This window comes from Metarhizium acridum, assembly GCF_019434415.1.
Source record: "Metarhizium acridum strain ARSEF 324 chromosome Unknown scaffold_29, whole genome shotgun sequence".
Taxonomy (NCBI): domain Eukaryota; kingdom Fungi; phylum Ascomycota; class Sordariomycetes; order Hypocreales; family Clavicipitaceae; genus Metarhizium; species Metarhizium acridum.
Genome location: NW_027094017.1, coordinates 24018 through 90197, shown reverse-complemented (window position 1 = coordinate 90197; position 66180 = coordinate 24018). Strand labels below are relative to the sequence as shown.

The 66180-nt window shown below is 44.9% G+C and overlaps 14 protein-coding genes across 18 annotated transcripts; 7 read left to right on the top strand and 7 right to left on the bottom strand.

Moving 5' to 3' along the window:
- Positions 1-17130: 17130 nt before the first annotated feature.
- On the bottom strand, positions 17131-22948 carry J3458_004085 (uncharacterized protein). Its single transcript, XM_066117986.1, has 4 exons — positions 21812-22948; positions 20414-21544; positions 19449-20280; positions 17131-19378 (listed from the first exon to the last, which is right to left on the bottom strand). The coding sequence occupies exons 1-4, from the start codon at positions 22037-22039 to the stop codon at positions 17544-17546; spliced, it is 4026 nt and encodes a 1341-aa protein (XP_065976584.1). The 5' UTR covers positions 22040-22948; the 3' UTR covers positions 17131-17543.
- A 133-nt stretch (positions 22949-23081) lies between these two features.
- Positions 23082-25150, top strand: GYP8_1 (GTPase-activating protein gyp8). The gene is made up of 3 exons (XM_007816779.2): positions 23082-23866; positions 23948-24109; positions 24225-25150. The coding sequence occupies exons 1-3, from the start codon at positions 23644-23646 to the stop codon at positions 25088-25090; spliced, it is 1251 nt and encodes a 416-aa protein (XP_007814970.1). The 5' UTR covers positions 23082-23643; the 3' UTR covers positions 25091-25150.
- On the bottom strand, positions 25127-28396 carry VPS52_1 (Vacuolar protein sorting-associated protein 52). The gene is made up of 2 exons (XM_066117985.1): positions 26720-28396; positions 25127-26658 (listed from the first exon to the last, which is right to left on the bottom strand). Exons 1-2 carry the CDS (start codon positions 27647-27649, stop codon positions 25510-25512), a joined length of 2079 nt encoding a protein of 692 aa, XP_065976583.1. The 5' UTR covers positions 27650-28396; the 3' UTR covers positions 25127-25509.
- Positions 28397-28521: 125 nt separating this feature from the next.
- Positions 28522-29581, top strand: ANB1_1 (translation initiation factor eIF5A; the record flags this gene model as incomplete). The annotated part of the gene is made up of 4 exons (XM_066117984.1): positions 28522-28533; positions 28894-29160; positions 29256-29409; positions 29511-29581. The coding sequence occupies 4 exons, from the start codon at positions 28522-28524 to the stop codon at positions 29579-29581; spliced, it is 504 nt and encodes a 167-aa protein (XP_065976582.1).
- A 660-nt stretch (positions 29582-30241) lies between these two features.
- On the top strand, positions 30242-32475 carry J3458_004081 (uncharacterized protein). 2 transcript variants are annotated; one of them, XM_066117982.1, is made up of 4 exons: positions 30242-30554; positions 30627-31148; positions 31205-31418; positions 31473-32475. In XM_066117982.1, the coding sequence occupies exons 1-4, from the start codon at positions 30435-30437 to the stop codon at positions 31913-31915; spliced, it is 1299 nt and encodes a 432-aa protein (XP_065976580.1). In that variant the 5' UTR covers positions 30242-30434; the 3' UTR covers positions 31916-32475. The 2 variants fall into 2 exon arrangements, with proteins under 2 accessions (XP_065976580.1, XP_065976581.1); XM_066117983.1 differs by having other exon boundaries at positions 30627-31847; positions 31909-32210.
- A 178-nt stretch (positions 32476-32653) lies between these two features.
- J3458_004080 (uncharacterized protein) lies at positions 32654-36668 on the top strand. Its single transcript, XM_007816783.2, has 4 exons — positions 32654-32999; positions 33156-34329; positions 34466-34862; positions 34971-36668. Exons 2-4 carry the CDS (start codon positions 34285-34287, stop codon positions 35387-35389), a joined length of 861 nt encoding a protein of 286 aa, XP_007814974.1. The 5' UTR covers positions 32654-32999; positions 33156-34284; the 3' UTR covers positions 35390-36668.
- Positions 34313-36864, bottom strand: J3458_004079 (uncharacterized protein). Its single transcript, XM_007816784.2, has 2 exons — positions 36147-36864; positions 34313-36049 (listed from the first exon to the last, which is right to left on the bottom strand). The coding sequence occupies exons 1-2, from the start codon at positions 36433-36435 to the stop codon at positions 35751-35753; spliced, it is 588 nt and encodes a 195-aa protein (XP_007814975.2). The 5' UTR covers positions 36436-36864; the 3' UTR covers positions 34313-35750.
- Positions 36862-39808, bottom strand: ERG5_1 (RNA polymerase C-22 sterol desaturase). 2 transcript variants are annotated; one of them, XM_007816785.2, is made up of 4 exons: positions 39065-39808; positions 38777-38927; positions 37696-38663; positions 36862-37625 (listed from the first exon to the last, which is right to left on the bottom strand). In XM_007816785.2, exons 1-4 carry the CDS (start codon positions 39231-39233, stop codon positions 37303-37305), a joined length of 1611 nt encoding a protein of 536 aa, XP_007814976.1. In that variant the 5' UTR covers positions 39234-39808; the 3' UTR covers positions 36862-37302. The 2 variants fall into 2 exon arrangements, with proteins under 2 accessions (XP_007814976.1, XP_065976579.1); XM_066117981.1 differs by lacking the exon at positions 38777-38927.
- A 391-nt stretch (positions 39809-40199) lies between these two features.
- J3458_004077 (uncharacterized protein) lies at positions 40200-41713 on the top strand. Its single transcript, XM_066117980.1, has 4 exons — positions 40200-40411; positions 40475-40515; positions 40631-40699; positions 40786-41713. Exons 1-4 carry the CDS (start codon positions 40205-40207, stop codon positions 40874-40876), a joined length of 408 nt encoding a protein of 135 aa, XP_065976578.1. The 5' UTR covers positions 40200-40204; the 3' UTR covers positions 40877-41713.
- Positions 41714-41757: 44 nt separating this feature from the next.
- J3458_004075 (uncharacterized protein) lies at positions 41758-49996 on the bottom strand. 2 transcript variants are annotated; one of them, XM_007816787.2, is made up of 3 exons: positions 48966-49996; positions 45228-48905; positions 41758-45169 (listed from the first exon to the last, which is right to left on the bottom strand). In XM_007816787.2, exons 1-3 carry the CDS (start codon positions 49244-49246, stop codon positions 43774-43776), a joined length of 5355 nt encoding a protein of 1784 aa, XP_007814978.2. In that variant the 5' UTR covers positions 49247-49996; the 3' UTR covers positions 41758-43773. The 2 variants fall into 2 exon arrangements, with proteins under 2 accessions (XP_007814978.2, XP_065976577.1); XM_066117979.1 differs by having other exon boundaries at positions 41758-48905.
- Positions 41836-43068, top strand: J3458_004076 (uncharacterized protein; the record flags this gene model as incomplete). The annotated part of the gene is made up of 2 exons (XM_007816786.2): positions 41836-41846; positions 41907-43068. 2 exons carry the CDS (start codon positions 41836-41838, stop codon positions 43066-43068), a joined length of 1173 nt encoding a protein of 390 aa, XP_007814977.1.
- A 2712-nt stretch (positions 49997-52708) lies between the features above and the next one.
- J3458_004074 (uncharacterized protein) lies at positions 52709-53349 on the bottom strand. The gene has a single exon (XM_066117978.1). The coding sequence runs from the start codon at positions 53245-53247 to the stop codon at positions 52927-52929; it is 321 nt and encodes a 106-aa protein (XP_065976576.1). The 5' UTR covers positions 53248-53349; the 3' UTR covers positions 52709-52926.
- Positions 53350-53783: 434 nt separating this feature from the next.
- On the top strand, positions 53784-61191 carry J3458_004073 (uncharacterized protein). Of its 2 annotated transcripts, XM_007816788.2 has the most exons (3): positions 53784-54493; positions 54572-59805; positions 59873-61191. In XM_007816788.2, the coding sequence occupies exons 1-3, from the start codon at positions 54183-54185 to the stop codon at positions 59902-59904; spliced, it is 5577 nt and encodes a 1858-aa protein (XP_007814979.2). In that variant the 5' UTR covers positions 53784-54182; the 3' UTR covers positions 59905-61191. The 2 variants fall into 2 exon arrangements, with proteins under 2 accessions (XP_007814979.2, XP_065976575.1); XM_066117977.1 differs by having other exon boundaries at positions 53784-59805.
- A 74-nt stretch (positions 61192-61265) lies between these two features.
- On the bottom strand, positions 61266-64930 carry J3458_004072 (uncharacterized protein). The gene is made up of 2 exons (XM_007816789.2): positions 64666-64930; positions 61266-64594 (listed from the first exon to the last, which is right to left on the bottom strand). Exons 1-2 carry the CDS (start codon positions 64874-64876, stop codon positions 61335-61337), a joined length of 3471 nt encoding a protein of 1156 aa, XP_007814980.2. The 5' UTR covers positions 64877-64930; the 3' UTR covers positions 61266-61334.
- Positions 64931-66180: the final 1250 nt, after the last annotated feature.

Here is a 66180-nt window from a genome sequence, read left to right as displayed (position 1 = left end):
AAAAACCTAAGAAATCCCGTTCTACCACTAACCGCGCTGCCACCGCCGCCTTCATTCGTGAGCAGGGTTTTGAAGTGTCGCCCTGTAGTCGTTGCTTCGAAAAGAAGGGTCCTTGTTGGGTTGTGGGAAGCATCGGTCGTTGTGCGCTTTGTTATTCCCTGGGTCGTTCTTGTGACAGTTCTCGCGCTCCCATGGCGAATTGTACGTGCGGGGTTTGTCTGTCGTGACGTGTCTTTGGCTGACGTATTCCTAGTAAACCGTATCACCGAGGAGCTTCGTCGGCTTGAGAAGGAGGAGGAGTTAACGGAGGAGCTTTTAATCGAAAGGCGTCGTAAGGCTCAGTTGGAGATAGATGAGGCCTTGAATCGTCTGATGCGCCTTCGGCGTATGCGTCGTCATTTGCGTGAAAAGGGTCTGGAGATGGCCCGTCGTGATTTCGCTTCTCTGGAGGAAATGGAGGATGCGGATCGGAAGAAGGAGGAGGAGGAGGCTCGAAAGCGTGAGCTGGAGCAGGTTCAACAGCAAGAGTCTGAGGCTGTTCGTGATGCTCAAAACTGGGGTGCCTTTGATGTTGTAGACTGGGGCGCGTTGCTTAGCGCTGAGTCGCAAGCTGCTGGTGGTACTGTCTCAACAGTGCCTGGCAATTCTTCAAATTAGTCATAGGCTCCCATGTGTTTTCCTCGTTTCCGTAATTCTTCCATTTAATGAGATATTGGCGCGTTTTGTTCTTTGTTCTCATGTCTAGGATCCGTTCCACTTCGTACTCTGTTTCGTCCATGACTTCGATGTCTTCTTCTGCTGGTGCATTGTTTGGTGCTTCTTCAAGGAGTGAAATGTGTACTATAGGATGATTCCTCATAGTCTTTGGTAATGAAAGTTCGTAGTTGTTCGTCGATATTCGTTTTTTGATAGCGAATGGTCCTAGTTTCTTGTAATCCAATTTGTCGCTTGGTCGCGTTGTTTTGATGTTTCGTCGGAGTAGGTAGACCATGTCTCCCCCCCCAAAGATTGGTCCCTTCAATCTTTTCCGATTATGATATTGTGCCATTCTTTTTCGTACGAATTCCAATTCGCGTCGCATTTCTTCATGCAATTTTTTCAGTTCATCTGCTTGCAACATTGCTCGTTCTGCTTGCGGTCCTTCGCGCTGTGTTCGGAATACTTCGGGATTAAATCCGTAATTGGCGTAGGCTGGTGTCTGCTTTGTCGATTCCGATATCGAGCTATTGTAAGCCAATTGCGCTGTAGGTAACCATTTTACCCAATCATCCTGCTGATAATTGATGTAGCATCGCAGATACTGTTCAAGCGTCTGGTTCAACCTTTCTGTTTGTCCATCTGTCTGTGGATGATATGCAGTGCTTAACTTGTGGTTTGTCCCAAGTTGTGCCATAAGTGCTTGCCAAAACTTAGAGGTAAATGTACTTCCTCTATCCGATATGATTTCCTCTGGCAGCCCATGATTGCTTGCTATTGTTCGTAAGAACACATATGCAAGTTCTTCTGCATTGCTTGCTTCTCTGTACGGTAGAAAGTATCCGTACTTTGTGAGTCTGTCCGTGACCACGAATATGCTGTCATATTCCACATTGGTCATTGGTTCTCTTGACATTGGTAGCTTCGTGATATGATCGAAAGCTATCGATTCCCATGGTCGTGTTGGTACTGGTAATGGTTGTAATTCTCCGTATGGCTTATGTCGAGAAGCCTTACTCTTTCCGCATTGTATGCATTCGTTGACAACCTTTTCGACCATTTTCTTGATTCCTGAGAAATCGTATTGTCGTCGTATCTTGTCCAGTGTTTTGCGGATTCCTTGGTGTCCGTAAACTGGGTGTTCATGCATTTCTTTGATGCATTCTTCTTGTAGTTCTGGAGGTATCCAGGTCTTTCCATGGTACTTTGGGATAGTTCCGGGTTCTGTGAGACATTCTTCTGGCGTGTCTGCAAACCTGACCTTTCTCCTTGCCCATTGTTGGATTTTCTTGTATACTGGGTCTCCGTCTTGTACCTTTAGTATGGCATTCAGTTGTCTCTGCTGAAAATTGCCATTTTTATTGATCTCAAGGAGTTGTCCTGTTGCTGTAGGTACTCCTGTATCGTAGTCGCTTCTTCGACTTAGAGCGTCTGCTCGTCCGTTTTCGGATCCTTTTCGATGGATGATTTCATAGTCGAATTCTGAAAGATATTCGGCCCATCGGATTTGTCGTCCGTTCAACTGTTGCGTCGTCGCAAAATGAGAGATATTTTTATGATCGGTATACACCTTGACTTTGTGTTTGCTTCCCATAAGGTAGTGCCTAAATTCCTTAAAAGCATTGATGATTGCTAGGAATTCCTTGTCGTAGATGGGGTAGTTTAGTTCTGCTCCGTGAAGTTTCTTTGAGTAGAACGCAATAGGGTGCAGTTTTCCGTCATCGTCTCTTTGTCCAACTTGTGCTCCTAGAGCAAAGTCTGATGAATCGGTTTCTAATTCCGTTTCTCTTTCTGGGTCAAAGGTTTTCAAAACAGGTTCGGATGTGATGAGTTCTTTGATCTTGTCAAAGGCACATTGCGCCTCATCGTTCCAATTCCACTGCTTATCCTTCTTGGTGAGTTCATCCAAGGGTGCTGCGATTTCGCCGTAGCTTTTGATGAATCTTCTGTAATAATTCGCAAAGCCTCTAAAGCTTTGTATGTCCTTGACATTCTTCGGTGTTGGCCAGTTTCTTACTGCCTCGATTTTTGTTTTTTCCATTCGTATCTCGTTTGGTCGTATTGTGTGTCCTAGGAAGTCTACTTCCTGTGTATGGAACTTGCTTTTTGCTGGTTCAACTAATAGTTTTGCGTCTTGTAGCGCTTGCAGTACCTTGTGTACGTGCGTCTTGTGGTCTTCTAGGGTTTTCGAGAAGATGAGTATATCATCCAGATATACTACCACAAAGTTGTCCAAATATTCTCGTAGTACGCTGTTAATCATTCGTTGGAATGTTGCTGGTGCGTTGGTAAGCCCAAATGGCATTACCAAGTATTCGAATAGTCCAAACTTCGTTCTGAAGGCTGTTTTCCATTCATGGCCTTTCTTTATTCGAATCAAATTGTATGCTCCTTTTAGATCTAGAGCGGTGAACCAATTCATTCCGTGCAGTCGATCTCGTAATTCGGAGATAAGCGGCAACGGTGTTCGATCCTTCATGGTAATCGCGTTCAATCGTCGATAGTCCACTACTAACCGCAATTTCCCGTTTTTCTTTGGAACAAACATGACTGGGTATCCAGCTTCTGATGTGGATGCTCTGATGTAGCCTTTCGCTAACATCTCGTCGATGTATTCTCGTAGCGTTTCGAGTTCTTTTGCGTTCAAGTTGTAAATCTTATGAAATGTTGTCGACTTTCCATCTATCAATTCGATTTGATGGTCCCATTGACTGTGTTCTGGTAATCCGGTTTCCAATTCTTCTGCGAATAGCTTTTCGTATTTCCGGTATTCCTTAGGGATATTTTTGAGTCTTTCTTCTTTCGTTATTGAGCTTTTGTCGTTTTTATCGTTTTTGTTCTTTTCTCCTTCGAGCTTCTTATTTGTGTTTGCGAGGTCTTTCCGTAAGGCGGCAATAACCTTTCGGATCTTGGCTCTTGTCTTCTTATTATTTATTGTTGTTCGTATTCCGGTTTGTAGCGCCGTCGGGGTCGTTACGGTGGATCCAATCGTTCGTTTCTTTGTATTCGTTGTTTCTGTATTGTTCTTTTGTTGTCGTTGGTCCTTGGATAACTTGCTTGAAGGTTCTTTTTCTTCAGAACTCTGTTCGTGAGCTAAGTTATGACGAAATTTCGTTCTTTCTTCCGAAATCTGCTGATTCTGTTGGCCTGAAGTCTCGTTCCACTTCAGTTGGCCTGTCCTCCAGTTGATCAGTGGGTTACTCTCCCATAACCATGGGTACCCTAACACTAGGTCGTGTTCCGATACGTCCATAACATCGAGTTGAATCACTTCTGAATGATCTTGAATCTGTACTTTGAGATGATCAGTCTCTCTGTTAATGATCCCGTCATTATAATCAAAAGGTTTTCCTTCGATATCAGTTAACTCGTATGGTGCCTCTTTGTGTTTCCACGGTAGTTGGTAACGATTCACAACTCTGGGTGAGATATAGTTGCCCATCGCGCCACTGTCCACAAGTATGCGAACGCGATGTCCCATGACTTCGGCGTCTAATACCATCTTATCGCTTCGTCCGTTCTGGGTTGCGTTGAGGGTCATTAGCGTCTTTCTTTTCATGCCAGCCTGTAGCCCTTTTACAGATGGCGTGCCTCGTTTTTTGAGTTTTCCGGAATAGATTCTTCTGCAATCTGTCGTTTCATTTCCTGGTACCATTCCGTAGGTCCAGTTCCATTCTGTGGGTGTTTAAAGCAAAACCCATCGTTAAACATTTGACATAGGCGGTTGTAAATTTGATCTTTCATTTCTCCATGCTTCTCGCATCTTGGGTTGTCGCAGTTTACCGCATATTTCTTGTTGCATCTGGGGTTGAACTTCTGTTCGTTGTACCACTTATCCAGCCTTTGCTCATTGTGGTATGTTGATTCTGTGATTCCCCTGGGGTCTTTGTGTTCGAGTATGTCTAATGCTCGTTGTGCCCGTTTGTATGCTGCTGGTGTGCCACATTGCCACTTGTGCCATTCCCTGGCCTTATCTACCATATGTTCTGAACAATTGGGTAGTGGGCATACCATGTGGTCTTTCGTTTCACATCGAGGTGACTTGAGTAACAACTCTCTTCTGTGTGTTGGGATTTTTCCCTCATACACATACTGATGCCATTGTTTGTTCTTCGTATACACGTGCAGTTGGCATGTGTCTGATTCACATACATCCGTAGGGTCTGTATGAGCTCGGCATTTGATGGGTGTGTTTGAATCGGGTTCCAAGATCATAGTTTGGTCATCGTTGATTATCTTCACTCTCCATTCTAGGAGTTCCCATCGGAAGTATGGTGCTTTGATCGGATATCCTCTCATTCGGATCGGGAATGCATCCAGTCGTGCCTTGGTTGTAAAATGTGCCTGACACATCATAAATGTGCATGATGCCCATGCTAATCGTGTATGGTCCTTATGTCTTGGTGAGAGTCTGGGGTCGTCCCCTTCTTCCCTCTCTGGGTACCATAGTGTCGGGTTTCTTAACATTGTGGTGGTGTCTACCGCAATGATAGGGATTGCGAAATGTTTTCCTGTTGGTGCGGGAAAATATCGTTGTACAGCTTGTTCTTGTGTGGCTGTTAGCCTTGCAGGCGTTTCTTCCTCGCTTTGTTCGTCTTCGGACGCTTCTGGAGTATCTAGGATTGCGCAGTTGTCGTCGACGCTCATTTCCTTTACTCTATCTTCTGGTTCATCGAGGGTGGTGAGGATTTGTGCGTCCTGTTCCTCCCTATATTGTTGTTCCCTTCGAATCTTCCTTGCTTCTGCTTGTTGTCGCACCCAATCGAGGATTTCTTGGTGCGAGTCTTCGTTCAAATATTCTGGCGATTTTGGTTCGAAAATCTCCTTTCGTCCTGTCATCGCAAGGGTTCTTTTTTCCACTGATTGTTCGTCCAGGTCTTCTTGTACCGCTTGTCGCGCTGCTTGAATTCCTGCGCGTATTTCCTCAAGCTCCGGCGTTGGTATCCTTTGTAGCTTTTCGTGTCTTGGTTTTCGTGGTGGTGGTGTCGTGATTCCCAATGCCCGGTTTATCTGTCTTTGCGTTTTCTTCGGCTTCTTGGGTTCTTTCGGAAACCATCCGGTTCCTTGTTTGCTACTGAGGTGGGTATAGCAGTTGTTATCGTAGCAGAAGGTCCAGCTTAGGTTTTTGTGCTCTACCTCTGGTTCGTAGATTTCGATCTTCTGTTGGTTAGTAGCATTGAGCTGTTTCTTACCTCCTTCTGGTACTGGCTTCCATTCTTTCTTGGGTTTCTTGCATTTGTTGGCGAAATGTCCTGGTTTTCCGCAATTATAACACTTCTTTTCCTTTTTGTCATCTTTTTTGGTAGCGTCAAGCTCCATTCGTCCAGGATTAAGAGTGTGACCATAGGCAATAGGTTCGTCCCGCTTCCTGCGTTGATTGGCTTGGTAACTCTTTCCTTTAGTAGGGTTCCAGGTTCCTTTACCCTGTTTTTTCTGTATGCGTCGCTGATACTGTCTGTCGTCGATCCGTACCGTCATAGCGATGTAGTCCGATAAATTGTCTGGCCTGTTCTCTCTATAGAGTTCATCTTTAACTTCTTCCTTGAGTCCCTTATAGAATGCTGACATAAGAGGTTCGTCCTCCCAGTCAAGCTGAGATGCGAGTTGTCTGAAGCGAGCGGCATAATCGGATGCCGATCCTTTCTGCTTGAGTCCGTCGATATGGTACTCGGCAGCTCTAGCTTCATCAACTGTTCCAAAGGCTTTCTTGATGGCTTTTTCGAACTCATCGTAACTTTCGAAAATGGTGTTGGTTTCGTTTTCGCGGTCGTCTTTTTCCTTGTTAAGGTAGTCCCTCATGATGGGTTCAAACCATGCTAGTGCTATTCCCGTCATACATCCTCCTGCGTGAAGTACCTTGGCAGAGGATTCTTCCATTTTGTTTGGGAATTGTCGGTGGTAAGCCCTGAGTTGAGTGAGGAATCCTTGAAGTGCACCCGGGGATCCGTCGTACGGTCCCGGCGCCCTGGGTCTGAGGATTTCTCCCAAGTCCTTTTTAATTGTGGCAGCAGCCGTGGCTTGTTCCTGTCGTTCTTCTTCCATCTGTTGAACTCGTTCGCGGAGGCGTATGATCTCAGCGAGCATCTCGTGAGCAGAGATGGTTGGTGGCCCCTCCCGAGTTTCGTTCGATCCAGATGCGGTAGTAGCCTCGCGTGGTGCCATGTTTGACAGTTATCAGATATTGCTCAGAGTGACGCAGTAGTAGTCTGAACAAGAGCTTTCAACGTGTAACGACTGTTGCACGGAAGGTCCAATAGGAGTCTTCGACGTGTAACGCTAGGTTCCCAAGGGATAAACTAGGTCGTAGTTTATGTTGGCAGAGCCACTAGGGCAGTCAATCTGAGCAGTTGGGTGTTACGTTGGTAATAGGTCGTAGACCGTAACCAAGTGATCAGAGTCAAAGAGTTGTAAGCGAAGCTTAGTCAATGTAATGATCTGTGTGTTGAAAGCTAAGGAGCTAGAGTCTATCTATGAAGCGAATTTGGGGGTCCCTATATACTACGGTGTTCACCCATTGTTCACTGAAGTCCTGGTGAACTATGGTTACATGCGTGCTACTGGTTCGTCTAGAGTTCACTGAACAGTCAGTGAACTCTTCCTCATTGGCGGCCCGTCCCGACCATTAATCCGTCACCCGCTGTGCCCTGAGCCACTGGGTGGCTCATGCAACCGGCCCATCCTGCGGCCTACGCTGCAGCCTGTGACTGGGTCGTAACATAGCTTAAGAAAATATAAAAGATATAAAAGCGTAAAACGTGTAAACTTACTATTACTATTAGTTTCTATTTATTTTATAAACCTTAAATCTTTAAGATTAGCGTTTATTATATATATTAAAGTAATTTTTAGCTTAAGCGTTTTTATTATAACCTTACGCTTCTTAATTAGCTTATCTTTAATAGCTATAAATAAATACTTCTTCTTATTTATTAAACTTCTTAGTAATACTAAGAGTATACTATTTATATCTTTATACTTAATATTAATATTAAATATCTTAAAGCTACTTATACTCTTTATTAATAGTAGGTTAACCTTAAATCTCTTATTCTTTAGTATTCGTATTTCTCGTATAAAGTAATAGAGAATAGTCGTAATATCTAATATTTATTTATAAATTACTTTTAATTATCTAGAAGAAATACCTTATTTAAGTCTATTATTTCTAGTAATACGCCTATAAATTAAACGGTTATAAGGCCCTTAAATAGCTTATTTAAACTAGCTTTATATATAGTAAGAAAAGCTTAATAAAGTCTATTTATTCTAGTAAAGTCAGACCTCTAAATGTATTGTATTTTTTGTAGTTTTTACTATACTGTATTGTATTGTATTGTATTGTAATATATTACAATACATTACAGGATACGAATACCTATAAATGTATTATAAGGCTATAAAATATCTAATATTATAAATAAATGCTTATATAAGCATATTATATATTAAAATAAAGCTAAAAATCACGTGATTTTAGATCTTTAAGAATTAACCTTAAAATGTGGATATTAAGCGAGATATTAAGCTTTAAAGTTATGTCTTAAAATAAAAAGTAAGTAAAGCGGGGCGAATTTTCAATTGCTTATAACTTTTTAAGATAATAACTTATAGTAATAAAAAGTAAAGCATTTTAAAGAGCTAATTTAGCTCTTTTTAATGATATAAAATTTTCTCTTATAAACCTTATAATTAGCCTTATAATCTTTAGTTTAAGAAAACAGGGGTTTTTTTTACTTATAATACATTTATAGGTATTTTAGTTATGTAATGTAATGTATTTAAATACAATACACGAAAATACAATACAATACAAAATACAATACACAATACACTTGTATTTACTATATTTGTAAGAGCTCTGGTAACTATTACCTAAGATATAAATAAAACGCTTCTTTTAGTTAATTAAGGTTATAACGTTTTATTAATAAGCTTATTTAAATAAAGTAAAGGTAATTAAAAGAACTTTAAATGGTATTATATTACTACGTTTTTACGTTCTAGCTTAAAATAGGTTATTTTCTTTACCTATATTATCGCTTAAATACAAGTAAGTTATAAATAATAGCTAAAAACTTAGATTTAAGGTACTTTTACTTTTATTACTATAAGGTATAATAAACGATAATATTAGAGTTAATCTCTTAAAGCTAATAGCCTATTTAAAGCTTCTTAGTATTAACTAAGAAAATATATTAAAGAGAAGAGAAATATTAGAATAAAAAGATATTTTAAAAAGAAAATAAAGCCTTTTTACTCGTAAAACGTAACGTAAAGGTAAGTGTAAAGCGTATATAGTAAATTATAGTAATATTATTTAATATTAATAGTAATTATAGGAAGAAAGTTATCCCTTTATAAATAAAAAGTAATACTCTACTACTTATACTAAACTTTCACCTTAATACTATCTACTATTTACACTATTATAGTTCGTTTTAATTACATATAATAGATAAGTAAGAAGTGTCTTATTATTACTTAATCTTTATTTTAAAATACCTTATAAAAGAAACTATTAATTAATAAATTTTACTTTTATTTAGCGTAGTAATAATTTAAGTGGTTTTATAAGCTAGTTTACCTAATAATAGCCTAATTATTCTAATATTATAAAAGATATTATATATAAACTTAAGTTAAAATAAAGAAGTAGGTAACGTAAATTATAAAATAATAACACGCTCTTTAATTATTCTATTATACTTAAGAGTTTATAATTACTAGTATAATAAAGGTAAGATCTATGAAATACTTAAGAACGTAATACTTAATAATAAGAAACCCTTAAGAGTTAATTAAACTTTATAATTAATATAATTATTAATATAAACGGTTTTATAGATTTTAATATTAATAGTATAATTAACTTAAGCTTAATTAAATTATTAATTTATAAAAACGTACTAAAAGCTAAGAGTACTTTAAAGGCGATTAATTATATTATATAAAACGTTAAGATAGAATGCTAGCCCTTTAACTATAACTTAAACTTTAAGCTATAGAATTAACTTATATCTATTAATAATATATTATTAAATAATAGTAATTTATAAAACGCTATTAATAATATAGATTATTTTAATTTTAATATTTTAATTATATTCAACGATAATACTAGCTTTATTTTATTTAATTAGTATAATAAAATTAGCTTTAAAAATAAAGATAATAATAAACTTTTAATATAAGATATTTTACCGCTTACCTTAAATATAATAGTAGCTTATAATTTAATAATAAAATTATATTAAAAGCTAACTTCTCTTATACTATTTAATTTTAAGACTACGCTAATATTATAAGAATAGAGTTATATTATATCGCGTTATACGTATTAAGAATTATATAAAGTTCTTACTTTAATTAAAAATATTAAAGAGCTAAGGTATATACTTATATTTAAAGATACACTTAAAAAGAAGTTTAATTATAGCTTATTAATACTCTCTTTTTAATAGCGTATATTAAATTTAAAACTAGAAGTTTTACCTACTTAAAGTAAGTTAACTAAGAATATTCTTATATTTAACTTACGGGAAATTCTTTATATATTTCTTAATTTAAACCTAAACCTTAAACTTATTTATAAGAGTATAGTATATTTAACTAATAATACAAAGATTATAGATTTATAGTAAGCTTAATAATAGAGTAAATTAATACGAATAATAAGCGAATATTATATATATAATTACTTTTAATAATTAATTTAGCCGTTTAACTTTATCTCGTATATATTTAGTATTAAGAACACGTAAATAAAGTTTAAAAGAGTGGTATAATACAGCTATAATTACACCTTAATAGTTAGGGAATAGAATTATTTAAGTTAACTAATAATAAAGATTTAAGAAGTATATTTTATAAATAACCTATTTAAGTTTATTTAGCTAGAGTCTCTTTATTATACCTGGTTTTTATAGATTAGTTTTAAGCACTAAGAGCTAATAATTATAATAGACGTAAATTATCTTATACTCCCCTATAAAATTACTAATTATCTACGAAATGTTTTTCTTAACTATAACTTTAATCCTATATAACTAAAAATAAATATTATACTAATATATAAATATACTATTTAATACTTCTTTAATTAATAAATATAAAGATTTTAACTAACTAAGCTTATTATATTACTTTACGGTAAGTTAAAGATTAATATATATAGTAAAGACTACCTTAAAAAACACTTTATAAATATATTAATAATTTCTTTATTATTCTTCTTATTTATTAATGCATTTAACTTATTTAAAAACATATATTAATCTTTAATAAAAATATATTTATTACTATAATTTTTATAAAAGTTACTTTAAACTTATATTAAAAGTATAATTACTCTTATATTAGAACTATTTAACGTAAAGTTCTTAGATATTATTTAAAGCCTAGCTTATTTATTTAAGCTTAATTAAGAAATAAAGCTAGAAATTAATAGTAAAATAGTTTTTATTTATTTCTTTATTAGTTACTTTCTTAGTAATATACTCTTATAATAATAGCTATTAAAATACGCTAGCTTACGCGTTAATTTATTTTACTAATACTATCTTATAAATGCTAAAAAGCAATTAAATCTTAATTTTAATATTATTGAGTTTAGTTATTATAATTAAGAATTATATTAAGATTAAGCTAGAATATAATAAATACCTATTAAGTTTAAACGTAAAGTTACATGTAAAAAGTTAGGTTTATATAATAATATTAAATTAATAAATATATTAAATACGTAAGATAAATTTATTTTAGTTTTAGAGTCTTAATAAACTAATATTAATCTAAGAGTTTATTTCTTTAAGTCTTAATACAATTTAAAGTTAACTAATTAATATCTTATACTTTAAGTTATTTAAAATTATAAAACTACTTTTTTTAATTATATTTAATAACCTAAAAATATTAATTATAAATATATATAAAGATATTACGCTTATCTTTAATACTTTTATAAACCCGCTTACTTAAAGCTAACTTTAATTACTAATAAAACATATAAACTTATAAAGAATTAAAGAATTTACGTAAAGGGTAATTATTCTTCTTATACTCCTATAAGTTTAGCTATAGTAATATTACGTTAAGAAGAAATACTATTTTATTATACCTTAATTTATTAAAGATTATTTTAACTTCTTTTAATTCTCTTATAATACTTTAAAATTTATATGTGTAAATTAGCTTATAATAGTTTACTAGACCTTTATAAAATCACTTTTACTTACCTATAATTTATTCTTATATAATATACTTTTATAATATTAAAAATATATTATTACTAAACGTCGCGCTATTTAATTTCTAATTTAATTATACTTAAGTATAAGCAGAGCATTGGAAGTAGTGTAGTTTTGTAGTTTTGTAGTTTTTGTAGTTTCGAATATAAAAAATTATATTAAATCTAATAAAATACTTATAGAATTATAAGTTTTACGAATAACTAGCATAAATCTAAAATTATAAGCTTATAATAAAAAAAGTGGGTCCTTATATACTATTATAAGCCTAAAACTTCAAAAACTACATTTTGTAGTTTTTGTAGTGTAGTGTAGTGTAGTAAGTTTTTAGAAAACTATATAATCTAGTTTTTAAGCTTACAAAAAGCTAAGGGGACCCACTTTTTTAAATAAGCTGATTGGCTATAATATTAGCTATTTTATGTATTTATTATTATAATTCAAGTATTTTATTAGATTTATTATTAATTATTTAAGCTTTTTTAAAAAATGAAAATGTAGTTTTCTTGTTAATGCTCTGAGTATAAGTAAACTAAAAAAATATTTATTACTTGCCTTTAAAATTTACCTAATATACTTATTACTTACTACTATAATTTACTTAATACATTTATTACTTACTATTATAATTTACTTAATATATTTATTACTTACTATTATAATTTACCTAATATATTTATTACTTACTATTATAATTTACTAAATATATTTATCACGTATTACTAGAACTTATTTATAATATTTATTACGTATTCTAAAACTTACCTAAAATAATATTACTTATTATAGGAAATTAACTAATATAAGTTTATTTAAATTATTAATTCTTATTCTTTATTTTATAATTACATTATAAAGAAACTTACCTTATTTAAGTGTTACTACTAACTAGTAATTAAGTAATATTTTAAGAGTTTAATAATATATTATTTAAAGTAGCGAGTAATTTCGTAGTTTCTAATAACGCTTTATTAGCGTTAAATAATAGTAAGATAAAATTTAAGAAAGGCCTCTTAAATATATACGTGGGATTATACTATAAAGAAAATTATATTAAGTATAAAAGCGGTAATATAACTTTTATATTACCTAGTAAGATAAAATATAAGTAAGTATAATAAGATAAATTCCTAGCTATACCTTGAAATTTTTATTATTTCTATTACTAATTTGTAATCTTAGACTCTTTAAATATAATATACTTACTATAAACTTTATTAATATTATTATTACCCTGATATATTATAAAAACTATTATTTTACCATCTTATTTCTATTAAATAATTATTATAAGAATATATATTTAAAGTATTATAAGCTATTTAAATAGATTTATAATAATTATCTCTTACTAGTTTATTCCCTTAATCCTAAAGCTAATAATAGTTTAAAGAACCTAAAGTAAATATTAAAGACTCTTATATACGTAAATAAGAACTATAAATCTTTAATTATATAGTAATAATTAAAATTAAATTAATTTTAGTTTAATACGAAAACATTAATTAAAATATAACGAGTAAACTTAATAGATATATCTAGTAAATTTACGTAAGAACTTACTTAAGTATTTTAAGATAATTATAATATTTTTATATTATTATATAAGAAGAAGAGACTATTAAAATAGTATTCATAATTATCGTTTATAAATAAGTATAATACTATAAAATATCTCTCTTATATAAGCATTAATTCTTCTTAGATATAATAAGCGCTTCTTCTTTAAAATTAGTAACTTTATTAAAGTAAGTTTTAGCTATATAAGAATTAAAGCTTTTTTTATTTTTTATTAGGCTATTATATTATATTTATTTACTATAATAAATTATATATTACGTTAAAGAATAAGATAAATTAAGAAGTTTATTCTTAAGATTAATATTCATAATCTTATAAGATAAAGAGAAATCGTAGAATTACCTAGAATCCTTAATTTACGCGTATAAATAATTTTACGCTATAATAATAGCTTCTTATTTATTAACTATAATATTTACTTTATATAATTAAAGTAATATAAATATTTTATTTTTTAATTATAAGAAAACCTATAAATTATATATTTAATATATTACTATAAGTAAAGAACCTAATACCTTTTAATTATAAAACCTATTATATTCTTTTCTTTTAATTCTTATATTATAAATTAAGCTACCTAGAAATTAAATAATATACTATATTCTAGATATAAGTTAAGGTATATACGCTTATTAATTTTATAATAGATACGTAGCTATTCTTACCTAGTCTAGTTAATACTTATTATTACTTTATTAAACCTTATACGTGTCTTTATATATAACTTATAGTTATAATTTAATCTTATTTATATCTCTTATTATACTTGTATTTTATTTAAGGTTAATTATTACATATAATAATTTTCTTTAGGTTTACTCCCTTAAGTAAATATTATTATTATAACGTTCCTATAATATTATACTATTAGTTCTACTATAATATTAGTCTTATACACACGTATTTACGTAAATATTATCTATTACCACGTCTCGCCTTTATTACTTTATAGTTAAAATTATTTATAATATAAAGATTTATATTAATATAATATTATAAATAAAATGATTTTAAGAATTACCTATAAAGCATTTACCTTTTACTTCTCTTCGTATATAATTTTCTTATTATCCCATTAATAAATAAGAAACTTATAATAATAAGAGTCTTAAATAAACGAGAATAAATATTATAAACTTACTAGTACTTAAAGTAAAATATTATAACTTGAAGAATATAAGTTAAAATAATTCTTAATATAAACTTTATTAAATTATTTACCCTTAAGATAAATAACTTAATATAAGTAAAATATATTAAGTATTAATTATATATTTTATAAAAGGCTAATAAGAGATTCTTTTTTAATACCTTAAACTATTTATAAAGCTTTACTAGCTATTAGTATTATAGCTAGGTTATTAGCTTTAACTTATTAAATAATAACTATATAATATATAATAAATACGCCTAAGAATAAAATCTAAGACTATTATATTTCTTGCTTTCATTCCCTTAAAGTAAAACTAACTAATAAGAATTAGAATATTTAGTGTTTTTACGTTAAATAGGTTATTTATAAATTTACTAGTAAGAAATAAATAATTATAATTCTATTTAATACTTAAATATAGTAATATTATTTTAATATACTCTTTATTATAGGTGAGTTTCTTATTACTTAAAATATAGCGATAAATAATAATATATTACTATAAGTTTACTATTATTTAATACTATAAGAATATAACTTATTTATTATTTAGTAAATATTAGCTTATAAAATATAGTATAAAAGTATAAGAGCGTTTATATTATTATAATATCTTTTAAGAGTTTAATTAAAGATAGAATAATTATAGATTTTAATTTTATACCTCTTAAAATATATGTCTTTTATATATTACCCCTAATTAACAGTTAATTTATACTAACTTATTAGATATTATAACCCTAATAAAGAATGCTAGAAGAGGCTATAAAGTCTATTAGAATAAGCTTTTAAAAGAAAGAATATTTAATAAATACTTATTTAAATATTAATTTACTTTAAATAATAATAATAAAGTAATAAAGAATAAACGTTAAGTATTTAAGATAATATTTAACGTTAATTAATTATTAATAAAGATAAGTTAATACTTTTATATATATCTTTTTAAACTTCTCTTATATAACTTTAATTTCTCCTTCTTTAATAATAATAGTATTTTATTTAAAGAATACTAAACTTAAGATAAACTTTAATATCTTATAACCGTTTTATAATAGGAAATAAATAGTAAGCTTTTTAACGTAAGTCTTTTAGTTTATATTTTATAAAATTACCTTCTTATACTTATAAAGTTAATTTTAACTTATTTTTATTTAAATTTATAAGTTATAATAAGGTTATTATTAAGTTCTAGTAATTATACATTTATAATTATAGTAGTAACGTGAAATATAGAATAGATATTTAGGTAAGTGTCCCTAAACGTTTTCTACTATAACGAGTATTTATAAGTAATTTTAAATAAGTTAATTAATTTATAAGACCTATTTTTTACTAGATATAATAGTTTTTAACTAATAAAGGAAAAGATTTAACGTTACCTATTCTTAATACTAAAATTTATTATTATAATATAAATAAAAAGTTTTCTTTAAATTCTTAATAGTAGATTATTTAATAATCTAAAAATAGTTTTCTTTATATTAGTATTAAAACAGGTAATTATTTTATATAGGATATACGATAATATAGGTAAGTTTATTACTATTATTTAAAAACACTATAAAATTCTATTATAATAACCTAATATAACTTTATAAAAAGGTACTTTACCTTATATACTATAAGTATTTTAAAGTATGCTAAGAAAACTCTATTATAATAAATAACCTAAAAATACTATACTATCCCTTATACTATTAATTATACTATTATAAAATAATAGCGTTTAGCTTTATAGTAAGTTTATATTTAAGAAGTTTATAAATATATATTTATTAATTATTAAAGCTCAAAATAAAGAATTATCTTTATAATATATTAAGATATTTTATACTATTAGCGTAAATATTTAAAATAAATAATATATATTTATAGGTAAATTAAAGCTAAATACTATATCTTTTATAAATAGCTATTAGGGATTCTATAATATTAGTAATAGGTATTAGTTTAGTAATATTAATTAATTTATAATATCTTTTATAAATTAATATCTCTTATAATTATAGACCTTTAAAAGCTTAATATATATAATATATAAAAAGGCTACGTATTTAAGTAAGTATATAGAAATTTAAGAGAAATCCGTGAATTTAAAGGGTACTAGCCTTAACTTTTTATTAAGCTTATATATTATATATATAAATAATAGTATATTATAAAGTAAACTATAATACATGTTAATAGCCTTTTACACTTAATATTTATTTGGTTTAATAGAATTATAATAGCTTAATATAATATTCTATTATATAGGTTATCTTATCTTATAATATTATTATGTTAACGCTATTTCACATTTATATAAGCTTTAACACTTTTTTAGCCTCTTAAAGTAATATTACATTAATAAGCTGTTTAGACCAGGACACCATGTCTGACACGGTATTAGACACACCCCCCCCTCCCGCTATAGTAGGTAAGTAGGATGTTTTTTTTTTTTTTTTTGGCGGGGCAGAAGCTGTTGGTTGATCTTCCCACACTTGCGACCACTACCAGTTGTGGTCGAGTATCGAAAGTTGATAGGAATCTGTTCCCCCCCCGGGCGGCGGGTGACATGTGAGAATTCCTCCATCTAGATTCATTCTCAAGAAGAGTCACTAGGTAAGTAGGGACTGAAGCGACTGAAGTCAGTTTTGCCGTTAGACACATCCCAAACTATGCTGTTGTTTCATTGTCTCCTCTTTCGAACGGCCGCGGGTGCAAACCTGCGTGTCACCCTGTTGATAGGTCCCCATTCTTTAGTTCAATCATATACGCCCTTCAAACCCAACTCCTACAATGCACGGTTAGAAGACAAACACGAGCAACAAACATAGGCCGCTGCCACCCTTTTTTTTTTTACATAAAAAATTGGCGTCCTATAAAGCCGGGGCTAAAACATAATTGAGAATATCGTATCCCAAATTGAAGTACGCAGCTTCTCTTTCCTCCTCCGAGTTCCCGATGCCGTCCCTGAACCTGTCTGTCCAGCGGCCACCATCTAGACCATCGAGATACTCACAAAAAAGATCCAGCCCGTCAGCTGTCCCAACAAGCTTCTCGAGAAGTCGGTTTTCCAGACAGCGATACAACAGATCACCGTCAATGTGCATTAGCTTTGGATGTAAGCGCGGTTCAATATCAACGTCGTCGTCTGACCCCGTGCTGTCCGAATCTGAGGGAGATCCAGCCATGGTCTTAAACAGCCTACTACGCTGCGCCAGAATTTGGACTAGGCTCAGAATTCGCCATAGCTCTAAGTTTATCAATGTGAAATGTCGTAGTGAGCCGTCGAGAGAAACCCCAAATACCTCGGATCCTTCTTTGCTGCTGGCCACGACGCCAAATCGATTCCGCGTCTCCGACCCTAACCACAGCGGCCGGCTCCTAGCGTGGGTAAATCGTCGGACGGAAGTGGGAAGTATTGCTTCAAAAATTGTCTGAAATTCCTTGCCTTTTTGGCCCCATGGAATCCATACGCCCACAAGCCCTCCTCTGTGGTCAGAGAGCATGGTAATTGGCCACCTGCCAACAACGTCAGAGTCCCACCCGTCTGTTCCAATGTCCGTCATATGAGTAGTTGTCCTCGATATAGCATCCGTATGTATCAGAGACATCGGACCGTCTTCTCCCGCCCTATGGTCAATTACTTCGAGGGAATGCATAGTAGTCAGCGCAAGAATTTTGCCGTTGAACACGCGAAGAGATATTACAGGAGAATCAACTTCATACTGCTTCATGGGCCGCAGTTTCTTCTCCGTCAGATCCAGGACATCCCAGTGAATAGTCTTATCGACGCAAAATATGATCCCGTCGTTGTCGCCAACAATAGAGTATATAGGCTTGGCCATCACTTTCTTGTAACGAGTCCAATAGTGCAGTCGTTTTCCGCCACCATCACCGGTGCGAGATTCCGATTTGTTCACTGACACGATAAGTAGCCTGCCTTCTTTCGTCGTCACCAAAAGGAAAGCAAAAGTCTTGCCGTCTTTCACATACAACCATTCGTTGAGACCATAAATTCTGTCTCCTGGGTGGCCAAGGCCCGAAATAAACTCCAAAGGGTTCCTATCCTTGTCACAAGCAGATGCAAGATGCATACCACTTTCAGGATCAATGAATGCTAAGGTAGATTTACCATCCTTCAGTAATGCAACCACTAAACAGTTCCACGCTTGCGAGAATATGACACGTGTAGGGGTACCGTTCAGAGGCAGGCTCCTGGGAACCAGGGAGCAGTGCGGCCATATTTCTGCAATCAGAAGCCTGGAGCCGGCAAGAAGCATGAGTGACATGTGACCACTGTAGCCAGATAAGCTAACACCAAGGCCAAACGCGGAATGAATGGGTGGTGACGGCATCGAGGCATCGTTCGAGTCTGTCAGCCAAATGAAATTTTTTTTTTGAAACTTGAGGGTCGACGGTGAAAAGTTCGACATCATCGTAATGTTGTTGTCACAGCAAGCCATGGTTGCGAAACCGCCGTCGAAGAGGCTGTGTGTTGGGAAGACATCGACTGGGGCCACGCCCATAGCTTCACTGTTCCAGGTGACGCGTTCCGACCTTTGGCCTGAGATTCTTAAATTCAATAGGTGTCCGCACCGAGTACCAGCAACAAACTCAGCAGCGTTAGTGCTTTCCCGTACGATACAAATGCTAGTCAGGGGTTCAAACAGGTGTGCTTCACTTGGGGCTTCAAAGGCAGAAGGGCCGACTAATGTACGAAGATTGAATTAGCGGCCTTAGCAATCAGTTTTGAGGGTCGACTTTTTTGGTTTGCCTACCTCTCTTTTTGTCAACAGCTTCAGCGACTATGGCGGTGCCATCCAGCGCATAGGCGAAGACCCATGAGGTGCTGTCAATAACAGAGCCACTGATCACAAAATAATCGCCTGCTGTTTTGAAGAGGGACACGCATGTAACTTCGCCCGCAATATCCCAAGATTTGACGGCTCGGATGCTCATCCCTTCAATTTGCAAAATGTGCAACTGAGAATTCCCATCGTTGTGTGTGGAGAGAACAAGAATGTCGTCTGCGCAAAAAGCATTCTCTGCACGAACACAAGGTATCCCGAGTATACTTTGCAGAGAGTGAAGTGATGTTCGAGAGTCTGATAACAGGGCGACGGAGGACTCAGTAACTTGAAGTATGAGCCCTGACTGGGCTTGGCAAGCATGCAACGTCCGAGACGTCAAGTCAAATGCGGTACTGTCGGGTGCTACTGCATCTACCTGACTGAAGTCACTAGAGAAATGCAGCAGTATGGAAGAATCAGGCAAGGCAAGCAAGCCAAACAATCCGTTCCCTTCCGGGCCGTTCATCGAGAACCCCCAGGCACACCTGATAGGTTCACCGGTCTCGATATCGAGCCCAATCCTGCCTTGGACGCCCCATCTCCATTGAGTTAAATTACCCCGAATGCCGCGACCAGACGCACTGAACAGGCTTTCCGGCTTTAGGGGTAGGTTATTCATTTCAAGGCTTCTTGAATTCGCATTTCGGGGTTCCAAGGCGCTCGAAGCTTTGAGTGGACGCCCGCCAGAGGTAACCAGGTCGACAACCGGTGACCAGTTGGGTAAAACACTGACTTGTTCAAGGTCAGTACGAGGCGCAAGCTGTGTATCAAATACATCAAATTATTAGCACACGAATAATCGTTGAGAAGGAAAAAGACGGAAAAAGAAGGAGCAAAGGAAAAAGGGGGGAGGGAGGTGCAGAGAAGTGGTATCCTCTCTGCTTCGTTTGTACCTTCCAAATGCCGCCTGGGCCAGAATCACCACTTATTATAAGAACGTCGGAGAAAACATCGTACGCAATAGTGAAAGCCGTGTTAATGTTGGTGTTGAGGCAGCCCACATTAGTAACAGAAGGGACTAACTCCGGAGCGTCGATCTCAACGTGAATTATGGCTCCATCCTCACGAGCTAGATAGATAATGTCAGTCTTTTCGAAATATTTCTTCCTGCGGAATGGCCTAGACCAGGCCGTCCAAAGTGGTTTGTCTGCACCGTGATGGAGAGGCGTTCGCCCAGGTGTATCCGTATCGAGGACCTCGAACACCGGGGAGCCAGAAAGACAGTTCTTCACGATACCAATATCTGGCTGGGAAACCGCGAAGAAGGCCGTGTTGAATCGAAGGGGTATGAGAAGAGATGGCATTCGATGCTCCTTAGGTAGCCTATTGCCAGCTTTCTCTTCGGCAAAGATTTCTTTGAGATTGTCCCCTACCTCCCATTCGTAGGTGACCATCCGGGAAACCGGTTCTGCGGATCGTCTTTCCCTTCTTGTTACAATCAGAAGAAGAATGATATGATAATCATCCTCTGGACGGGGATACAGGAACTCCAATTTATGAATCACGCCCTGTATAGAACGAATTCGAATCGATTTGACAGGGTCAAAAAAACCTTGTTGGCGATATTGTTGGTTGAGTCCGGCCATTGATTCAAATTCGTATATGACGAGGACGCCATCGGGCGAAGCTGCGGCCATGTACCGTGATGATGGATCAACGGATAAGTGATATCCAAAATAAGAGAGATTCTTGGGACTTTCTCGCTTATTAAACACAAATTCTAATGTTGAGTCAGGCCTTTCCCGCAGAAACATATACATGGTATCACCAGATTCTAGTATCAGAACTAGTAGTTGCGGTGGCAATCGGTGGCGGGAGTCAAGGCCAGCGTCGAGGGGGTCTCGCATGAGAATGTCTTGGTCCTCGCCTTTTACCATGTCGGCAGGGTCATCGTCATCTAACCCATGCTGGAAGGAGTCTCCTATCACAGCGGCTCCTCGGATCCTGGAGCCAAAATCACTTTTTCGTACAACCTCGTGAACTTGTCCATCTCGCCTAAGCTCGCTTATTTGCACAAAGTGGTCCTATTGAAGCTGTTAGAGATGTCGATACAAGCACACCATTCAACCGCGGATTGCAGATGAGCCATGGACGAAATCGTCCAAGAGGAGGGAAAGAGCCGCAGAACGTAGTATAAACATGCCCAAGTACTGTATAGCTCATTGCTAAGGCCAGAACCTAGTTCGGCCACCAATCTGAAAATGCATATGCTAACACAGCCTTGCCATACGTAGAGGCAGCCGCACACTTATTGCAAAAAAGGGCGGAAGCGGAGGTTTGACGTGACTTACTCCGACAAAAGCTATGTCGTTGTGAGTCTCGGATCTCAAACGAACAGGAAGAATCCGGTGAACGACAGGGCTCTCTACTATGGTCCTGGACAAGATTCCACAGCTTGGTGGCTCCGGGTGAGCTCGTGTAGCGGATTTTGGAGTCGTAGATGCTTGCAGAGCAGCCTGGAGGTTGACAGTCTCGGTCACCCATTCGCCGTCCCGAAGAATGCTCGTTTGAAATGCCATGTCGTTCTAGGCATGACACTCGCCAGATATGCGTATGAATCCGAGGAGAAGCAGTTTTGCTCGGCTTACGCAGAACCTGAACGAGTACCGTTTGACGGATGAAGGGACATGGAGAAGCGTAGTGAAACGTGGAAAGCGTTGCTGAGCCAAGGAAGCATCTTAATGCCCAAGCACGATAATTCTTATCGGCCCGTACATGTAGCTAAATTGCGCTACAGCTCGTACTTTGTTCGAACGAGACGGATCGTTTTCGTGGCGGAAACAAAGACCTCGGTCAGGTTTTGAGGCACAAGGACGACCATGAACGGTATCCACCTGAGGGTAAGAGACTTAAGCGGAAATTGAACGTGAGAGCAATGCAGTAGAGAGGCTCAGGACAACCAACCAGATTTTGTCTGGAATGGGTAAGTATTCCAATTTCAAGAGATCAAAGTCACAGATGGGCTCCCAAAAGACGTAGCTAAGAGAGGAGGAGTAGAGGAAGAGGTGGCACGGAGCGGGAGAAGATGCAGCACTGGGGGGAGAGTCACAGGCGTGCAAGATCTGAATGCAAATCCTGTCAAGTGCAAGTGCCCGGGACCAGACGACGTCTTGAGGAGTGATTAATAGATATGGTCAAAGGGACCATGTGGTTTCTCTTTTTCTCCTTTTTTTCCCTGGGCTTGTTGGGCTCCAGATGTCCTCTTCCGTGCTTGGTAACCTGTAACCTGGCTAAGCTGGTGTGGTTGGTATTGATGGTTGGTCGTGGTCGGTGAAGTCTGGTGCAGCCGCTCTAACTGGCCGACATGCATGTAAACATCCAACGTGCAGCAGCCATGTTCAAATGTCGCAGTAGATGGGGTCTTCATTCAGGCATGGACCAGACGTGACGTGACCACATGCACCAACGTGCTGGGGGTCGCGCCGAACCACCACCGCTGCCGGGGACTGCAGTGTTTGCGACTTATGGTCTGGTGCCTGGCTGCTCAGCTTCCCAGTATATATAATTCCCACCAGACATACGCGCAGGTCACAGTGATCCTTCCTTTGCTTATTGAGTCTGGTACTTCAAGACTCAACACCGTTTGTTTACCTACCTACCTAGGTAGGTACTTAGGAATTTAGGTACATATGTAGACATTGTGATCCATCGCCAGCAGTTCTAAATCGGACATTCCACATTCGACACTGGCAGCCATCTCATGTGCAGAGCGGGACAGTACCCCCAGGACGCACTCAATGTTGGACCGACTAGACGCTGGTGGTTGGCGCCATGCGCTGTGAAGCGCCCGTCCGGTCTGGTCTGGTAGCAGTTGTTGACCAGTTGGACCCGTGAATTCGATGTTCCCAGCCTGCTTGAGCACTGTGGGCAAGCAACCCAGCACTTCGACGTAGTCGCTTGAGCAGGTCGAAACACCACACTCACACTGGTTGAGGCCACTTGTTTGCTCCAGATGCTGTTGGAGCACTTCGCCTTCTGTCACCAATTCACCAAAAAAATTTCATCGGATCCTCGACGTCGACTGATACCTGACTGCAAATGTGCATCACTGGGAGAACGCGACGACTTGCCCATAGGTCCTGACTCCTGAGTCTTGGATACGGCAGCAGTGATCATCGGGATCATGCATTCGGACCCAGAATCCAGCGAGAGACCGGCTCGCTCTGATGGCCGATGCCGCAGCCCAGCCATCCATCATGACTCTCAGCAAAGAACTGCACAAATATCATTGGAAGAAAAGGCCGAGGCGGTCCGTGATGCATGCAAGTGGAAGGACATCGCGAAACTGAGGTCCCTTGCAGAGTCCACAGGCGGATTCCTCACCGATGAGCTACGAAGATCAGCCTGTAGGTTTCGGCGTCGTTTGCCTCGCGGGTGATAGCTATGAATAAAATGCTAACGAGATGCCATTACCTCTTTAATATCAGGGCCTCTCCTGCTTGGACTCTCACCGGATCTCATGAATGATGGCGTCGATACAAGCTTCGATGCTCAAGAAGCTGTGGCCGACTGGGAACAACTAGAACCCCATCGCGATGAAGATCAAGTACAACTTGATGTCAACAGGTCCTTTATATACTATCCAAATGGTATGTCTCCGCTATCCCCATCCCTGTTAGTTAGTGACAAAATGCATCCCTTGATTCACCACTACATTTCCTTGCCGTGGCCCCGTTGATCTAACTCTGTCTCTTTTGTCTACAGACAAATCAGAGGCACAACTTAACAAGTGCAAGTCCGAGCTTTTGGTCCTTATCGTTGAAGTACTACGCCGTCACCCGTACCTCTGCTACTTCCAGGGATTTCATGACATCTGCCAAGTATTTCTCCTGGTATTACAGCCTGGATGGCGGGCACGCGTAGTCGCGAGACTTTCGGTCCTCCGCATCCGAGACTTTATGCTTCCTAGCTTGGGACCGACGACAGCACAATTGCGCTTGCTTCCCGACTTGCTGGCCAAAGCTGATAGCGAACTGCGCAAACATATTGCCACGATAGAACCATTTTATGCACTAGCGGGCACTTTGACCATGTATGCTCACAACATTGAGGCTTATGGCGATATTGCACGGCTATTCGACGTTTTCTTAGCTAGAGAGGCTGTCTTCCCAATCTATGTATTTGCCCAAATTGTCATGAGCCGAAGGAGCGAGATCTTGGATGTTGAAGAGCCAGACATGTTGCAGGTGATGCTCGCAAAAGTACCGCCCAACATGGACTTGGATTCCCTGATAACAAACGCCGCCAGCCTGTTCGATCAGTTTCCACCCGAGTCTTTACCTTCATGGCGGCGAATATCGAAATCGAGTACTCTGAAGACTGCTCGACACATCGAGACATGTGCAAATCAAACCCTTGATGATGGCCGCGCGTTCTTCGAACAGCAGGCCAAGGAAGTCCGATGGGTAGAGACACGGGATAGGATTTCGATGGCAGTCTGGAGATACCGCCGGCCCATCAGAGCCATTGGTATGACCACAGCTGTCGCCGCCATTGCTTTTTATCTGCGGAGAAATCCATCTGCAATTCACTATGTCACGTCTCTCTTTAGCACATTGAGTAAAGCTTAGATCTTGCTTGCATTGTCTCATGCAAAGAGAATTCAGGGAAACTGAAGAGAATTGACAGGCGTTTTTTAGCCTGATACAGATATCTTCTGGTTGTGTATTATTTCCAGTTTGCCTGAAGATATATTACATATTTGTACTATTTGTCTCATCCGGTTAGCTGGAGGATGCTTGCTGGTTTTAAGATGGCCCTTACAGCCACTCCCTAAGTAAAGACTTGGGAATTAACCTAGTACAGTCTTCCTATTAGACGCCGTGCCCGTTCCCGCCTCCCCTCCTTTGGCAGTTCTCTGAACCGACGACAATGGTGTGAACATGCCACCAGGCAAGTGAGCATGGAAATCCTGCCTGCCTACTTCGACTGCATTGTATGTATATTACGATATTTCCTTCGCCTGTCGTGGTTCTACCGCAATATAGCGCTATGCATCAACTTCAAAGGCCAGTTTGAGCTTCTCAAAGTGCTCCTGCTGTTCCTTGGCCAACTTCCCCGATGTATCCCCGATAATAGTCATGATAAGGGAATAATTGTTATAAAGAAACCGATCGCTCTTACGCCTGTCACCGCCATAGGATAGACTCTGCTTAGCCAAGAAGGCCTCGAGTTCGGAGCGTAATCGCCGCAAGCTAGCAACGACTGGCTCATCATCTCCAGCATCAGCACAAAGTTCTAGAAATCCGTGCAAGAGTTGACCAAAGCGCTGAGTAATAACATGAGGCGCGGTTGTCATTTTTGCCACATCAGCCGCTGACCGAGTCAGTTTGCTGGGTAAACTGTTGGTTAATTGACGAACAGATTCGCAATGTCGATCCATGATGACCTGCAATCGTGGCCAAAGAAGCATGCTCGTGCCGTTGATGTATCCGTCCACCACAGGTACTTTACGACGCTGAAGCTCAAACGCAAAGCGTTGGTTGAGGCGAATACAAAGTAAAATACCTAAGGCGTCAAACGTCTCAGCTACCAGGGTCCTTGACAAGGTCTGGCCAAGCTCAAAGGTAGATTCGAATATGTAATTGAAAGTCTTCGAAATTTGGGAATAAGACAACGCTGGTGAAAAAAAGGTGGCTAGAAACGTGTACTCTGCTGTTGCGTTGTCGACTAACGCTAAATTATAGTTTCGAAACTGTACTTCCAGATAATGCGTGGCTTGGTCCTCTTCGGCCAGATACGAGGACATCGCCGCCTGATTGGTCGTTGTAAGAAGGTCTATGCGCCGCCCAAGATTGAAGGCATCGTGCGGCGGCCCAGTTGCTCGGGCACTCGAAAGAACGGCCGTCCTTCTCGTAGTATCATCATGGCCCAGAGTGTCTGTCTTATCAAGAACATGAATCTTGATCTTCGCTAGGGCTCGCTCGTATCTACTGAATTGGTTGTGGTAATACCATCGCATTGTGTTCATGTAGGCAAGGGAGATTTCGTCGGCGAGGGTTGCATGATGCTTATGAAGAAAGGAAAATAGGTCCCTGAAGCGGAGAAAGTTCTGTTGCTGGATGATTTGTGCGTTAATGTGTGGTGATCGAAGTGCCTTTATTTGCGCCACAAGAAAGTCCCGGATGCGCTCGATTGCCTGGATGAATTGTCAATTCACTGTCATTTCATTACAATGACCATCAAGCAGTCAAGCATACCTTTAATGTAAGCTTTTCTAACAGGGGGCCTAGTTCCTCAGACGCTTTGCTGTGTTGCAATGCAGATGATGTCTTCATCTTATACGCCGCCGTTCTCCTGTCCAACTCTGAGAGCATCTTGGCCCATGAGTCGTCGATATGACCGGTTGATATTTTTGATATTACCTCGGGTGACAGGCTGAGCTCTTCTACTAGCGGACCTAGCGCCTTCTCAACCTCCTTGCGGTTCTCCAACCGCCGATTTAATGCAGTCGATCGCTCTTGCAAAGACTCAATATCGGCGGATACGGCGGCCAGATCATTCCGGAAATCAGCCAGGTTGATTTCGACAGAGTTGAGAACGTCGTCACAAGCTGTGATGGACCGATGGAGATCCTCAAACTTGGCACACTGCTGCTGGTCTTGTTGCCCGAATGTTAGTATTATTAGAATGAGGAGGGAAGCTGGCGTCATACACTCTTCAATGGTTTGCGGCTGCCACGATGCTGTCACAGCATGCTCAGGAGGGTGTGACGACGCCAGCTCTTTCAATTCAAGTCCGCCAAAGTCAAAATCGAGGTCGAGATCTGCTTCTACAATGGAGCTTATCCTCGCCTTCGGTGTCTCAGTATCGTTTTCAACATGACCGGGCTGCTTAAGAAGTCTCTCGAGGGTCTCTAGCGGGTCTGGTAGGTTCGGGATGGTTGATGAATGTCGCAATGAAGAACCGTTCGGTCGTCGCGACGTAGGAAGCAGCGATGTAGACGAATCATTGGACGCTAGGGACAACGACGAGCTGCGCGGAGAGTGACCAGCCCGCTGAGACGTCAAATACGGGCTAAGGCTGCTCGACGTTCTGCGTGGGAGAGGCGAGTATGACCTGTTGCCAGGTTGGGGCGTGGACTGACCTGACGCACCTGATGGACCTCCAGCCAGTCTATCAAGCCACATGTTGAAGGTAAGAGGACCAAGCCTCCCAATTTCGTTGTGTAGATTCTATACGGCGGCGGCCATGGTACTTGTGCGGATGTATTTTCTTAGGTAGTCAGTCGTGACTTCTTGTCGCGATGTTCCAGCAATTGTGTCGACGGCTTTTGCACAGATGGCCCAAGCGACTGATTGGAGTCACTGCAGTAAGTTGTGAGGTGCTCATTGGTCCCATTTGCAATGCAAGCCACAAGAGTGAAGCAGGCTGAGCCACAGGGGCAGAACACCGCCGAGTAATTACTTAACCACTCCGTGTAAACCTTGGAACTTACTAAGGTAGGGCTGCAAACTCACGGACCCCGTTCGTTATGAGAAATTCTAGGACACTTTGGACGAAATTGCTTTTCAGATAGCGTATGGATATACAACTGTACACTTACGCGACGTAAATTATAACCGAGAGATGCTTCGTTTAACGAGCCGCCTCATTAGTACCTGCTTCATCTGGGCCCCGATATACAATGGTCTGGCACGCTGAACGGGCTGGGGTCCGCTTCTGCTGGCACCTGGATGACTAGAGTAGAAGACTAACTACTCCGTACACCTAGGTAGCTATTAGAAGTGTCAAATGCAAGAACTGGTCTCGACCCGCCCCAGGGCCCAATCACACCTGCGAAGAAGGGAAAAAACCTGAGACGGAACGCCATTTTCCCCTCCGTCTCTACATTGACTTCTCTCTCCTCCCACTTTTACACTCTTCTTTTTTTTTTTCCTCCGCCCACTGTCCAGCACCATCACTGCTTTTCAGTGCCGGAAAAAAAAAATTAGAAAGGCATCGCTTTCGCTTCCTTTTCCTTCCGCCTCTCACAACTCCGCTTTCTTGCGCATTCATCACCATGGCTGACGAGGTAAGCTGCTGCCATTCTGACGGAATTGTTGATTCTGCTGCTGTATTTTTTTGCGCGGACCTTTTGGGCGGCGGGAAAAATTCACCCCGCATCCCCCTCATCGCTGCACTCAGTGTCTTGCCCCCCCCCCCCTTTCGCGGATGGCGCTGGCTGCGAATTGGGTGCTTTGTGCGCATGACCCACGACCCATCGAAACTCTCAAACCGAAAATATTACTGCGATTGCCATCACCAACCTCGCCATGATGATCCCTGGAAGTGTTGAAATGGAGATGCTTGACAAAATCATGCCGTTAATTTCTCGCCTCTTGTCTGGCATGTTACATCTGGTGTTATTGGCTGACCAAATTCCTTGATACAGCACGATCTTGAATTCGAGTCCGCCGACGCCGGTGCGTCCACGACCTACCCCCGCCAGTGTTCTGCTCTACGCAAGGGCGGTTTCGTCGTTATCAAGGGACGCCCTTGCAAGATTGTAGAAATGTCTACCTCCAAGACTGGCAAGCACGGTCACGCCAAGGTCCACCTGGTTGCCACCGATATCTTCACTGGCAAGAAATACGAAGATTTGTCTCCATCCACCCACAACATGGATGTGCCCGTCGTCAACCGAAAAGAGTACCAGCTGGTGAGTAACAACTCTTTCCTACTACCGTCCCGATACCTTGTGGCCATTCATCCCAAGTCAGCAAAACTCTGCCAGTGTACTAAGTTAGTTGCTAGGTCGACATCTCCGACGACGGTTACCTCTCCCTCATGGATGACAGTGGTAATCTGAAGAATGATGTCAAGAAGCCTGATGATTTAGATCTTATCAAGAAGCTCGATGCGCTCTTCCCCACCCCCGAAACCGAAACCAACAAGCAGAAGGATACCAGTAAGCTGTTCCCCCTAATCCAAAGAAGAGTCATAAACAACATTCTTGTGGGAAACAGGGGTATCCCAGCGTGTGAATATTTTTATTAACAGCTTTGGTAGACGTTATTATCCTTACTGCCATGGGTGAGGAGGCTTGCATCGACGCTAAGGAGGCTCCCAAGGGCGCCTAAGCAGCAATTGAATCGACGAAAAGTTCACGCAGTGCCAATGTTGTACAACCCTTGTTGAGACAATGTCGTCCGCATGGTATCTAGGCAAACTGCAATTAGTTATGATTCTATGCAATGCAAATGTAGATGGGACGATGAATCGAGGTCGACGAGTATGGAGATGCTATATGAAAGGGATTGTATTAGCTGGCTGCGGCTCTGGTCAACTCACCCATAGTTGAGGCGACAGCTCTGAATCATGTTTCCTTTGTTTCGCAACGACTCTTGGCCATTAGTACCACTGCATGAAGTTGCAGCTGGGCAAGTCATTCCCAAAAGAAAAAGAAGAAAAGAAAAGATGAGATATAACGACCGTATATTGAAGTTTCTCCTTTATCATGCAAAGACAGTGAAGAATTGTAGAAAGGTTTGATTTGTTTCTCCCTCTGACCTACAGTGCATTGGACTACTATTTGAGGAGTAAAGTTACGGCACTTTTGTCGAGCTTTACTACAATTTAGAAGAGATGATAGAACGCCTTAAAACTGTCAAGTTGTGTGTGAAAATGGGTGACGTTTGGGAATCGTGGGCGCCCACTTTAATGGTGGGTGAATTCGCAGTGAGACGAAGTCTGATGTGTGCGAGGCACACGCCAACCTTGCCTGACCTCACCTTGCCACTGGAGCACACTCAAATTAGCATCACTGCGCGGCACGTACAACGCAGCTCTTGTCTGCCTCTCTTCTTCATGAAATACCCTACTTGTCCTCAAGCCCGATTTGGGTTTTATTTTCCACCTCCATGTAGCGTTCATGCAACGGGATTGATTTTGTCATTAGAGTGATACAGAGCACTCGGTCACAGGTCAGTCAACATGGAGGACCGACGAGAGCTTCGCAGAATGCCTCGAGGGGAGAGATGCCCTGAATGTGGAAGCCAAAAATGGTACCTACAGGATGGATTGCGATTTTGCTCCAGAGGCCATCAAATAGAGGTAGGGTACTCTTGATGCGCTCTTAAAACGGATAGCCAAAATGGATGGGGAGACTGACAGCTTCCCTGGTAGGGGTTTATTCAATTTGACGTTGGTGATGAAGAAGATGCTGGCAAGATGGGAGCTGTAGCTCGGCGAGAGAAGGAAAAGAGAGAGGTGGAAAAGCGTCAACTCACAGGCCAGGAAGGACGATCGCTGTTCCTAGAGGCAGTTCAGCTACTCTTACGAAAACAAGTCTCGTTTCTGATCCGAAGCAAAGGTCATAGAGAGGAATTAGAAACGGTTGTTAGAGACTTATGGGACTTGCGCATCAGGGGGTATACTTCTAATACCCCAGAAACAAATCTTGCAAACACCGAGCTTGAAATGTTCAGCTCCCAGTCGACCAGGACAGAGGAGGGAGCAAACGTGTATTGGCACTCACGATCCAGGGCCCAGAGTTGGGATCCTGAGCGTGGCACTGACTGGCCTACGCCTCGAATGACAGAGACTATTGTTCTATGCTATCTCGGTTGCTTACTCTTAAGAATACCTACAAGGCTAGCGGACCTGCATGCTTGGGTCTCAAATACCAGCATGCCCTACTTGAGAGCGGTAAGTTTTCTCCATTGTATACCTACTATATTTCCCGAGGGCCTTACGCTTTCTAGTTTCAGGAGCTACCGCGGGAGATGCAAGAACGAATGCCTTCGTCTTATGCCAATACAATAAAACTGTGTTCTCGTTCTGGTTTGGATGGAGAAGACTTGTACCGAACAGTCATGGACACTGTTCTCTCGTACCGATTAAATTACGACATGACGTTTCCGGAGCTAAATTACGTCCCCATGGTCGTGCAGTACGCAAAACATCTTTGCTTACCAGGTTTGTGTACACTTCTCAATGGGTAAGGCTCGGCACTGATTAACCCAAATGTAGTCGAAGCAATTGCGGTAGCAAGACGACTTGCATCAGCTTTGGACCTCGTGTTTCATTTTCCAGTATCAAAAGCGAATCTTCACTTCATCGATAATCCTGAGGTGCAGTTAATTTCACTTCTCGTCGTGGCAGCGAAGATGTGTTTTCCACTTGATCCTAGCCAGCCCTCCCTCCTAGACCCTGCAGGCTGCTGTCTACCTCAATTCGACTGGGCAAGCTGGAAGACCGGTTTCTCGAGCGACGGCTCAAAATCGGGGAAAGATACACAAGAGCAGGCTGAATTTGAACAGATCACACCAAATCAGGTCACGAAAATGAGTGATGAGAAATTCGACGCGTATGTGGCGCATTTATCTGAGTCGATAGGCCATGGAAGTGAGTCGGCGCGGGAGGTACTTCCCATACTTGTAACAGGAGCGCTAACGAATGAGTTGAGGTTATAATGAAATTGCCCAATTCTTCCCAGCCGAAACCGTGGCCGTATCTTCATCGTCGCAGTCTAGCACACCAGAAGAGAAGATTGAGGGGAGAGCTCGTCGTATTTTAGCACAGGCTGTCAAACCAAATGACAAGGACGGTAGACGGAGAGAGGTTACATACGAGGCATTCCGTACAGTTGAAGATATGTCAGATATTTCTTATGCATTTTACAAGGAAGCAGGTTGGTGTACACCCATATTTTTGTCACTCTCCTCTAACACTGCGCTAATATATTCATACTTAGGAAACGCAGCCGGATTGTCGACCGGCACCATGACACGAGCGATTTACATGCTGGAGCAACGGATCGTCTCATGGCAGAAGAAGCACCGGGAGGAAAGATTAACGGAACGATGAGGCGTCTGGTAGACAGCTTCCGTATCAGTGGCCACAAAACCACCTTGTTAGTTGCATGAACTTTAGACCAATGATAGCCGCACGATATTGATAGCGCAGAAAAGGCACAGTGAGAGGCAGCCCTTTGATAATCAACCAGACTGACAAAAATCCCTGCCAAATCCAGGCCCGCAAGTGCTGGAAAGCGCCCTCTCTCTGCAGAAAAGCCGTCCCCACTAGGACTCCTTTCAAAATTTTCACGTGACCTTGCATATGACCTAGGGCTTTTTTTGCATCTGCTCTTTGGCCCCACCAACTTCGCGCAGACTTGTTCGGCTGCACGAAACTTCACCATCGTCAGCGTCACAAAATCAGTCAAGAGTAAGTTTCGGCTTCTGCGGTTAGGCTATGCGTGCATATTGAAAATTACTGACATATTTTTAATAGTGCAGATGTAAGCTCGAATTTTTGGTGACGCCGAGTTTGGATTTCTTAAACTTTGACCGACTTGTACTGACGAAGCAACACAGTTTCGTGAAGACCCTGACGGGCAAGACCATTACCCTTGAGGTCGAGTCCTCCGATACGATCGACAATGTCAAGTCCAAGATCCAGGACAAGGAGGGTATTCCTCCGGACCAGCAGCGTTTGATCTTTGCTGGCAAACAGCTAGAGGATGGCCGAACTCTGTCCGACTACAACATCCAGAAGGTTCGTCCCACATGCGCAATGCAATATCGAGAGAACAGAACAGTTACGGAAGATTTGCTTGAAGTTTTTTTTTTTTTTTTGGGAGGAGGGGGGGAAGAGGGGGGATATTTTATATATCAAGATTGACTGACTGGTTGCTTTGTTCCGACTTGACAGGAGTCCACCCTACACTTGGTCCTTCGTCTCCGTGGTGGTATCATTGAGCCCTCGCTGAAGGCGCTGGCCTCCAAGTTCAACTGTGACAAGATGATTTGCCGCAAGTGCTACGTATGTTACATGCCTTATTCAATTGCTTGCAAATATGCGGCGATGCTTCTCCGCAATGACTGACAAGGTACACAGGCTCGCCTCCCTCCCCGCGCTACCAACTGCCGCAAGCGAAAGTGCGGTCACACCAACCAGCTCCGACCCAAGAAGAAGCTCAAGTAAACGGTTTCACCCATGGATGTGGCGTATTGTTTTTTGGCATTCTGGAGATGGCAAGGACAAAGGCGCTTCACGGTTGACGAGCCTGGCTTTGTTTCTAATTTTTTAGCATCTGCAGCTCAGGCAATCCAATCTAGATGGTGCCCATGAATGAAATTTTTTGCAACAATGACATAGCCTTGTCCAGACGCCCTGATGGACCAGTAATGGTGAGAGGCTGCAATGGGAATGGGGGCATGACTTTTGCAGGAGCGACTGGGTTTCAGAAGTATTGGCATTGTACGCGGTACTAGGCAAAGGAGGGATTCAGCCTGGTAAAAATTAGTCATGGATCAATGGTGCAGACTTGCAGACCTCGTGTAGACAGTTTTTTCTAATGCTATGCCAAGACGGAACCAGCTATGAAATTCTCGCGATCTCATCCTTGCTGCAAGCCTCGGAAGTCAGACTGGAGACAGAAAACGCCGCAATCACGCTTGCACCTATTTGGTGTGCGTCGTACCAGATGAATTACTTAAGCCCCTCCCTAGGTCGGGGCAAGGGGCAGCTTAAGCCATCTGGTGTGCTTGGGTTATGATAACGGGTAAAACCCGGTCTTCCTGGACGACCAGAGCAGCTCTCAATCCGTGGAGCTTTCCCACCCTCCCTTGTTCGCTGACGACAGGCAAATGTGTCCGCAGCGGCGTGCGCCCGATTTGACCGCGTGAATCTTGCAACTTCTTGCTTTAGCGAGTCGCTTCAGAGGTCCCCCCCATCTATATCTTGGTCTTGCATGACTGATTAATACCTTGTTCAATAAACAAGAAGTCCACAACAGCAATACCCCCAATCTTCCCTTGGGATTCAAGATACTGCCATCATGTCTGGGTCAGGATACGACGCCGTGGTGGACGTGGACGACGAGGTATGCGATATTTCTTCAAACCTTCGATTGAGGCAGGCACAGGCTTTTTGTGAAGGCGACCAACTGATGATTCTCCTGCTTCTCTTAATACGTAGCAAACCACTCGGCCTCCAAATCAGCTAACATATCAACATAGGGCGACCTCGGTCACACTGATCTCCAAGAAGATCTCGAATTCCACAACTCCAACTTCACCGATACATCGCACAGTGGCCGCAAGGGCCCTCCATCTGGCCTTCCTCCTCCGGCCACGGCCTCATCGGGGTCGTCGTCGTCGAAGCGCTTCCTATGGACTATATCCTTCTATTCGCAATTCTTCGACGTCGACACATCGGCCGTGCTGTCACGCTGCTGGGCGGCACTCTATCCTCGAGCAAACTTTCTCGATGTCCTTGAGGGTAACCCTGACTTGTACGGCCCATTTTGGATTGCAACGACTGTCGTGTTGATTCTGTTCTTGGGTGGGACGATCAGCGACTGGTTGTCGACGAGAGGGACCACGCAGTTTGCCTATGACTTCAGGCTGTTGAGCGGTATGTGTCCTGCCTGGACGCTCTCTTCTCACTGACACTTAACGCTGCCGTTGCGAGCTACTGAGCGTCACAATAAGTTCCCAGACTAACCACATGTTTTACTATTAGGCGCCGCCGGCCTGGTCTACGGATATACCCTTTTCATTCCCGTAGCGCTCTTCCTCGCCCTCCGATACTTTGGCAGCGAGTCTGCCAACCTCCTCGAATGCTGGGCCCTGTACGGCTACTCTAACCTCATTTGGATCCCAGTCGCCATCATCAGTTGGTCGCCTATCGAAATTCTCAATTGGACCTTTGTGGCCCTTGGCTTTGGACTCTCTGTTGCCTTCCTCCTGCGCAACTTATATCCCGTGCTTAGCGCTACAGATCGCCAAGTCAGTAAGGTTCTCCTGATTATTGTTGTTATCCTACATGCCGGGTTGTCTATCACTATAAAGATCCTCTTCTTTGCGCATAACAGCCCTGTCGCAAAGAAGCCTGCTGGTGACGATGTGCCTGCAAGTGATAAGCCAGCTTTTCTACTCTGAGCAGGCTTTATCAGCTATGAGAAGAGGAGAGAGGGGTCGGTAGGCCGAGCAGAAGGGAACTGTGAATTTATTCCGCACAGACACGGGAACGAAAGGAACCAGGGTTGGCCGGTCCTAGTCAATGTCACACACTGGATGTGGTCAGTATGCCAGTATTGTACATCATATGAAGCGCTATCTACCTAAATCAATCCGACACCCTCGGGTTGAATACCATGCCACATGCCTTTGTCCAAAATGCCCGTACTCTGTCAGCCGACCACAGATGCTGAAAACCCCTCCCGAATAAACCACCCATCATGCCCTCCAGCCACCAACATGACGAAAACCTCGTTTTGTGTATCTAATTCTGTCCGAGCCCCTAGTCACTCTTCACCCTCTCAACAGGACCCTTCTGCGCCTCCCAGTCCAGCCAGCTCCCTGGATATTCACCAACGTTCTCCCACCCAGCGTGCTTCGCCAGCGCCGCCGCCGACTTGGCCCTCACGCCAGCTTTGCAATAGAACAAAAGCGTCGTGTCGCGTGAGGGTCTCTCAAACCCATATGTGTCCTCAAAGTCGGCGTCGGAGATGTGGAAGCTCTGCACGGCCGATGTGACGGGGATATTTATAGCACCGGGAATCTTGCCGGTAGTTTGCAGTTCGAGCGGTTCACGAACGTCTGTACATCATTGTTTCCTTCTTGTTAGCAAAAGGCCACCCTCTTCACGCAAGACAGACATTACGTTTGGGTCTTTGGGCGGGGCAGGAGTACATACCGACAATGACAATGTTCTCGGACGCGCGCTTCCCATCGACCAGTTGCTTAACCTCGTCAAACGACCAAATCCTGCTCCCAGGCACGGCATCCTCATGGCCGGCAGAGAACCACCTTCTCCCGGGGGTGAATCGGGCAGAGACGGCCCGCCGGTTTCGGGGGGCGCTCCGTATGTAATGGGACGAGGCAGAGCCGCAGATGGCCCTGCATGCCGCGGCGGGAGCCGACCGGGCTGTGCTGCGCAGAAGTGCGGGCGCTGCTGTCGTGATGAGCCGGCGGGTGGTGGCCATGCTGATGGTGTCTGATGATGGCGCCGAGGCTCTTCTCAGCGTAAGCCGGGATTGCGTGGGTGTCCTTCTCGGTAGATCTAGCAGATCAACAGGCGGTTGGAATGAGGCATGTTTCGCATCTAGCCTATTAGGCCGACATACCTTGTGTAGTTTGAGTAGGTATGCAACCTCGGATGTGGGCTTGTTGATGGCAAATTGTAGGTTGCTTTCTGAGAATCGGACGTAGGTCGGACAGACAACCTAGAAGACGGTGGAGACCTTGAAGGCTTGCACATGGCACAATGGGGACATGGACCAGAGATCCTTGGTCGCTACCCCAAAATTCGCGGTGGTGCATGGTAGTACCAATATGCACGCATTTGAGCTGGTGTATCCTCTTCCGGGACGCCTACTTTCCGCTCTAGATTTCAAATACCGTCTCAAAATCTTTAAGACTCGATTTTCACCTTGATAAAAAATTCGCTAGTCTACTCAAGACCGCCCTATCGTTCCATGACCCGATCTAGTGTCAAGCCATCCAATAAATACCAGCGTGAGCTGGCATAACTATGTACAAATGCGTAACGAACTTATTACAATTAGATATCCACAAAACTCCTGCCTGCTGGCCCATTCATCCGCGAGATTACTTGTGACCCATGGAACCAACTTGTCTATATGCATGCCAATGGTTCATTACTCAAGTGCGATTCAATATTGTGCTTCGCCGGTTGAATCGGTAAATCGAGCTGATTATCGCTACCTGGTCGATTCATCGTGCAGCTAGCGGTAATGGCCAGTCAACTACACAGGACTGTCGGCTGCTTCCGGCTGTAGCTCAGCCTTGCTCATCGTTTTTAATTTTTGTCCTTTCAGGCGTATTGTCGTTTACCACTCGCGCTTCTCAAAGGTGAGGGGACAGTCATCCTTGGGGAAGATGGTAGCAAACACTTTGATCTCTTCAGAAAGCGGCGTGGGGTGGTGAGTCCATTTCAGCTGAACAGAAGCCTTACCCAGCATCAATGCAAGGTTGAGCTGGGCATAAACTTGGCCAAGACAGTAGTGAGGGCCAGTGCCGAACACCAGATAGTTCTTGGCCCCCTTCACCTCAGCATCTCCAGAGTAGTACCGCTCAGGGTCGAAGTAGTCCGGGTTCTCATAAACCTCAGGATCATGCAGAGCCATGTAGGTGGTAGGGACAACCATAGAACCTATAAAGAGAGTTTAGCTCACCAGAAACACACAAAATATTGAGGTCGCGTTTGGGAATGAATTACTCACCCTTGGGAACAGTGTACGAATCAGTAATAGGGAATGGCTTCTTGACCAGGTAAGGAACCATCAGCACGGGAGGGCGATATCGAAGCAATTCACGAACGACAGCGCGGGTGTAGGTAAGAGACTCAAGCTGATCCATGTTGATATCCGCATCAGGGTCACCGTTGCGGACCTTCATATTCTCCTCGCGAACACGATCCAAAACATCTGGCCGCTGTGCGGTAACCTGGAAGAGCCAAGTGGCAGCGCTGCTCGTAGCATCCTGGGAAGCAAAGAGGAAAGTGAAGACGGTTTGTGATATTTCGTAGTCGGAGAACATGCGGACCAAGGGCGACGGCTTTTCCACGCCCTCCGTATTTTCACCCTTCTCTTGAGCCTCGCGCCAGCGGTCAGACTGAATCATCTGAAGAATCCAGCCATCCATGATGCAGGTCACCTCGCCGCCGGCAGCCATACGGACCTTGCTCTTTGCCGCGCACTTGGCAAACTCGACAAGAACCATGTCAGCGGCCTTTTTGCCGTACCAGGTCTTGGTGAAAGGAATAATGATGGGGAAATTGACAAGCTCGAGAGCAGCGGTGATTAGGTAGTAGTCATCAGCGATCTTCTTGACGGCAGCATCGGACATGTAGTGGCCAACAAAGGTGCGGCAAGACACGGCGCACATCAGTTCGCGGAATTCAGGCATGAAAGGCACGGGCTTTCCGTTGTTCTCTTTGGTGACGCTGAGGAACTTCTTGAAATACGTCTTGTATACTTCCTCCTGGCCAGGCAGGTAGCACTCAAGAGCCTTGCGGGTAAAGAGACCATTTAATCCCTTCCGAAAGTCGACGTGGGCCTTGCCATCGAGGAAAACCCAGTTGTCGTGTCCAAGAAGCTTATGGGCGACATCGACAACGCAAGGCTTGACGTACATGGGCGAATTGAGGACTTTTCGGGCCATATCTCGAGTGGAAGCAATGACGACGAACCTGTGACATTGTTCAAGTACATTGTTAGTTTCGTTCAGTGTAGGAGAAGTATACCCCGACTCAACTAGGCAACTGCGAGGTGTTGGCGCAGTTGGAATTGGACACGAACGTACTTGTGGAAGACAGAGACACAGCTAAGGGGACCACTGGCCCATTTTGCGTAGTATTCCTCAAACTTGGGATCCATAGACTGTAAGAAAGGTCCGATAAATGGCATCTTCCAGGCCGGGCCAACAATTGACCCCTTGTTCAAGAGGTAGCTAACTATGGCACAGGGTCGCCAAGTTAGCAGCGATTCTCCGTCATTTCGATAGCGCAAAGTATGGCCCGGGGGCGACAAGAGTACAGCGCAAGATCAAATTCGATAGCTAGAAAGAAAAAAGAAAAAGAAAAAAACGTACTTTGGTCGTAGACTACACACATGGCCAAGATAGTCAGAAGAATAGTCCAGGCGCTGGCGGTGGTGACGGCCTCGAAGATCATGTCTAGCTGGGGAGGAACATTGACGTTGCCATACTTGGAGCCGGCCAGCATGGATGGGAAGGCAGACGACGAAGTATTGGCGTCCATGATGGGCGATTTCGACGAACTTCTTTAACCGAAGTCTGGAAGAGTCTGACTGAGCAGGAAGAAGAATATTCGCTTGTCGCGAGAAATTAATCGGGGTTCTGTACGGAGTAGAGGACCGGAATCTGGTCGGGGGACACGGCAGAACGGGAAGCGGGCCCTGCTTTGGTGGTGACTTTTTTTTTGGGCTCTTTTAAATTAGGGAGTACCTCCTCCGAAAACCTTTGACGTGCCCACGCCAAAAAAAAAAAGGTTCAGAGAAAGTTTTGAGCGAAGAGAACGAATGCCCAAAGGAAAGGGGGGGATCAAAAAGAGTGTGTGTTATTAAATAATACTTGAGTACGTGCCTAGCTACCTAGGCTAAAAGACAAGCAGAGCGCAAGTAGCAGATGGTTGTCAACGGAGAGTCGGGAGGCCCCGTCGGTGGAGGAAGGCGCATTTCAAGGTGCAATTTCACATTTCACATTTTCATAATTTCACTTGCCATTCGTGTTGAACGGCGCAGGGCAGCGGTTGAGCGGCCCGGTAATTTCTTGGATATTACATACCTACCTAGGTACCTAGGTAGATAGGGGCACGGAGCGTCCAGGCGCCGCGCCAGGTACTACCTACTCAAGTGGCCTACTTAGCCGAAGTCTCATGCAAATATCACAAACAGCGCGGGCAAGGTGGTGTGGTCGACCCGGCGTCGTGGGCAGATGCGGTGCCTGTTTCTGAGCTTTTGCTTGAATGAGGTATGATGCACAGGCCCGATTTGTACTAGTCTCCGATGGGGCTTTATTCTCCAGTTTCGCTCTGTATTCGTATTCGTATTGCCTGCCCGTCACTGGACGCTCAGTCTCAGTGGCCCGTGCCACGGAGTTGCGGAAGGGGCAGCTTCAATGTTGAGTAAAGTGTCAGGCTGGCTGCTAAGCTAGCGCTAGTCGTGTCAAGTGCTGTAAAGATGCTCATGCTGCTCATTACATCATGGTAACATGACACGTCCGTGGTGGCTCAAGACCTTGGCTTTGGCTGCCAACCCATCTTGGCCGAGGCGTAAGCACGTTGTTTCAAGTCTCACAACAGGGACGACAACACGCTCCCAATCTAGATCTACCAACTTCAGACACTCCAGACACCACAATCTCATCTACACTCAACGGTTCTCAACCACCACAGTCGCCAAGATGCCTGGCTATATTGTAAGTCGATAGACTGCCCAAGGGCAACCCTGTCGAGGCTAATGTATCCCATCTCTCTGATAGGTTACCTGCAAAGACGATGCCACTGAAGACCAGATCAAGGCGTATGTTGAACCCCCGCTCCGTGCTGGCCCACGACTAGAAAAGACCAGTTGCGACAGACAAATCAAAGAGCGGCGTAAACAAGGCTAACTGGACCTTGGTTGCTTATAACTGCAGTGCGAAGCAGCATGCCCTCGACCAGGGCGGCAAAATCACCCATGAATATACCCTGATCAAGGGCTTTGCGTAAGTGCCTCGTGCAACATGCAAGACATGCGTCCAGAAGGCGCAAACCCTAGCTAATGAACATGGCCGATTTCCCCAACTTGCAGCGTGTCCTTTCCAGATGATGCCATTGCCACGCTGGAATCAAACGAGCACGTCAAGGCCGTCGAACTGGATGGCGAGGTCAAGGCCTTTTGATCTCGGAGCCAGCTGAAGCCATAGCCGGAGCCGGATGAGCGCCGAACGAGGCATATGTGCGGGGAGAGAGACACGAGGCAAGGAGGCAGAGGCGGGGCAGGAAAGAGAGAAGGGGGGTCGAGCTACCCTATGCCGCCTATCTCGCTACTTGAGCGCTTTGTCCCGTTCCCATGCTACGATAGATAAATCTTGAGGATGCGTATCGGAACAATGATTCGCAACCACGTCTGTGTTGTAAACAAATCAAGCTTCACATGAGGCTGTCCAAGTGCCAATAAAGTATAGGTGCCGTCATCGTCGATGGCGTCGCTCTTCCGGTTACCCCTGTCACTTTCCCCCTCATGTTCTAGGTAGGTCCGTACCCACCACGTACCTAGGTACTCGCTCATATTGGCAGCACATAGGTTGGGCGCGGCCCGCGGCGAATGATCAATGGCAAATCGTTGGAACCATCGTAAAGCAACTACACCAAATAAAACACTACCCTTGGGCCATCTTCACCGCGTGCTCCCGTTCAGCGACAGCCTTGTACCCCAGACGTCACCGACGCCGGCCAGCTACATTGTCCAACGACAAACACCACCGACCGTCATTTTACACCAATTCCACCACATCGCTCCCTATCTCGGCCCCCGGTCCACGCCCGGGTCCTCACGACATCCCCCCTCACGCTTACTCTGGCATCCCGGGACGCCATGTTGCAATGCGGACTTCGGGATCGTCGCCATTGAGGCTCTGCCGCTCCTGCCCTCCGTCGTCTCACTCACAGCCACGTTGTATACAACGCCGAGCACTCCATACATCAGGACTCCTGCGGCACGCACCACCGAACGTGTCTGATGCTGAGATTGCAAGCCCTGGCGAGACAACACCAACATCCCCTCAGCCTCGCAGATCTAGTCAAGTATGCCTGTTCCCTTGCATCGCCGCCCCGTCTGGCTTCTCAAGTCCAACAAACCATGCAGATTGAGTACCTGCCCATCCACACGTCCACGGCACGTAGCTAACAACACACTTTTGTTTTCTCTAGACACGGACGACCACCACTATCCGAAAAGTCGCTGTTGTCATCCGCCAACTTCACACTCTCGCTACTCCCCATCCGACTCGCAAGACGAATTCAAGCCCTCCGAAATCTGCCCTATATCGTCGTCTCCAACCCCAACGTTTCCCGCATCTACAACAACTACCTCCACTCACTATCAATTCTCCTGCCGTATTGGCAAGCAGCAAGCCAAGGCCACCCCATCTCCACCCTCCAGGATGAAATCGAGTTCACAAACGTCCTGGCAGAGCTCGTTGCCACCCACACCGATACCATACCCATCCTGGCCAAAGGCTTTCTGGAATGCCGTAGATATATCTCGCCAGCAGAGGTGACGCGCTTCCTGGATGAGCATCTACGCGCACGAATCGGCACCAGATTAGTTGGCGAGCAGCACATAGCCCTCCATTTCAGTAGTCAGCCTCATTTTGCACCCGAGGACAGCCCGACGCCGTGTCCCGAACACCCGTCATACATTGGCGTCATTGACACTGCTCTGAAGCCATCTCTCACCATTGATTCCTGCGCCGGCTTTGTAGCTGATATCTGTGAGCTACGTTACGGCTCCCGACCCCAGATCTACGTCGACGGCGAGCCGGACACCACATTCGCCTTTGTGCCCATGCACCTTGAATACATTGTAACTGAACTACTTAAAAATGCATTCCGTGCCACTGTAGAAAGCCGGGCTCGTGAACCCGTCGTCGTCACCATCGCACCCGAACCACCGCTCAAAGAACAACCCGGCGGCGCACCACTCATCAAGCAGCCAGACACAGATCGAGGCCAATTCCGCAGCGACGCCATCAAACCCTTGGACGATAACGCTCCAGGAGTAACAATCCGCATCCGAGATCGAGGTGGCGGCATTTCCCCAGACGTTCTGCCCAATATATGGTCCTACTCATTCACCACATTTTCCGACGATGACGGCTTTCCCGGGTCAGGGGGAAACACAGGCGGCGATGGTCTCAGCGCCATCGCCACTGCTAGTACGGGGGGCAGTTCAATTGCTGGCTTGGGATACGGTCTGCCCCTAAGTCGTGCTTACGCCGAGTACTTTGGCGGCGGTATTGCCGTCCAGAGCTTGTACGGCTGGGGCACAGACGTGTACCTGCGACTCAAGGGCGTGGGAAATCTCAACTGAGGCGTCAACGGGGCATCCAGACAGAAGAACATGAGAGCATATAGACCAACTCAACTCACCAAGGACCCAATCATGGATACCATGGCTCCAAATAAGGTGCTGCCAAATGCTATAATAATAGTAGTCTATATAAGCGCTCTCAACAAAGAAAATTGAAAACATGTTCATTGAAACTTCCACATGCACTACTGATCCTTAGGCAAAGCATAAGAAGTACGGATTCCCCCGGGGGGCGGGGGGAGAGGCAGAAAACTAAGAAAACTTCGTTTTGCTGACAACTAATCCGCAAAATACTCATGATTTCAAGAATGTGTGTGCGTGTGTGAGCACGCGCGCGAAGACCTTGAGTCCTCCGGACCCCAATTTCAATTAAATTCTCTCAATATTTGTTGCAATGCCATCAAGTATTAGTGAAGCTATGAAAAAAGTCTGAACCGTTTTCGGTAATGGCCGTGTATAATCGACAGAAATTATATGTCCAAGACTCTAACGCCAGTTACCAAAACATCAAAATAACAAAAAGAGCGAGCAATTTCTCGAGTCTTATCTGCACAATGTTCTGCCCAACGTCACTCGCTCGCTCAATAGTTCTGTGTCGTGAATACAATTAACCATGTACAAAAGCAAAAAAACGACTACGCCCCCGGAGTTGCCCATTTTGACCCAACAATGCACCCCTTTGGACCACGTAAAAGGTTCAAGGCATTACATGTTTTCAAGCTCGCGATCAATCTGTCGGTCCATAAATGTGCGTCTCTCGCCTGTCAGCTCTGTTTGCAGACGCTGTTCAACCAGGGCGCGGACCTGCTTCTTGGTCACCGTGTCAAGATCAATTTCGTGAAGCACAGATTGGATAGCCTCCACAATAGCTGCGTCATCCGCACCGACGTGGCCGCGTTGGAAGTCAAATGAGGTCGTGGATTGCATTGCGTCTGGGCCCATGGGTGGACGGTGACCACCTGTGAAACCCATAGCGGATGACCCTCTGTTTCCTGCCATGCCCAGGGAAGGTGTCATGCTTCCCTGGCCACGCAAATTCATGACGCTACCACGGTTTGTAGGGAAGTCTTGGTACGGCGACTGGCTACGATGCATGTCCTGCATTTGGGTCCCCAGAGACATCATCGATTGCCTACGGATGGAGGCAGGAGCATCGTGATACTGGCCCTGCATTGTGGGAGCACTGTTCATGTTGCTGAAGGGAGCGGGAGACTGAGGTGGCATGTATGTGTTGCGCCCGCCCATTCCAGTCAATACCGAGCCTTGAGGAGCGGCAGAGTAGACCGACTTGATTTCATCCATCTCGTACTGATCAGGATAACCATAATCATGCTTCTCTTGATATCCACCACGACGACCGGGAAGGTTATTGGCGAGGGCGTAATCGTCCCATCTCTGCAGAGGAACGGATCGAGGATCGAACCCTTCGTCGTCAACAGCAACCACTTGCTTATTTCCTTTTTCTCCAATAACGACACGTGTATTACCCCAAGAGAAGTTGTCCTGATTCCAGAATGAATAAATCGGAAGGACGAACGAGTATATTGGGAACGCAATAATGTAGATAATCATCCAGCCAATGTGCTGCCACTGCCTCTTGAGGATGAAGACTAGTGCTTGCAGACCATACACTGCTGCCAACATGGCAATGGAAATGATCGGGAATTGTCCAGTATGCGAGGCCACGCGGTAAATCAAATAGCCGAGGTACACGCATGTAGCCGGCAAAATGATGGTACCAAAAAGATCAATGAAAACGACGAAACGCATACTGAAGCAACAAAAGCCGCACATTTCCTTCAGGCGCATCAGCTCTACCAGGTTATGAATTGTAGAGTTAATCCAGCGACGACGCTGAGACAGAAGAACGCTCCATGATTCAGGTGCGGCAGTTTTGCATTGGGCATCCCCAATAAACTTGTAAGACATGTACGGAAAATGTTTTGTCATCAGTGTGGTGAGATAACGATCCTCACCCAGCGACAGCAGATTCTTTTGATGTAGAGTATCAACGTCACAGACGGCATATTCTTTAATTACAGCATCTGAGATGAGCAGAGGTTTGCCTTTGTCAACGGTTCTGAGACGATACATTGTGAAACTAGATTGAATCTCGTTAATAAAGACTTTGTGATTCGGAGACAGAGTAGTGGACATACCATCCCGGCAAGCAAGTCACGCTGCCAAAGAGGGATTCGAACGCCTTAGCAAGGTGATGAGAAATAAAGTACTCATAGACTTGAATCATAGTTGTCCAAGACTTCTCATCATTTTCCAGGCTAGTCTCGCCACAAATACCAGCAATCTTGGCGTTGTTGGCACAGGCAGACACAAGGCGGTTGAGAGAATCTTCGCTAACAGACGTGTCGGCATCCACCATGAGCATGTACTCGTACAACTCGGGGTCCACACCAATGATATTGTTGATCTGATGAAACATTTCAAGTTCTAGAGGATTCATGGGAGCCCGATGATGGACTCTGTTGAGGAAGCTCATGAGGAGAATCTGGGAGTCTCTCTTGCCGCGGTTGCCAGGCTTCGTCTTACCCTGCTCAGATTCTTTGCCAACCTTGACTACAACAAGGTATGGGACCACGTTGCCTTCGTATTCGTAGAGACCTGAATACACCTTACCGTAGTTAAGCTGCTCACTACCGGGGCCAACTGACTTGAAGGGTAGTGCGGGAGGGTCGACTTTAGGGTCTACACCCAGAATATCCAGAACAATCTTCGGTGTCGGGCGGTCGTTGCCTTGACCCACGATAACTCCATCGCAAATAACACATATCAGCTTTCTTTTATTGTCATACTGCAAGGCTGTGAGAGAGTCCAACGCTTTGCGCAACGATTCTTCGCCTTCTGTGTAGGCAGGGACCTGACAAATGACAAACTTGTCCTGTGGCGAAGGGCGTCGCTTGGATGAGAAGCGAAGAGCTGCAACGAATTTAACCAATATAACAGCGCAGATAATGATTGTGAAGGCAAGTAAAATCCAATTATTCACCGTGCATCTCGGCGAGTCACGGAAGTCCGTAATACCCTTGTAAAAGTTGCGCTGAACGCATAGCCAACTGTTCATGACCTTGGCGTGCTGGGTCTCATTCCCAACTGAGTTCTGAATGACTTGGTCCAGGAGTGATTTGACATTTTGGCCTGGGTTATTCTTAAAAATGTCGCTAACGCTTTCATCCAAAAAGTTGTACATGGCTGCGTCCTTGTATACATCCTTTGTTTTGAAATAATCTGTGAGATCGAAGATTTGGTTGCCGTATATGGCCCAAGGTCGTTGCATATTGTTTCCCTGAGATTGGACGTCTTTTTCACTCCAGACGAGATCACCCTTGTAGTATTCCTTAATTTTTGGCTCAAATACGTTCCAATACCATAAAGGGTCATGCAGCTTGCTGGTTGGATTGCCGTAGAAACCAGAGGTGTGTACCGCAGTGCTAAATTCCGCAGTTTCGTTGAAAATCAGTCTTGTTGTCTCTGCGATGCCCAGACCTTGGCACACTTCATTCAAGGGTGGGAAGATATAGTTATCCAAGTTGAACCCAGCGAGAGGTAGCATATTCTCTGTCGTGGTCTTGACATCGGTGTCACTGTGCTGCTGTCTCCAGAATTTGGTAATGTCGTACACTTTACCGTAATGACTAACCCAAAAATCATCTTCACCCTGATGCGTTTTGACCTCGTTTTGGCTCCAGGCTTTGTCAAAATTGGGGCACAGAAGGCGCCCAAACCAGATAATCCAGAATACGATAATGGCGTTGATCAGGAAAATAAGAAATACTAGAACAAGTTTTTCTCTCCATGCCATGCGGACATCGGGGCGTCGCATTCGACCGACGTGCTGTAATAATGGCGAAGGAAGCCAGAACGTCAAAGCCCAGACAAACCCGACCCAAACGCGGCGCCCGAAGGAGACCTCTTTGGTTTGGAGCTTCTTATTTTTGGCGAGTTCGGGGTCCATAGTTCCTGTGAAATCGCCTTCAGGGTTATAGTAGATGTCATCTTTGTAAGTGTCCCCCTTGTTACCCAGCCCATAGTCGCCATTACTGACGTTACGCATCGCCGTAGGGGCAATAGATGGAGGAGCATGCGGGTTCTGCTGTCCAACTGTCACTTGGCTTTGACTGAAGTTGCGAGAGTGCATAAGCTGTTCATTGCTTCCGTTGAAGCTGGGCTCGATACCCTGAGGTGGGAAGTAGCCGCTTCCATTGGCAGAGTAGCCTGTGTCGAATCCGGATCCAAAGGGATTGATATTCACAGCCGGAGTGTTCATGTCGTTGTGTTCAGGTTTTAGGTCCAGCATGCTCTCGGCTTCCCACCAGGCACCTTCCCGCATCCAGACACGGTCTTTACCAACAAAAACCTCGCCATTGCTCCAACCTCGCTCGAGGACCCAACTTTCGATGCCATCTTTACCGTCTTTGCAGCCCAGGACAGCATAACGGCTGGCGAATTCATCAATATCGAAGTCAGCAGTGAAGTCGAGGTTTCTATTGCGCCGGTTTGCCCACTCAGGAAGTCTCCACGAGCGGAGCTGGCGCGAGACGGTGCCTGCCGACCATGCAGAGGTAATGGATGGTAGAGCAGCAAGTTGCGCTGGGGAATCATCAGTTGGGTGGAGAGAAAGATGATACCAGAGCCGATTGGATCCGAGTACGGCAGGCAGGTCAAATCGGCCTGCGCGGCCGAGGTTGATGCCTTCACCCTCGATAGGGAATAGCAGCTTGCGGAGGAAGCCACCTTCCTCTGCGGCGTAGGCAATCTTTTCTAGCACAACCTCCCGCTTTTCTAGCTCGTGTTGTCGCTCTCGACCCTCTGGGCCTGTCATGATTCCTAAGTCTGGGCCTACATCCGAGACGGCCTGCTGCATCTCTCGAAGAACCGAGGAGCCAGCAGGCGACACATTGACGCCATCTTCAATCATCTCTGCATTGATACCTTGAGAATCATCAAAAATGGAACGCATAGAGAGGGCCTTGCCAAGGGTGATTTGTGGCACCTCCATCACGGTGATAGAGACAGTGTCTCCGGAAGCTTGGTCAGATGTTGGAGTTATTACACCGCGACCATCAGGAGACTCATCGCCATTCCTGATTCGAATCATCTGCGCAGCGATAGCCTCGTTTGCTTTTGAAATGACCCAATCCACAAGAGACTCGTACAAGCCGCCAATGAAAGTCCATCGGTCTTCAGTGCTGCACTGCCTAAGAAGAGTGTCAGGCTCAATACCCAAGAGGCCACTGACATCTTCGCAGATCTCTTCCAGAGCTTCTGATTCTACTCCATAGTCTAGAGTGTTTCCAAGCTTGAGCAGACCAGCCAAAGTGGAGATGAAGTTTCTATGCGCAGAGCCCTTGATACCAATATCCTTTAGTGCTTGGCGGAAGTCGTCAGCCGAAGCACCATCATCCGCGGTAGGGAGATATGAAGGCGGATCATATGTGCCAGATCTCGACAGCAAGGTGTAGGAAGAAGGGGTCTGTAGCCCCAAGAACTCTCTCTCAGCTGGCGTCGAAGCAGATGTCAAGAGGTAGTAAAAGACATCAAATGCGCGATAGCCTGCCTCAGATGGGATATTCAGCAGTCCGTTGACCGTGTCAATACCCCCTTGAGATAAAGCGAGGGACGCGGCAGTAAGATTGCCGGTCAAGTTCAGGGTCAAGGTTACACCCAAGGCTGCTTGGCGAGGTGTGGAAGGATTATACGGAGTGACACATCGCAGAAATGGTTGAACGGCGTCAAGAGCCTTATACAATGTGGAGGGAATGGCAAACGGAAAGCTCGTGAGGAATGGAGTCAAGACTGACGGAGTCGATTGGTGAAGAGAGCTGCAAATTAGATTGTCAGCAGTGCTAGCGAACATGTTGATATGGGAGGCCTAGACATACCCGAGAATCACACATCCGTCTTCGGCTCGCCGGCGTGCGTGCTCCCATGCTTTAGACGAGAGGGTCGAGTCAACCGTGGGATTGCCCTGAGCAGCAGTAAGCCATGTATTGACTACCAAGCTAGTACTGGATTCCAGTTGGTGAGGCTGGGAGGCGAGATAAATGTTATGTATCGCATTCAGCAAAGTTGTTGTTGAAACCTGCGCAGTCTGAGGACCGCCTGCTCGTTGATTTCCTGGGCCTTCAGAGCCCACGGAGAACATGGACATGCGGTTCGCCATCTTGGGCGCGAATTAGACCTGTGAGGTCCGCGAAGGGACGTTCGCCGTTCACAAGTGCTTGAATGCAAAGAATATCGATTCGATGGTTTGAGGATGATCGGTCGATTCTATCTAGACGTTGGATCTGACCTTTTCTTTCTCCTGTTCAATTTTGGTGTTGAATGAATGATTCAGTGGAAAGGCTTGCAACAAGACACTTGGAGAGAGGAGCCGAATGGTAAGTGATGAGTGGTGGTGATCCGAGGGTTCAATGAAAAATACGTGCGGAACTCCTTTTCTCCCCAAGCGGCCCAGAGAAATGGGGATGGAGGAATTAGTAGCGTACGAAGAAACGTAAAGGATATTAAACGATGGAAGGAAGCTGCCAAAGCGAGTGAGGCAGGCCAAAGCAAGGCTTGATGGCAAGAAAATCAGTACTCAACGGGCACAAGTCCACGATGACCTTTTCCGCAAGAGCTGGAATCAACAGAATCAGTACAGGAGCAGATAATAGTACTTTGGGGGTGGGCCCCGGACTGTGGCAGGCACAGGTACAGAGTCCTCCAGTCGTGTTGAAGGAAAATAACAATACTCTGGAAAGTCGTCTCGGGTGATTCGGCAGACGCGATGAACCAAAAGCGCAACTGTGCTCCAGCACGCACTCGCGTACCCAAGTATACGCGCTACACTGGAGGACGCGGTGTGCAAACCGTCTGGTGGTTGACTGGCACAATTGACCACCTAGCACACCACCGAGACGGTTTTAGCAGCAGGAGCCACAACATTGAACGTACTCCGATCGGAGGACAGGCTTGGACTTATTAGGGGCGCTGGGGGGGGACGATAATGGGTCCAGGTCTGGTCAGACCACGCTCACGCTGTCCATGTCGGCTTGGACCAGATGTCAGAACCAGCAGCACTGAGGCTTCAGACGATGGACAACATCCACTACATGTGCCCTAGGCAGTGACTCGAGTCAACCACCCAGGTGCCGAGTTTTGGCGAGTGCACACTGAAGCTCCCGTGGCTACGCCGGACCGTCTTGCACTGCACATGTGGCGACCCAAGCCGGTTTCCCGCCGCCTCCCCCCTCGGAGGTGTTACAGTCTGGTGCTCTTACTCCGTACCTCCGGAGGTCTGCAAACAGCGAACTTGAAGGAACAGAAACCAGCAGCTCAAAGAGTCAGGGGAAACGTTGAGACGCCCAGCTTGTCTCCTCCTGTCTCCTGTTGTCTGTCGCCTATCTCTGCGTGAAGGGCGCCTATCCTCTGTTTGCGGTATCCAGTCTACCTAGGATCTAGCATTCTCGACTGCTTTTTCCCCGTGTGCACCGTGGCAAAGTTCAACATCACAAAAGGATCATGATTGCCTCAAGGATTTGCATGGGATCCATCGTGGTCCCGTCGGTACCACCGTGAGCTGATAATGGCTCGCGAGCCGCATTGAAGCGGAGCTGGCAGCAGCATGACAGAAATACGAATGAGGCGACATGCGACTCCCCCGAAGTCGAAACCTTGTCGCCAACGAGCGCTATCCAGAGCCACCAAGAGCCAGCCCGACAAGGCCAGCTTCAGCCAACCACAAGCCATCCACAACGGCAGTGGCCGCTCGTATCCCGAAAAAGATGTATGGTGCATTGCTCAAGTGAGGGAGGGAGTGGCACAGGGTGGGTGGGAATGCTAAGCGGTGAGTGGTGAGTGGTGAGTGGTGAGTGGTGAGTGGTGAGTGGTGAGTGGGAACAACGCGGCTCACGGGGCCACACGGGCCACACCGTACTCAATGTTGATTCTAAACTTACTTGGACCAGGGTGTGGGGAAGGTCCGGAACAAGTCTGGTGGGCTGCGCCCCAGCAACGGCCAGCCTACACCGTGTGAGCCTCTCGAGAGCCCTCTTTTCGAATTTTAGAAGCATATTGATGGCCGAAGGAGTCTTTTGCCACGCACATGGAAGACATGAAGATACTCCTTAGCTGGCAGGGCTTTTCCTGCTGTCCGCCAATCTTCTGCATACTAATTCGAAACAACAACCCTCCAGACACGCAGGGATCCGCACATGCCTTGAATGTTGGACTTTTTTTGCCTAGGCAATTTTTCACTGGGCCGAATCGAAATTCGCGACGGAGATGGGTCGTTTTAATGCCCTGTCTGAATATTGACAGTAGTGGACTGGGGGTTTTTACTGTTTTGTTTTGTTTTTTTTTTTTTTTTTTTTGGTTGGAAAGGGGGGGGGGGGGGGCTTCTTTTTGGACTTTATTTTGTATTCCGCTGCCCATACATTTTTTTCCCTTTCGCTCGAGTCACAGCACATACTACTATTACTATTACTACCTCATGCTGCGCACTCTGTACTCCATGAAACCTGAAATGTAAGGGGTACAATGCATTAATTTCGTGCGAGCTCATTACTCCCTGGTGCGTGCTGCGCTAGGGAAGGGTTCTGATTCATATCCGGTGTCTGGGCCCATGGAGAAACAGGAGCAATTATGGAGTCTTTCGTGGGGACTGCTCCGTACTATTACTACCCGGTACAATTATGTAGGTATTCAATTAACTACTTAGCAGCTGGGTGACAGAGTGGGAGTTCCCGAGCTTTGAAAGGCTGCAATCCATCTATATTGCACCGTAAATCGTCTTTTGTCTCCATTCTACTGAGTTCGCCTGAGGCAACTGATCAACGTGGGGAAAATGTTTCGTGTCTCACCCCGGAATTATAATAAATTGTCAACACCCACTGCGCCAGCATCTATCTTTGTTGTCCGGTGTAACTATTACATGTGTCGCCAGTTAGGCTTGTGTCACCCCACGGTTGGCATGTACCAGTCTGAGGTTTACGCACGGCCACAAGAGCACACCACCTGCGAACTTGGCGAAATAATCCAGGTATTGGTCTCCTTTGCGTTTCCTATCCTGGAATATCCGCAACCCGTATTCCGTCTTTATGAGCATCGTTACCAATCGGATGGACGAAATTGCGGCCACGCATGGCTTTTAAAACATAGCCATCCTTACCTGTATGGCGTACGGAGTATTTTGAGGGAAAAAATTGCAGCATAAATGTAGGTGTGCTCAGGCTCACTGATCCAGACGATGTTCCAGTGGCCCAGGAATTGGTTAATTTCCCAATCATCGTCCGTCATTTTCTTAAAAAGCATGCATGAGGGCCTCTGCCATCACAGAAAAAAAAAAGGAGAAGATATAATTGCCCAGCAGACCAAAGTCAAATAAATTATATAGAGTGCCATGACATGTTTACGGAAACGCTGGAAAGATGAGATGGAAGGGCTGCTCAAGGGTCAAAATCATGATCAAATGATCCAAGGACTCACGCGGTATGGTGGTAGGGATCCCGGAGTACCGGACTGATTAGCGCGCTAGCATCGTCATTATCCCTGTTGGTTCGATATTGCCATCATCAACATCTGCAGGGACAGACGGCGCAAGCTGAGGTACAAGATATTGTATGCTACAGCACTTTTTTTGAGGCATTCTCATGGTTGCGCAGAAAAAAATGCTGGACCGCTCCCTAAGTCAAATTGACAATACGAACAAGGACAGCCCTATTTTTGAAGCCCACTTACAATTTCCACTGTCCCAAGACGTGCTATCGAATTGTGTAGGTAGTGCAACTTTAATATACGGACTTGTCCTCGGGCCACGCCTGCGCAGGAGTGAGCCTCACCAAACTAGTAGTGTGATTCTCTTCAATGTTGTCTTGCTCGATCGATGAGACTCTCCTGCGGACCATCAGAGTTTTCCAAAGTCCCGGCCCACCCCCCCCCCCCCCAAAGACAGCTCCCAGACACCCCCAAGCCCCTTGCCAGGGCTACCCTGCTAGCTTGAATGTTCAAAGTCGCTTGTTCAGTTGCGGTATCCACAATGCGATGGTGGCCTTGGGAACATCTGCTGCTCTGAAATGTTGCTGTGATGTTTTGACCTGCTGCGGCGTTGAACACGTATGCATCCAGAGGCTGTCTGATGGATGCGCTATGAACAGCATACCAGATAGAAGACAGCTTGCACATGTGAGCTGTGAGGATCGGGGCTTGCAGCACGAGACGTCGGGAACGTTGCGTTTACGGCCCAGACATTACAGAACGTCGAATACGGGCACATCAGATGTTCAATGTTGTCATGACAAGTCCATTCATAGCACTCTCTGCGTTGCCTTGTCCAATGCCATCCATCCGATACACGCCTTTAGTAAGCTTTGGTTGGCCCATCGGCCCGGCGCCAGGGTCATCAATCAATTGATGTTGCTGTGGCTCTATAGCGCCTCGTAGCGCCACACTAGTGGACGATGCCCTGTAAGAACGACCCCGAGAGTCCAAGTACGGGGCGCATGCTGTGCGCTTCTGGTCTCAATGGACCGCCGTATGAGTTTTGCTCGTGTTAGTCCAGGCACGAGCCTGTTCCAGTTCCAGGGCCAGGTGAAGCCAGCCGCTTGCAAACGCCCATGTCACCAGACGCATTCATCCATCTACTACCAGTTCGACCCATTCTGGGCTAGCTTGGGGCAAAGAAAACATCCATCCCTTTTCTTCTGCCGTTGCCAGAGAAGGTGATTTTGATCAAAGTCAGACCATGGCTTGTCTTGCATGAGGGCCTTGGGCTGTGAGCAATCTCGCCAGCGTCATCTTTCTTGATTTCTTACATTCGCTTTCTATTGCTATACAAACCCTGACTGAACTTTCCGCCTCATACTCCGTATAGCGGCCCCAATCTCTCGTTACCTGGCGTCGTACCTCACCATTACTCCTGGCCCTTTGACGTCTTGACCATTGGCCCTCGACTTTCTGAATACATCGATAACGCTCGGTTCCGCCCCGTCGTGCGGTCGTGATACCTTCCCCTCCTATAGTCCGACGTTTTCGAACCTTCGTTTACTCCTAGTCTCTTCACTTTAAATCCTGACTTGAAAACTAATTTGCCAGCGGTCCTGCTGGATTTCGTGCCTACCATGGCATCGACACTTCCTCCCTTGGGTGGCGGCAACGGAGGGCCTCACACTCAACATTCATTACCTTCGCTGCCAGCACATCTACAATCCGACACGCACATCACTGGGCACTTGGCCAGTCGTTTCCACGTGTCCCATCCGACTGCAAAGCTCTCCTCTCACGCTTTGGTTTGCCTAAACACTTATACGTCCTCCAGCAAGGGACCAGATGGCGGCAAACCCGGTAGCGCCATGGCCGGCGCTGAAGACATGGCTGATCGTGCCTGGATAAGACTCGGTCACCGATCTGAGAACCAGGCTGTTGTATTTCTGTACGTTGACCGTTAATTGCTCAACTACGTTTAGAGTGACCCTCTCCGCCGCGACTAACTTGGAGTTTTGTTCAACAGTGGTGAATCTGGATCTGGCAAATCCACCATCCGGAGCCATCTACTCACTGCCCTTTTGGATAAGTCGTCCACACCTCTCTCGAACAAGCTATCTCTGGCCGCATACGTCTTCGATTCTCTCACAACCACCAAAACCGCCACCACTCCTACCGCCTCGAAGTCTGGCCTCTTCTACGAGTTGCAATATGATACCTCAGCGACAACCAATCCAATTTTGATTGGTGGTAAGCTTCTTGATCACCGACTGGAGCGAAGCCGTATTGCCGACGTTCCTACCGGAGAGCGAAACTTCCACGTCCTCTATTATTTGCTGGCTGGTACTAGCCAAGCCGAAAAGACCCATCTTGGTCTTGATGATGGTGCCAGCGGATCAAGACGTTGGAAGTACCTGGGCCACCCCACTCAGCTCAAGGTGGGAATAAACGATTCAGAAGGCTTTCAGCTTTTCAAGACGGCTTTGAAAAAGCTCGAGTTTCCAAGGAGTGATATTGCTGAGATTTGCCAAATCTTGGCCGCCATTCTTCATATTGGCCAGCTCGAGTTCGAGTCTACCAACAACACCAGCGCCACTGGCGATGACAGCGGAGGCTTCTCTCACGAGGGTGGCCAGACTTCGACGACTGTTCGGAACAAAGATGTTCTTGGAATCATTGCCGCCTTCCTGGGTGTCAGCATGGCTGACCTTCAGAGCACCTTGGGTTATAAGACCAAGATGATTCAGAAGGAGCGTGTGACGGTTATGCTCGACCCTGCTGGAGCACGAGCACATGCCAACGAATTGGCTAGAACCCTTTATTCGCTGCTTGTTGCCTGGATTCTGGAGAGTGTGAATCAGAGAACATGTGCCCCAGAGGAGGATATTGCCAATACCATTTCCATAGTCGACTTTCCCGGCTTTGCCCAGCAGACTGCCACTGGCTCCACGCTTGATCAACTGCTCAACAATGCTGCCACCGAGGCCATCTATAACTTTACGCTGTACAACTTTTTCGATCGCAAAGCCGAAATGTTGGAGTCGGAAGAGGTCAGCGTCGCTCCTACTAGTTATTTCGACAACTCGGACGCTGTCAAGGGCCTGCTGAAACCCGGAAATGGTCTCTTGAGTATTCTTGACGACCAAACTCGACGTAACAAGACTGATATGCAATTTCTTGAGAGCCTGAGAAAGCGTTTTGAAGGCAAGAACCCTGCCATCGAGGTGGGTTCTGCTACTGCTAAGCTCCCTGGGAGCAACTTCTATACCGAGAATGCCGCCGCATCCTTCACCGTAAGACATTTCGCCGGTGAAGTCGAATATCCAGTCAAGGGTCTCATCGAGGAGAATGGTGAAGTCGTCTCTGTTGATTTGCTCAACATGTTCAACTCTACCAAGAGCGAGTTCGTTGGCAGATTATTTGGTCAAGACGTCCTCCAAACCGTCAACCATCCGATTGAGAAGTCAACCGTCATGCAAGCAACCATCAGCTCCAAGCCCATGCGTGCCCCTAGCGTCATGTCTCGCAAGGGTGGAAGAGGTCGCGGTATCGCTTCTCAACGTCGTCAACAGGAGAGCAATCTCTTCGACAGTGGCAATACGCATGCTGAGTCTCGAAGTCCCAAGGGAGGTAATAAAGGTGGCATTGATCAAGGCGCCTCTGGACAATTTCTGTCGTCTCTAGACAACGTTCAGAAAGCCGTCACTGACCCAGGCACGAATGCTTATTTTGTCTTTTGCTTGAAGCCCAATGACCGCCGAATTGCAAATCAGTTCGACAGTAAATGTGTCCGTACTCAAGTCCAGACATTCGGCATCGCCGAAATTAGCCAGAGGCTACGATCCGCCGATTTCAGCTTGTTCCTCCCCTTTGGCGAGTTTCTCGGAATGGCTGATGCCGAAACCATTTTGGTCGGCAGCGAAAGAGAACGCGCCGAAATGGTCATCGAAGAAAAGCGCTGGCCTAGTAATGAAGTGCAAATCGGATCCACTGGCGTCTTCCTCAGTGAGCGGTGCTGGATGGAGATTGCTGGCCTTGTTGATGGCTCTGCAGCACAAGGCCGCTTCGCCTTGCCATCATCCGATGGCTATGGGAATGATGGGGCGACGCCCGGAGAGCGCGATGCCTTCGGCGCCTCTAAGGAACAACTACTGTCAGGAGGTAACACCCCTCTCATGTATGGTGAAAAGGGCAAACCTGGCTATTTCGGCTCTGACGATGCTCGGTCGGAAGCTGGCGCCTCCGCCATTGGTGGTGGAGACATGTTCAAAAACTTCGATACGCGTGAACAGATGGCAGAGCGCGGCAATGAAAAGAATCTTGAGGAGATCGAGGAATTCAAGGACTCGCCAAGCCGGAAACGTTGGGTCTTCACGGTCTACTTCCTCACCTGGTTTATTCCCGACTTCCTTATCCGCTGGATCGGCCGCATGCCTCGGAAAGATGTCCGTATGGCATGGAGAGAAAAATTGGCCATCAATATGCTCATTTGGTTCATGTGTCTCGTCGCTGCTTTCTTTATCGTCGTGTTCCCTATGCTTATTTGCCCGAAACAAAACGTCTTCAGCGCGGCCGAGCTCTCTTCTCACAATGGTAAAGATGGAAACTCAGCTTATGTATCCATCCGCGGTCATGTCATCGACCTGGGCAGTTTTGCGGACCGTCATTATCCATCTTTTGTGAGCAGAAAAACAATGTTAAACTATGCTGGCATGGATGTCAGTTCTCTTTTTCCCGTGCAAGTCTCTGCTCTGTGCCAAGGCACGGATGGTTCTGTGGACCAGACGGTGACTTTGGATTATAAGAACACCAACATGACCGGATCGCCAGCCTTGATCAACTCTCAGGATTTGAATGCCCAGTACCACGATTTCCGCTATTTCACCAACGACACACGCCCCGATTGGTATCTGGAACAGCTCATCATGCTCAAAGGAAATTATGGCAAAGGGACCATTGGGTACTCCCCCGAATACATTGCGAAGCTTGGTGCGAAGAGGCAGGTTATTGCGAGCATTGGAAGTCGTGTTTATGACTTGACTACTTACACTGTCGGTGGACGTCGTCTTCGTACCAAACCCGGCGAGTCGCTTCCAAGTGATCCAAAGCTTGCCGACTTCATGGATCGAAAGGTTGTTGAACTTTTTCAGAACCAAGCCGGCGGGGATATAACCAAGTTTTGGAACTCCCTGGCTCTTGCTCCAGACGTCAAAGCCCGCATGCAAACATGCCTTGACCATCTTTTCTACGTTGGTGATGTGGACACGAGGAACTCTACTCGCTGCAAGTTTGCCGAGTACTTGGTTCTTGCCGTCTCTATTCTACTAGTCTCGGTCATTGCCTTCAAATTTTTCGCTGCTCTTCAATTTGGGGGCAAGAACGTTCCTGAAAACCTGGATAAGTTCGTCATGTGCCAGATTCCCGCCTATACCGAAGACGAAGATTCGCTTCGCCGTGCCATTGATTCAGCGGCCAGAATGCGCTATGACGACAAGCGTAAACTTTTGGTCATTATCTGTGATGGTATGATTATCGGCCAAGGCAACGACAGACCTACTCCCCGTATTGTCTTGGATATTCTTGGTGTCTCAGAAACTGTAGACCCTGAACCCCTCAGTTTCGAATCTCTCGGCGAAGGTCTGAAGCAACACAATATGGGCAAGGTCTATTCAGGCCTGTACGAGGTGCAGGGTCACATCGTCCCCTTCCTTGTTATTGTCAAGGTCGGTAAGCCGTCTGAAGTGGCTCGTCCCGGAAATCGTGGCAAGCGTGACTCTCAGATGATCTTGATGCGGTTCTTGAACCGCGTTCACTACAACTTGGCCATGAGTCCTCTGGAATTGGAAATGTACCACCAGATTCGCAATATTATCGGCGTCAACCCTACATTTTATGAGTTTATGCTTCAAATTGATGCTGATACTGTTGTCGCCCCCGACTCTGCCACTCGTATGGTTTCTGCATTTTTGGATGACACGCGCCTGATTGCGGTTTGTGGAGAGACTGCTCTGACGAATGCCAAGTCTTCCTTCATCACTATGATTCAGGTCTATGAGTACTATATTTCTCATAACCTTTCCAAGGCCTTTGAGAGTTTGTTTGGTTCCGTCACTTGCTTACCTGGCTGCTTCTCCATGTATCGAATTCGAGCGGCCGAGACAGGAAAACCTCTCTTTGTCAGTCGGGAAGTGGTTGACTCATACGCTACCATTCGTGTGGACACGCTGCACATGAAGAACCTGCTGCATCTCGGAGAAGATCGATACCTCACGACGCTGCTTCTCAAGTATCATTCCAAGTACAAGACTAAATATTTGTTCAGTGCTCACGCATGGACAATTGCTCCGGATTCTTGGAAAGTTTTCCTTTCCCAGCGACGTCGTTGGATCAATTCTACTGTGCACAATTTGATTGAACTGATTCCGATGGCTCAGCTTTGCGGTTTCTGCTGCTTTAGTATGCGTTTTGTAGTTTTCATCGATTTGCTCAGTACCGTTGTGCAACCTGTTACAATTGCCTATATTGTGTACTTGATTGTCCTCGTCGCCACAAAGACGACTGTTGTTCCAATTACAGCCTTCATCTTACTTGGCGCCATATACGGTTTACAAGCCATCATTTTTATTCTTCGTCGCAAGTGGGAAATGGTTGGCTGGATGATTCTGTATGTCATGGCTGTACCTGTCTTCAGCTTTGGTCTGCCATTGTATGCCTTCTGGCACATGGATGACTTCAACTGGGGTACTACTCGTGTTGTCGCTGGTGAAAAGGGCAAGAAGGTTGTTATTTCAGACGAAGGCAAATTCGACCCTAGCTCTATCCCGCGCAAGAAGTGGGAAGAATACCAGGCCGAGCTGTGGGAGACTCAGACATCCCGCGATGATAGTCGCTCCGAGATTTCTGGCATCAGCTACGGAACCAAGGCCCAGGCTGTTGTATCCGAATACGGATTCCCCAGTCGACCAGATTCTACAACTGGTTTTGCAGCACACGCGTTGCCCTATGACTCCCGCAATAACTCGCGCATGTCTCTTGCTCACTCAGACATGGGTCATCACCGCATGAGTCAATTTGGAGGCTCACAATTCTTCAACCCTGATGATATGGTCGGCCTGCCTAGTGATGATGCTCTATTAGCCGAGATCCGGGATATTCTGAAGACAGCGGACCTGATGACCGTGACTAAAAAGGGCATCAAGCAGGAATTGGAGCGTCGGTTCGACGTGCCCTTAGATGCGAAGAGAGCCTATATTAATAGCGGTAAGTAATTGTATCCTCCCAAAGCTCCTCTCTGTTGGTCATTCAGCTAACTTGGGGTGTGCCCTAGCTACCGAGGCTCTCCTGTCTGGCCAACTATAAATGAAGAATTGTTCGCCGAGCCATTATGGACTGGATAAAAGACGGACTTGGGTACTTGATTTTTAATCACATCTTGTTTCCATTTTTTGAACAAAAAATAAAAAAAGCTATTTTTATCATGATTCTCCTCTCTTTCCAAGAGTCGAGGAAAACGGCGAAATTGGACGGGTAGCGAATGAAAGAAATTGAGTCACCGCTATTTATTTGTAATGGGGCTGTTACGCACCCGAGGCTATTTGGATACCTGACCATATACATATAACATAATCATGGGCTTAAGAAAGCATCGTATTTATAGGAAGACAGTTATCGTTGCCTGAATTTGATTTGAAGAGAGGTTAAGTAAGAGTTGGATTGAGCGGGCGTGTTGAAACTTATACTTTCGGGCTGTTGCGCTTTGGTTGGTCTAGTTGAATTAGCGTACAAACTGCCTTTACAATCATATCTGGCCGCACTGTCTTTGAACGTAGTGATGCTTGTGCTCACAGATTTTTTGGTGACATGGAAAAATTGACTCAGTTTCCCAGCAACTCCACCGACATGGCAAAGTATTCTATAGTCCAAGTACATACATGTGGCGATTCTCTCCATGGACGGAGGCCATGCGGCTTATTTCCCTACGCCAGTTCTTCTCGGCCGCCCTGGCGTCCACGGAATCACTCATCAATGGTAGTATGCTAATTTCCTCGCTGGGCCCCCTGGATCTCACAGCAACTTGAAACCACTCTCATACCAGTCCTCCGCGCCTCAAGCCCTTGACATTTGCTAATAAGCCGTTCTACACGACTCAACGTAATCCCTGCCTATGCGAGTGCGGTTACGGAACCAACTGTTCAACCTCTCGACCTGACCGCCTCTATATCCTTCCCCGTGGGCGTTCATCCAGAGGAGGTAAAAACTCCAACGTGGATACCCGGGCTTGGTGTTGTGGCAAATGTTTATGGGTAGGCATTTTTGTTGGAATGTCGGTCCGTTAGGTGAATTGGGTTCTTCCTGAGGGGGATGGACAGAAAGACAAGGGATTGGGTTGATAGAGTTTTGTTAAACACCTCGGTGAGTTTATGGTATATCATGGACTGGTTTCTGTTCATCTGGCATGGTGGTAGGCTTGGCCTGAAGCTTGTCCCAGGGATACAAACCTCGCATTCGTCATATATACCAAGGTACGTATCACTGACGCACATATTGAGCGGCTTGTTCGGCCTATGTATGATACCCAGTCTCGTCATGGCTGCAGATAGATGGTTCGGACAGTGAAGTGTTTTGCTTTCGTCAGCACTAATACACGACTTCGGGCCGTTGCCGGGTCAGCAATCACCCGAACGGTCACCTTATGCAACAGAGACTGACACAATTGGACGTGGTGTATTGAGCAAGCTTATGCCTTGTCGTATCCTCATGAGCCTCTATGCTAATTTTTTATATGCCCTTTATTCTTTGGATATCTTGTCCAAAAGTCGACCAACACCACCTTTACTCCAAGCGCAAACACGGTCTTGATCGCACGTTTCCCACGCCCTTTTCATGAGGGCCGCGTATATCGCGGCTGTCTCATCTACATCGCAAGAAGCTCGATGAGAGTCCAACCAACTGAGAATACCAAATCTCGTGATCAGAGTTGTACTCCCAGATTCAATACATGTCGCCCTGTATACAAGCTTGAGAAGTCGGGTCCGCAACGCCGAACGCAGATATGGATTGCTCCCTATTGCAAATATCTTCTCAAACCAGCGCTTCTTATGAAATACGCTGAGATCCAGAGGGGTTTTGAGACTATCTAATAGGTAATTGAACAGCCAAGTGAGCTCCGTATAGTATTTGTCATCTTCAGATGGTGTTCCGTGAAGGATATCATGTACCAAAGGAAGCTTATCCAAACCCCAGATAGGGCTGCGTGAAAGATAGGAGTTGACTTTGGGATATAGGGGATGAAGAGGGTTCTTGAGGACGTCCAAGGCGTGAATAACGAATGCGATGAATGCTGAAGGAACGGGGCCGTTGTCAACCTGTGCTCTCGACGACTCTGCTAGTTCCGACAGAAGTAGCCAGATCTGCGTCTTTTCTTCGTATGACGAGTCCTTGATTTGGGCCGCCATTTTGAGAATCCCAGTCAGCGCCTCTTTTCGCAAGTTGATGTGCTCGGAGGCTAAGAGGCGCGCTAGACTTGCTGCCCATCCATCTTCGATCATGTCTTCCAGGCCTTTGGATGCCCATTTTGTAAGTACTGTTGCATCATCATCAGACAACCAAGGCACATGAAGCATCTCCTCCAACGCTGCCTGATTGATAGTGAGCCCTTCGATTCCGCCTTCACCCCCAGAGACTGGTTTACGTGTCGTCCACTGGATTCCGTCGTGCTTCTTTAGCGCCTTGACTTGCTTCGCATTTTCAAGACTAGCAAGATTGGCTGATGTTGTAGAGAAGAGATTCTCTATGTCCTTGTACAAGCGTTCCAGAGGCGCAATAACCTTGCTTGACGCTTGAACAGCGCTAAAATAGAATGACACAAAAGTGGCAAGTTGGTTAGCTGTTTTTTCGTCCCCAGCGTTAAGAGCATACGGCAATTGGTCCATGATCACAACGTTGAGTAAGGAGATGTTGTCGTCCGTTTCCAAGGTACATGGTTTCCAAGAGTAGACTTTCACCATGTCCAAATATTTGATGGGTGAATTGGCGCAACGGTTGACACAGTTATCCAGGAAAGACCACACGGTTTCCATTCCAGCAGCCCCCAAAGTTTCTCTTGTACACCGCAAAGCTTGTAATAAATGTTTAAGTGCCACAGACTTCGTCACGACTTGACTTTCCACAGCAACATCCCCCAGGACAGCTTTAAGTTGACTAAGTGGTGCACCCTCCCGATCACCGCACAACAATTGTAAGAGTGCATTGAATGGTGAGGAAGCACACCCAGAACCAAGAGCCTCAAGTTTTGCAAACCATCTCATTCCAGGTGAGTAACTGGCTATCAAGACCAAGTTTTCTAGCTCCATTAAACCTAGGGCTCTGGGCTCTGCTTCGACGTTATCTCTGTTGAGGCCTGCCAGGATTCCCGCAAAAAAGGGAGACACATCAAAGTTAGCAGCCAGCGCGACTCGAGGGATGACTTCATAGTACAACCGCAGCAGGCGGCTTGTCAGTGTCCTGTGAAGAATGTTCTCCGCTGGAATGCTTTTGTAGCAACGAACAACCTCTTTCATGTCTGGTATCCGCTGACAAAACATGTCCACCAGCCGCCGACTTGCCTCCATCCACACTGCATTCCTTCGCCTTGATTGACCGTCAAGCATTTTGAGTGCTGCCGAAAGCTTTTCCAGTGCTGCAACAAGAATTCTTGTTGCAAAGAAAGACGTCAGGTGCGATTTTGGGGACAGGCAACGGATGAGTACTTTCTGATTGATCGGTCTAGGGATAATGTTGTCGAGAAGAACCGGAGTCGGAGGGGGCATGACTGCATATCGTGAAGGATCACCAAATGATGGAGGGAGTGGGATCATCATAGTATTGAATAAGAATGCTGCGTATCCAATCCATGTCATGGATAATTTGGGCTCGAAAGTGAAAGACTGGTTATTGTGGAAATAGTCCGAAATGAGCTCTGGTGCAGCCCCGAAGATAGCAACCAGGAGCTCGCAGTGCTTCAGGTTGGACCAAGGTCGAAGTTTACCGATGAATTCGGAGAGTACAAAGTTGTAAACAGGAACACTTTCTCGAAGCTTGCCTTCCCAAGGGTCGCCATTAGTCTCATTGTTTCTATTTTTTGCGGAAAGCGCCGAAAATTCGTCGTCAGCTTCTTTCGGATATAGGCCTTTATACGGATAGAGTATCCCGGCACTGTGGGTCGTACAGGCGTATGTTAAGAGTTGGTGCGCCTTTTCGCAGACAAGATCTTTTTCGTCGGCATTGGCAGTCGCGTGAGAATATGAGTAGAGTGACAGGATACGCATTAGAATCTTTGTGTTGAATGCTTTGAACTTGATCTCGCGCGCGATTCTGCTATCAGCCAACACATGCGCCTGCAAAGATTCCAATATCTCGATCACAAGATATGGAGGGTCATTCTTCATCATATATGTCAAGTGTGACAGTTGATCTCGTTGTGACAGCAACTCTCTTCGGCCTTCTGAGTGCAAGTATTTGAGGCAGCTCAAAAAGAAGCGTACGGCATTGGTTCTAACCGAAGCTTTTCGGACATCTTCCTGCATATCTCCCACATGACCAATTTCCAGATTCCGTCCCAGGGATGTAAAGGTGTAGATTCTGGCGCGCACGATTTTCTTTGCACAAGCTCCCCCGTCAAAGCTGACAGCTTCACGCAGCAGCCGTAGAGTGGGGGAAATGATGAATCCTTTCCCTTTTTCAGATCCAAGGTTCCTGGATAAACATTTGAGCTGTGCTTCCTGGACTAAGGTCTGACAGATGCCAAGTCCAAATGGCACAAGATGCAGAGATCCGGACAGCACCTGAAGGACAAGGGCGAGAACAACAGCGACGGAGGACATAACGCCCTCGTTGTTCACCTGAATGGAGAACGACCACATCTCCATGATATCGTGGAGGTGAATGGCTTCCTCGCTGGTGTCCCGCGGTTTGACGCTCTCCAGATATCCTTGCAAGATGGCGAGTTTCTGCTCTCGGTCGTCATTGCTAGAGATTATGTCGTCGAGAAGCCCCTTGAATGATTGAAGTCCTATTTAGGTCGAGAGAATCAGTAAAATACCCAGAAAAGGCCCACGCACCCGAAGGTAGAGAGGCACACACCGTGACGGGCATTGCGCATGTCCTGGTCAAAGGTCAAGAGCTGCCGGAGCTGTTCGCTCGACGTGACTTGCTCACCAGTTGGGATATCCTGAGTGAGCTTCTGGCGCTTGCGGAAAGCGGCAGCACCGTCCGCGCCATGGATCGATCGCTTGACCATTGCGACGGAATCGATTGACGGGCTCGCCGTCCGAATGGATGCGACGCTGGACATCCAAGTAAGGCACCTACATTAGAATTGCTATTCTTGAGAATTTGGAGTTCTGCCAGTCGTCACCGCCGCCCCGCCAGACGAGAATGGGTTAGTCTGGTGCATTTGAAGTTGCAATTCTCTTTATGTACATGAAAGGACTTCAATGTTGCCTCGTTTGATTGCGGCTAGTTAATTAGCTGTTCAGGCTAGACATAAAGGACAACTGTCACCCTTCCAAGCAAATATGCAGTCCCAAGGTTCCTAATCCAGTCATCATTTGTTCAATGCTTCTTAGAGAATATACAACCGGTTGACGGCTGATCAATCAGGTAACTTCTCTCGCCAAGATGGCAAGAGCTGCCTGAGTAAATGCTAGGCGGCAGGCACTGCCAAGTTTGCCCACATTTTCACTCCTCCAAAAACTATCGTCGATGTACCATGTGACTAGTTGTTGCAACAACATGTCACAATGCTGCTCGAAATTACAACAAACTGCGCATGGCATGGAACTGCGACTGCCTAGTTACCTGCCTCCACACACACTTGGTTGCTAGGCTACTACTACTCAACTAATGTACAAAAGTCGCCTGCTATATCTTCCGGCCTGCCCCCCACGGGCTGTGCAAAACACCTTCAATGGACAGAGGCGGCCCGAAGATGTGAGACAAGCATGAGAGGCTTTGCCCTTCACCACCATCTTCGCAGACCACCATAGGCTATCAAGGACGGTCAGCATGAACCTGTTGGTGGACCTCACAAGCATGAGTCCTGACTCAAACACGCCACTGATGCGATGCAAAGATCCAGCAACGTGACGACTTTTGCCATGTGCCATTAACGCTTCCAACGCCATTTTCTGCTTCCGTTACGACCGGAACCCACCTAGTACGAGGTGGTTGATGGATATTAGTCTTCAGCACCGCTTGGCCGTGCGTGGATCCCGTGTACAATTCCCTATGCTTGCTTAGGCACTTAATGGATTATTCTTAGCAACCAACAAACTCATACGTTGCCAGACATGAACACCTCCATTACAGATGCAGCGCCACTCGACAGATCGGCTGGGCCGTTTGGGCCAAGTGCAAGACTACTCAAAGTCCAAATCTCCGACATGTATCAAAACCGGAAGGGACAGGGGCTTTCTTTACAGCGGAATGACAAAGCGGATTCATATTTCCAATAGCTTTTGTCCATCGCAACACCACCACGTCGCCAGGTGGGAGGTTCCTAGGTGAGTGGGCGTGGCCAGGACGTAATTCCAATCGAAACACAGCTCTTCGTGCGGACATGAACACCGGAGCTCCTTGGCCAATGTCTGCAGACCA

Bases quoted from the DNA above. Each gene is read 5' to 3' on its own strand.
- GYP8_1 (XM_007816779.2), top strand. From the start codon at position 23,644: ATGCATTCGGACCCAGAATCCAGCGAGAGACCGGCTCGCTCTGATGGC. The intron at 23,867-23,947 runs GTAGGTTTCGGC...CTTTAATATCAG, and splicing joins TGAGCTACGAAGATCAGCCT to GGCCTCTCCTGCTTGGACTC. The intron at 24,110-24,224 runs GTATGTCTCCGC...TTTTGTCTACAG, and splicing joins CTTTATATACTATCCAAATG to ACAAATCAGAGGCACAACTT.
- J3458_004080 (XM_007816783.2), top strand. From the start codon at position 34,285: ATGTCTGGGTCAGGATACGACGCCGTGGTGGACGTGGACGACGAG. The intron at 34,330-34,465 runs GTATGCGATATT...ATATCAACATAG, and splicing joins TGGTGGACGTGGACGACGAG to GGCGACCTCGGTCACACTGA. The intron at 34,863-34,970 runs GTATGTGTCCTG...TTTTACTATTAG, and splicing joins TGACTTCAGGCTGTTGAGCG to GCGCCGCCGGCCTGGTCTAC.
- J3458_004079 (XM_007816784.2), bottom strand. From the start codon at position 36,435: ATGGCCACCACCCGCCGGCTCATCACGACAGCAGCGCCCGCACTTCTG. The intron at 36,050-36,146 runs GTATGTACTCCT...AATGATGTACAG, and splicing joins CGAGAACATTGTCATTGTCG to ACGTTCGTGAACCGCTCGAA.
- VPS52_1 (XM_066117985.1), bottom strand. From the start codon at position 27,649: ATGTGGCTTGATAGACTGGCTGGAGGTCCATCAGGTGCGTCAGGTCAG. The intron at 26,659-26,719 runs GTATGCTTGACT...CAATTCATCCAG, and splicing joins TAGAAAAGCTTACATTAAAG to GCAATCGAGCGCATCCGGGA.
- J3458_004081 (XM_066117982.1), top strand. From the start codon at position 30,435: ATGGAGGACCGACGAGAGCTTCGCAGAATGCCTCGAGGGGAGAGATGC. The intron at 30,555-30,626 runs GTAGGGTACTCT...CTTCCCTGGTAG, and splicing joins CCAGAGGCCATCAAATAGAG to GGGTTTATTCAATTTGACGT. The intron at 31,419-31,472 runs GTTTGTGTACAC...ACCCAAATGTAG, and splicing joins AAAACATCTTTGCTTACCAG to TCGAAGCAATTGCGGTAGCA.
- J3458_004085 (XM_066117986.1), bottom strand. From the start codon at position 22,039: ATGGCATTTCAAACGAGCATTCTTCGGGACGGCGAATGGGTGACCGAG. The intron at 21,545-21,811 runs GTAAGTCACGTC...CAGCTTCAATAG, and splicing joins ACGACATAGCTTTTGTCGGA to GACCACTTTGTGCAAATAAG. The intron at 20,281-20,413 runs GTACAAACGAAG...TTTGATACACAG, and splicing joins GCCCAGGCGGCATTTGGAAG to CTTGCGCCTCGTACTGACCT.
- J3458_004072 (XM_007816789.2), bottom strand. From the start codon at position 64,876: ATGTCCAGCGTCGCATCCATTCGGACGGCGAGCCCGTCAATCGATTCC. The intron at 64,595-64,665 runs GTGTGTGCCTCT...CGACCTAAATAG, and splicing joins CATGCGCAATGCCCGTCACG to GACTTCAATCATTCAAGGGG.
- ERG5_1 (XM_007816785.2), bottom strand. From the start codon at position 39,233: ATGGACGCCAATACTTCGTCGTCTGCCTTCCCATCCATGCTGGCCGGC. The intron at 38,928-39,064 runs GTACGTTTTTTT...CCTGTGCCATAG, and splicing joins GTGTGTAGTCTACGACCAAA to TTAGCTACCTCTTGAACAAG. The intron at 38,664-38,776 runs GTACGTTCGTGT...ACAATGTCACAG, and splicing joins TGTGTCTCTGTCTTCCACAA to GTTCGTCGTCATTGCTTCCA.
- J3458_004073 (XM_007816788.2), top strand. From the start codon at position 54,183: ATGGCATCGACACTTCCTCCCTTGGGTGGCGGCAACGGAGGGCCTCAC. The intron at 54,494-54,571 runs GTACGTTGACCG...TTTGTTCAACAG, and splicing joins AACCAGGCTGTTGTATTTCT to TGGTGAATCTGGATCTGGCA. The intron at 59,806-59,872 runs GTAAGTAATTGT...GGTGTGCCCTAG, and splicing joins GAGAGCCTATATTAATAGCG to CTACCGAGGCTCTCCTGTCT.
- J3458_004077 (XM_066117980.1), top strand. From the start codon at position 40,205: ATGACACGTCCGTGGTGGCTCAAGACCTTGGCTTTGGCTGCCAACCCA. The intron at 40,412-40,474 runs GTAAGTCGATAG...TCTCTCTGATAG, and splicing joins CCAAGATGCCTGGCTATATT to GTTACCTGCAAAGACGATGC. The intron at 40,516-40,630 runs GTATGTTGAACC...TTATAACTGCAG, and splicing joins ACTGAAGACCAGATCAAGGC to TGCGAAGCAGCATGCCCTCG.
- J3458_004074 (XM_066117978.1), bottom strand. From the start codon at position 53,247: ATGTGCAAGCTGTCTTCTATCTGGTATGCTGTTCATAGCGCATCCATC.
- J3458_004075 (XM_007816787.2), bottom strand. From the start codon at position 49,246: ATGGCGAACCGCATGTCCATGTTCTCCGTGGGCTCTGAAGGCCCAGGA. The intron at 48,906-48,965 runs GTATGTCTAGGC...TCTAATTTGCAG, and splicing joins GACGGATGTGTGATTCTCGG to CTCTCTTCACCAATCGACTC. The intron at 45,170-45,227 runs GTATGTCCACTA...GATTCAATCTAG, and splicing joins GTGACTTGCTTGCCGGGATG to TTTCACAATGTATCGTCTCA.